At 49.7% G+C, this 57,961-nt stretch overlaps 2 protein-coding genes across 2 annotated transcripts; both read right to left on the minus strand.

The window, feature by feature from the left end:
- Positions 1 to 1,311: 1,311 nt before the first annotated feature.
- Positions 1,312 to 12,376, minus strand: RNASEL (ribonuclease L; the record flags this gene model as incomplete). The annotated part of the gene is made up of 6 exons (XM_079760675.1): positions 1,312 to 3,992; positions 5,098 to 5,234; positions 7,084 to 7,243; positions 7,754 to 7,959; positions 9,157 to 9,242; positions 10,909 to 12,376. 6 exons carry the CDS (start codon positions 12,374 to 12,376, stop codon positions 3,812 to 3,814), a joined length of 2,238 nt encoding a protein of 745 aa, XP_079616801.1. The 3' UTR covers positions 1,312 to 3,811.
- Positions 12,377 to 18,753: 6,377 nt separating this feature from the next.
- Positions 18,754 to 24,098, minus strand: RGS16 (regulator of G protein signaling 16). Its single transcript, XM_079760676.1, has 5 exons — positions 23,918 to 24,098; positions 23,032 to 23,142; positions 22,214 to 22,275; positions 21,762 to 21,928; positions 18,754 to 20,386 (listed from the first exon to the last, which is right to left on the minus strand). Exons 1-5 carry the CDS (start codon positions 23,959 to 23,961, stop codon positions 20,165 to 20,167), a joined length of 606 nt encoding a protein of 201 aa, XP_079616802.1. The 5' UTR covers positions 23,962 to 24,098; the 3' UTR covers positions 18,754 to 20,164.
- Between the last annotated feature and the right edge of the window lie 33,863 nt (positions 24,099 to 57,961).

The raw sequence follows: 57,961 nt of genomic DNA on the forward strand, positions 1-57,961 counted from the left end.
TCTCTCTCTGTTTTTCTTAATAGCTTGGCTAGAGGCTTACTGATATTATGGATCTTTTCAAAGAACCAGTTTTTTGTTTCATTGATTTTCTCTATTGACTTTCTGTTTTCAATTTCATTGATTTCAACTCTGATTCTTATTATTTATATTTTTCTGCTTACTTTGGATTTAATTTGTTATTTTTCTAATTTTCCATTTACTATCATTAGTAGCATACATATATATAACTCCCAATAATTATGTTATGAACATGCATCTTTAAAAACCAGAAGTTTAACAGCAATTATTCTAAGTGTTGAGATCACACAGTAGCATTTATTGTCTTCTCTAAAATTAATTTTCCAGCAGTGACCTAAAATTAAATATACAGACAAATGCAAATCTCACATATCTCAAGTATCAACTATAATTTTTTATTTATTAAAGGATTAAGTTATATGCTTAAAGCAGCTCCTTGGAGTGTTGTTTATATTACTAAGAGAAAGCAAACTAACAATATAAGCAAAAAAGAAATGTTTAAACAATCTTTGAAATCTTAACTTGATACAGCATTACACAATCATTTAAAAAATTACAATAAATCAATATGACATTATATTTTTAATATAATCAATAAAAAAACAGCATCAGAATGAAATAACACACTAGGGTGTCAATTATGCAAAACTCTCCTACGCATACAAACAAAACCTGAGATGAAATACGGAAATTTTAAAGTTTATTATCATAATGGGAGTATGGCTGTTTTTTTTATTTCTGGTGTTCCCATAGTATTTATCAAATAATATAAACTAGATTTTTTAACAAGACCCTACTACTAATCTTCTTATAATAAGTTTTATTACTCTTATTCAAAAATTGGCTTATGTCTTAAAGTTCAAGTTTATGTTGATTCTGGTTACTTTTGACCCACCTCATTTATTTTAAAGAAAACTCACACCCTACAAGTTCTGTTTTGCTTTTGATTTACTTCTCATCCAATAATATACAAGAATCTTAGCTAAAGTGTGGAAAGACCCTGGCTTTGTCATTGGCTGGGTAGCACTGGGCCAATCACTGAACATGTCTGAATCTGTATTGCATCTGTGAATGGGCATTACACACCTGACTAGGGGGAAGGGGCAGGATGGGTGCTATTCTTACCTGGGGGCTAGTAGAACTTTACCTTGGAGGACCACGATCTAGTTCCCCCTTTGTGTCACCAGAGTAGAGAAGCAAATTGAGGACACAGATTCAGGACAGTGGCAAATAAACTACCCTCTGGGGGCTCATATTTACCATGTGTGCCAGCATAAAAGACAGACCAATGTTTTTGTTGGTTGTTTTTTTTTGGGGGGGGGGCAGTCTTCACAAATTTCCCACTCGTCATCCATGTTGCTCCAAAGGGCATCAGGGAAATGCCAGTCAGCCAAGAAGGCCTGGACTGTAATTCCAGGGGTGGGAAGGAAGCTACTTTGGGGGTCACTGGTGCCTACCAGGGCCTCCTGAATGCAAATCAGTTACCATAGGGATGAGGGTGTGCGTGGATCAGATGACTTCCAGTCCAGAGCAGAAGTGGGCAGAAGTGCAGTACTGAGAAAAAAATATCCCATGGACAGGTGACTTCAGAACCCTGGAGTGCAGCTGTCTTCTTCAAGTGGGCAAGGTGGTGAGGCCACACACCAATGCGGAATTGCTGTCTCTTTTACATATCAGTTCAAGCCTCCTACTAAATACCTTTGTAATTCTAAATGCGAACAGTTCTTTAAAGCTAATAAAAAAGATCTAGATAAGAATTAAAAAGGAGGAAGCCAGCTTAGCATAATGATAGAAATGACTGACATATCCATACTCACTACAAATCAGAAAATCAAAGCTTAATTTTAAAACCTAACACAATCTTGCTACTCCTAAAACCTTAAACAAAAGCCCTAAGTGTATTTCTTCCAGCACATCTTAATTTCATCTGGTGACACCCATTTCAGACCGCCGCCTCCTCAGGAAGTTCCCAAGATCCTGTTTCTCCCTGCTCCTTCCATTGCAAAGCTCCATTTTTACCCCCACGAGGAGGAGAAGTAGAAAGAACGGCAGACTTATTGCCAGAAATCGGTTCAAACCAAGACTGTGGCACTTCCCAGCTGTGTATTAGACTGAGTCACCTTGTCTCTGACCTTCATTTCCTCATCTGAAAAAAGAGGATAGCACTGGCCTGCCAGGATTGTTTTGAAAACTGCGAGATAAAATAGGTTTAATTGAGAAATTATAAAGCACCATAAAAATATAAGGTAATGTTGTTACTCATATATGAATATGGTTCATTCATTTCTGAATTTTTATGGAACTGTACCTGGTGGCAGACCCTTTGCTAGGCAGTAATGATATAAATTAAAATATGTATATCTATCTATATGTATACACACACACACACACACACGCACACACACGGTGGGGCAAAAGTAGGTTTACAGTTGTTTGTATGGCAAAGAATGCAACTAATAGATAACAATACAAGAATAAACTGTTTCACAATGAATACAGTAATTAGTACACAATAATACAAGAACAAACTGCTTCACATACAGCTGTAAACCTACTTTTGCCCACCCTGTATATATCACTGGCCCTAAGGAGCGTAGATTCCTGAGCGGAAGAAGCATGCTCAGGGTGGAGAGAAGCGTGCTCCCATGTGGCTCTGGGTGCTAAGGAGCCAGAAAGAGCACTCAGACTGGGGTGTAGAGCACTTGGCGAGGGTGGTCAGAGGACTTCTGAGGAGGTGACACTGGAATTGGCTCACTACAGACCCAAAAGCAAAAAACAAATCCAAGTCACTCCTGTGTGAGACGGCCCACACACTCCATGGTCCTGGGGCCTGAGCCAGTTTGAAAGGATCCCAGCCCCTTAAGGCCGAGTTTCTCAGCCTCAGTCGCACTGATATTTTAGGCTGGATAATTCTTTGTTGGGGGGGCTCTCCTGTGCATTGTGGAATGTTTGGCAGTATCCCTGACCTCTGTCTACTAGGTGCCAGTAACACTCCCTGTTCCCCAGCTTTGACAATCAAAAACTTCCATACACTACCAAATGGCCCCAGCGAGGCAAAATTGCCCCCGGGTTAGTGCTACTGCCTCAGGGTCATAAAAACCTTCAGGTCATAGAACCAGTGCAGGTGGTTCTAGAAGGAATGAAATTTTAAAAAATATCAGTGCCTTGACTTATACTGTGCTGAGTGAGTGAATGAGTGAGTGAGTGAGTGAGTGAGTGAGTGAGTGAGTGAATGAATGAATGGGTGAGCCACCTGGAGCCCTTTGATATATTTCTTTTAGGTCTCATCAGAATGATCCCTGGGCTAGTAATTTTAAGATGTTTAAGTGAGAGGTAAAAACACCTCATCCATTTATTCAGTGCTCTGTACAAGTTGTATGATCTGGGACAAGTAGTTCAAACTCTTTGAGTCTCAAGTTCATCAGTTCTCAAATGGGGATATTAACCCATGTGCAAGATCATTGGGATAATTACATGAGGTAGTTGATGTAAAGCATACAGTATTAGAGGTCTAGGTACTCACTCCTTCAGTGCAATGGACAAGAGGAATTTCAGCAGGATGCCCTCTGGCTACTGCTTCTAATCTTTACCCAAAGAAAAGCACCAGGGTAATTTGAGCACATACTTTTGTATATATATAAACATGTAGGGACTGCCTGACACATTGCCAGGAACTGACATTATCCATCCAACTCATCCCTTACAGGCAACCAGGTTGGTTAAGAGGCCCAGAGAGCTGTGATTTGCCCGGGATCACACAGCTAATAAGGACCTCAGAAGGCTCAGTCGGCACTCAGAGCCGGCTAGCCTCCTGGCCACCATTGCCCGCATCACACTGGGGCCTGTGTTCATTGTGAATTTTGGGGAAATGCTTTGCATATTCTGTGTTCTGTAGTCTCATATAGACGTAGATGACCAGATCAGGGAATTTCTCCTGAAAATACCGGGGAGGGTCTTGAATTTTCGACTTCATCCTGAAATGAAATGTAAATATTTTGGCAGGCATGCTCCCAATTCTTCCCCCTTTATAGTACATGGCCTGGAGATCACTGTGCTCCCATGATCTATGATAATAAAAGCGTAATATGCTAATTAGACCAGACATCCTTCCGGATGACCTTCCAGACGAAGCCGGGGCTGTGAGGGCTGAGATAGCCTCTGGGGTGGGCGGGGGCCGAGGCAGAGGCAGCTGCTGTGGGGGCAGGGGCCAGAGCCTCTTGCACGAATTTCGTGCATTGGGCCTCTAGTTTCTTTAGAAGAGTAAATAAGGACTAGGGAATCTGACAGCTAGAGTTATCTCCTGACTTTTCAACTAATTGTGTGAATTTGGGCAATGTGATGTTTGTGAACCTCAGTTTTATCATCCATGAAATGGACATAATGCAATTCCACGATTCCTTATCTACATTTTCAAAATCCAAAAGCGCCCTAGAAATGGAAAGTTGTTGGTGGTTGTGTTTTTTAATGAGTTTGCAGCTAACATTTTTGGCAGCAAACGCTGATTTAACTAACATGGGGCTAGTTCCTAGATTTTTTACAGTGTTACTTTCACTTTACCCAGCTGCCCAGTCCACTGTGGTTCCACCAGGGAGTCTCTAGCCTGCTGTTCAATGGGACTCAGCAGAAGTTAAGAAGGAAGGTGAGCCCTAACCGGTTTGGCTCAGTGGATAGAGTGTTGGCCTGTGGACTGAAGGATCCATGGTTCAATACTGGTCAGGGGCACATGCCTGGGTTGTAGGCTCAATCCCCAGTAGGGGGCATGTAGGAGGCAGCCAATCAATGATTCTCTCTCATCATTGATGTTTCAATCTCTCTCTCCCTCTCCCTCTCTGAAAATCAATAAAAATATTTTTTTTACAAAAAAAAAAAAAAAAAAAGAAGGAAGATGGGAGCCTGCTGGTCTCGTTCATCATTCATTGTAAGACCCATGTAATGGCCCTTTGCCCAACACAGGGGAGGAGTTACTTTTTCATCAAAATTATTTGTGCTCTTCCCATCAAAAGCAGGTATAAATTCAGAACTAGATTTTTAGATCTTCTCATTTCAAATATGACTTACAGGAATGAAAACAATACTTACCATTTATTCTTTTCTTCATCAATGTGTTCCCCCAAATTCCGGATGAACCTTAGCAAATCACCCACAGTGTCCTGATATTTTAAATAGGGTTTGTTTTTATAAAACGAATTCATTCCTTCCAATATGTCTTCGTCAATCTAAACAAAAAAAAACATTTCACAAAAATGTGGTAGCAATGCAAAATAAATCCTGGTGACATACAAATTTGAATGTGTCAAAAATCACCACTATTAAAAAAGCAGTGGTGCCCTGACTGGTTTGGCTCAGTGGATAGAGCATCAGCCTGCGGACTGAAGGGTCCCAGGTTCGATTCCGGTCAAGGGCATTTACCTTGGTTGCGGGCACATCCCCAGTAGGAGGTGTGCAGGAGGCAACTGTTCGATGTTTCTCTCTCATCGATGTTTCTCTCTATCCCTCTCCCTTCCTCTCTGTAAAAAATCAATAATATATATTTTTTTTAAAAAAAAAAGCAGTGGTAATGATAGCTGTGTTTGGATATGGGATTCAGTAACTAAATTTGTCTGTTTCTGGGTTGTTCTCATAAGAAATTAAATATGTTAACACATGGTTTAGAAAATCTTTGGCCACTATGTTAGGAGATGTGCTCATTATACTATACCGTATTTTTATCCTTGTGGCCACCCCTCCAAAATGATCATGGTTGTTTTTGTTTGCTTTTTCTTTTGAATTATATTTCCAAAGGGGTTACATATTTCTCCTTGCCTCTAGGTGTCTCAGGGCAACTTCTGTCATAGTAATGCCTCCCTCTTTGTGCTAGCACCCTTGTAGATGGCTTCATATTTAGAAAGAGTTTGGAATAAGGGAACAAGACGCAACAACCATGAGGCCATAGGTCCCTTAGGAAGAGTGAGTGGTGCCTGAACCACAGCTAGAGAAGACCTGTTGAGACTGCCCACGTGTGCTATGTGTGGAGCACACGTGGGAAATGTTGAGCCACGTGTATGTGGCGAGGTGGGGAAGGAAGGCAGGAATATACACCGGGAAACTTGGCTCTGGACCTGACCTGCCAAAAACTGATTGTACGACCATGAAAATGAGCACAAGTGAGGGAAGGAAAGCCAAATGAGACCCAGAAACAAAGAAGTGTGGGAGAGGCAGAGTCCTAGATTGGCCTAAGATAGGGAAGCTGCTGGTCTCAGTCAAAGACCTCAGGATTATGGATTCTCCCATAGTGCTTTGTACCCATCTCTGGGCACCCAGCATGTATCATACAGCCATCGTTTCTGAGTCTCCTGGCCTTACCTGGGCCATGCCATACTCTGCTTTGTATACTCATGACCTCATATGGGCCTAGCACATACCTAGTACTTGTTGGATGTGTGGTAATTAATAATGATGAAAGTTCTGATAGTACTGACTAGATCAAGATGGTGATTTATTTTGATGTTCCACTATATTTAGTTCAAGTTAGGTGCACCTTTTCTTGAAGAGGAGGAATTTGAAAGATCATCTCCTCTGCATAGTCTGCTTTCTTGGGCAGAATGTAGGTGTGTTATGTGGATCCTCAGAGCTGGGCTGTTCACAGGCAGCAACGGCCCTGGACTGAAAGGCCTCATGGTGGAGCACTTCCAATGGATTAAGCCCTGTCTAGTCAGCTGCTCTTGTTACCATGGCAATAGGGTCATTAGCTAGGCCCTTCTCAGAAAATAAGTCTTGAGGGAAAGAGCCACAGAAAAGGCAAAGGCTCATGGCTGGGACAAGACTATCCTAAAGAGAAGCCTAGATGGGAGTCTGTTAGGAGGGCTTGGCCTCTACAAGGGGAGGGGAAGGTGGCGGGGGGTGGGGGAGGAGGGAAGAGACCCAAAAGGTAGAGGGGACTAGGACGGGGAGGAAGAAAAGGGAAATCCTTCCTTTCACTTCTTGGTTGGGCCAGGCCAACAGTATATCAAAAAGAAAAACTATGATAAAACATTACACAGCTTCTTATCCCTTAAATAACCCCCATACTGTAGGAATTGTTCATACCTCCGAGGTCCACTCATCAAAACTTCTGGAAGGTTCTAATGGTCCAGGTTGCAATAGTTGGAGGATACTGAGTTCTTGGTTCTGTTCTTTTGGCTCTTTGATTTTTTTTTTCTTTTTGATGTCGGATTCATTTCCCACATTCCTAAGGGTCCTATAGCGGCTGAGGATGACAGAATTATCATGGTCACTCCATCCTTCCCACTCTTTCCAGAAAGACAAAACTGTTAAATTTTGGTTTTTAATAGAATAAAACTATGTCTTTAAAAATTCTGCATGATGGGAGATACAGGTATCTCTCTGTTTCTCTCTCCCTATTCTTCAGAAGAGAGAAACAGAACCCAGAGAGGTTAAGTCACCACTCCAAGGACACACAGCCAGGATATGCCCAGGTGGATCTGCTGATTGTCAGCCTGACTCCCACCCACACCACCTCACTGTGATGGTTAACTTGACTAGTCACAGGGTGCCCAGACTAAACAGTATTCTGGCTGTGTTTGGGAGGGTGCTTCCAGATGAGATTGGCGTTTAAATCAGTGGGCTCAGTAAAGCAGATTGTCCTCCCCAGTGTTATATATATTTCCTATTGGTTCTGTTTCTCTAGAGAACCCTGACTAATGCACTCACTGTCTCCATGCAGGGGGCCTGTGACATACACTTAAATTTTACTTACCTCTCCCAACTCCAGAAGAAAGGATGACCCAGCAGGTCACTCAGAAGGTTCTCCACATTTTCCCCAGGATTGAACAGCTGCTGAATGAGGTTCTGAATTTCTTCATTTGGAGACAATGTAATCACTTCTTCATTGCTTTGAGTCTTCAGCGTCTCAAAAAGGATGTCTCCCTTCCTTACCACATATAGGACCAGCCGTCCAAGGGCCTGCACCAAAACCAGCAATCAAGCCAAAGTTGCTTATGCATGATCACTCTAGTTGGGTAACTTTGGAGCGTATGGTACAGGCTAGGGGCAAATGGAAAATGGGAGGAATCTCAAGGAGTCCACAGACTGGTTAGGAAGCGAAGACACAGGTTTATGCATAGAGAACTCTTCCAGGCAGTATGTAGTCCTCACAGTTCAGGTTTATAAGGAGGACAAGCTAATCCTGGGCCAGAGTTGCCAAGACAGACTACCTGGAGAAAGAGGAATTTGAGCTGGACCTCAAAGTATGGATAGAAGTTAGATAAACATGAGAAAGAGATAAGGTTTAAAACCGGGCGGGGGGGGGGGGGATGCCAGGAGCTGGGAACTGGGACTTTGGGTTGGGGCTATGTCAGGCAGCAGGTAAAGGAACCAGGCCAGGTCCAGGAGGACACAGTGATGGGCCCAGGGGTTAGGCCACGACAGGGAGGAAAGGCCAAGAAGAAGGCCAGCATCAGAATGCATGCATCAGGCAAGACACCCATCAGGGAAGGAGCTGAAATCTGGAGCCATTGAACCACCAAGGCCAGACTGAGGGATGAAGAGCCCTGGTCCATTGGGGTGAAAGTTCAACACCCTGGAGACTCTCCAGGAGAGATCTGCCCTGACCCAACTGGAATCAATGGGGAGCTTTGGTCTTCGGAGGCCAGGCTCTGTCTCTACTCAGGAGAACCAGTTATTCCAGGATCTTCACCTTTTTAGCCAAACTTAGTCTCTTTTGAGCTGGGGATCCCACCCAGGTGTTTTTGAGGGCCTTAGAATCTGGCCCTCTTTGGAGTTTGAATGGAGTGGGAAAAGACATCGTATTTACTTTGTCCTTAGGCAGAAAATACCTCCTACGGGAATTCTGGAGCTGTTTTGGAGATACCTCCTAGAAGTGATTTGAGAATGCTCAAATTTATTTACTTACGTAACTAGTGGAGAAAGAGATCTAAAAAGAAACGGAAAGAAGCTACAGCAATAGCCAATCCACACCAGCCTAGGGAAATGCCATTGTCTGCAAGGGAGTGACAGCAGTGAGCACTGGGGGAATGCCTTGAAAGTCCCTTCCTTCCTGGTTAAAATAGGGATGTCCTCTAATTGGCCATAGAATATTATAGGGTAATGAATGAATAAGGAAGCAGAGAGATGGAAAAGTTCGCCGACTACAGAAATTACCTCTAGATCGCTCATGACTTGCTCTGGCTCTTCAGCCCACTTGATGCTTTTATCAAAATCTGCCACACGAACAGCATTCTTGGAATCTAAGGAATAGTTTGTAGAGAATGGTGCATTGAAATTCCTCATTCTCCATGCTGTGAGTAATTCACTTAAATAAATATGTAACCCAGTGCGCAATCCATCTTCTCTAAAGAAGGCAATAATAAAACTTATGTCTGCATTGCTGTTTGTTCCTCAAAACACGCATGTGCCCTGTGTCATTTGACCTATGAAGCATCTGCCAGTAGCAAGTCTTCTATTTTATTTTTTCCAAGCCAGTGGGTGGGGAAGGATGAGGAGACATTTAACCAGCACCCCATTCATGCAATTCCTGGGGGTAAAGAGCAGAGATTTGTAAAGGAGCTGTTGGCAGAGTTAAGGTTACATCCTATGGCTAAAGAACAACTAGCCACAAGGCTCCAAACCCAAGGCCACCTTAGCATACTACTCCATAACCTAGCATAATAAATCTAGCCCGATAGCCACCGCCCACCATGACACTGTCATCAGTTACCATGGATCCACCCTGTGCTTATGATGAGTCACTGCCTCCTTGCCCGCTTTAGAATCTTTCTTCCTTGAAAGAAGCCACTGAGTCCTCAGAAAGAGGGATGCGGGGATGAGAATGGTCAGGAACAAGATGACAGGAGGGCAAGTCAGTGATTTGTCATCGAAGAGGTGGCTCCTGCCTTTTGCTTCCTGGAGTCTGAGAAGGAAGGCTGGGCAGCCCCATATAGATGATGGCCAGAGCAGTTGTGTGCTTCTGGAGCCCCTTTTATTGTAAACTTAGACATCCTGTGTGGAAATCCATCAAATTACTCAACAAGTGTTTAGTGAAGGGAAAGGGCCCGTGAAAAGGGGAACACAGTCTCAGCCTAGGGAGTGTAGGGTCTTGGAGTGAAGAGACAAATAATTACAGATACACGTAAAATTAATTGCCATTTGAAAATGCTAGCCAAAAGGGCAGGAAGTTCTGAAAGTATCTTCCTCGAAAAGCTACATGGCTCGGGTGGGGAGGAGTCGTCTTTATGAGTCGAGTCTGGGTAGGTGAGCAGAGTGGAGAAGAGAGGGAAGAGAGAACTCCAGATAGGAATTCCTGAGTCAGAAAGGAACCTGGAGAATTCCACCATGACCAAAGGAAGGCCCAGAGAGGAGGAATTAAGTCAGAAAGTGGCTTGTGATGAGGTTGAAGGGGTAGATGGGGGGCAGATCATAAACCTCAGATTGTTTTTCAGTTATAAGAACTGATAAATTCCCTTCATGTGTTTAAGCCACTTGAGTGCTTGCTTGGAATCTGTTTCATTGTATTGTATCTTGTCTTGGCATCCCCAATGTTGACCTGTTTTGCCATTGAGTTTCACAGTAACTGCCACCTTGTCTGAAGGAATACACCTTCAGGATTCTCTGACTTGAAGACTATTCTGGGAATCCAAATTTCTGGAGCTGGCTCCATCCAAGACATACCTTCATATTTGTATTTGCCAAAGGCAATATGAGGTTAGCTGGTATTCCATTAGCAGCCATGACCTCCATGCGGAGGAAGGGTTACAACTGGGAGCAGGAGAGACTGCACTGTAATTACGACTTCGTTGCATTCACCCTCAAACCGAATAATCCACATTTACTCCAGTCCTTTCCCATCTGCAATGAAAATGCTTTCCTTTTGTCAACAAGGACCCCACAATTTCTAAGAGACGACTGGGGACTCACCTATTAAGATGTTTTGTGGCTGTAGATCCTGGTGAGTGTATCCACATGACAGGATACACTCCACGGCCTTAAATATAGATAAGAGGATGTTTCGGCTAAACTCATCTTCCTCGTTTTCCACAGCCTCCCCTCTGCGCTCGGCCAAATGCCTCTCCAGTGTCTGCTCGCAGAGGGAGGTGCACACATACAGACAGCCCTTGTGGATCTCATGCCCGTAGAATGTCACCAAGTTGCTGTTCCCGCGGATGCTCTGCAGACAGGAGACTTCCTTTTGTCCACGACTGCTGTCTTCAGAGAATCGCTTCACAGCTACCTCTTGCTCGTCATAGAACCCCAGGTAGATGCCTCCTTCTGAACTGTCAGCGATTTTATATTCTTCATCCCTAAAGATCTTGAGTCTGCCGATCATTGGGCGGTATATCCTGTGGAGATGTTTCAGGGCCTGCCCCCAGTGTGAGCTCTGAGGCTCCCAGTCTTCAGCAGGAGGGTGATAATCTTCTCTGGCTCCATGCTGGAGAAGAAACTTTACAAGGGAACTGTTGTAATTGCGCCTCGCTAACATAACAAGGTTCCCACAATCCGTGCTGGCTCCTTTGTCACACAGCAACTTGGCAATTTCCGCCAGATTGAGTTCGACAGCCCACAGCAGTGCTGTTTTGCCCTCCTTGTCTGTGTCATCAATCTCTATATGTTTTTGTTCCAGAAACATCTGTACCAAAATCAAGTGCTTCTTTTCCACTGCCAGAATCAGGGGCGTCTTCCCTTTTTCTCCCCTCACATTGACATCGGCCCCATGGTGCAACAGAAGGCGAGTGATGGCCACCACATTACTGTCATCAGGGTTCACAAGAGCATGGATCAAAGCATTTCTGCCCATGTTGTCACGAGCTTTGACATCTGCCCCCATCTCTTCAAGAAGGATCCTCAAGACATCTACCCGTCCATTCTTAGCAGCATCCATGAGAGCTGTGGCCCCTCCTTTCTTAAGCCTCTCTTGGTCCTCCATTGTCTTTCGACCCAAATTTACTTCTGCTCCCTTCTCATACAGGAATCTTAAGGCTTCGACCTTACCATACACAGTGGCTTCCATGAAAGCTGTGAAGCCATGAAGATCCCGCTCATTGATATCTGCACCTTTTGAAAGGAAAAGTTTGAGCAGCTTCACATTTCCCACAATCCCAGCGACAATGAAGGGAGTAGTCCCATTCCTCTTCCTCAGACAAGGGTTAGCACCATAGCGAAGCAGAAGATCCACCATGTCCTCATTGTTCATTTGTACTGCATTATGCAGAGGGGACCAGCCCCATTCCTCTTCCTGGAAATTGACATCGGCCCCTCCTTCCAGCAATTGCTTGACCAGCTCCATGTCTTCTTCTTGAACGGCTTTTATCAACAAATGATTGTTGTCCCCTGAAGACCCCCCATTGCCAGAGGGTGTGGGTCTGTCCTGGGTCTCCATGGTCTCCATAATAATAAATACCACTGGTTACAACTTTTTGCCTTTGAGAAAATGAAAACCTATCTCCTTGGGACTTGATCAAAGAAACATGGAGCTCTAGAAACTCCTGTCACAACAAATAAGGATTATCTGACTACAGATCAGCAGTATGAGGAAGGACAATACCCTGGGAGTCTTCTGACATTACACCTGGAGACAAAAAGAGGTATTTTGTAATTTTATAACAGAAAACATTTGAATTAGAAAAAAATGAATTTTACTAGGAACTTTTTCAAAATACACCTACTTATTTATTATAGAATATTGTATTACATAATATCATAAATATCTATACTAATAAAAGGATAATATTCTAATGAGACCGGGAGACCTTCCAAACGTCCTTCCGGACAAAGCCATGGTGGCGGGGCTGAGGCAGAGGCAGTTAGGGGTGATCAGGCCAGGAAGGGAGGGCAGTTGGGGGTGACCAGACTGGTGGGGGGGGGGGCGCAGTTGGGGACAAGCAGGCAAGCAGGCTGGCAGGGGAGGGCACTTGGGGTGAGCAGGCCAGCAGGGGGGCAGTAGGGGTGATCAGGCCGGTGGGGGGGCAGTTGGGGGCAAGCAGGCAGGCAGGGGGGCACTTGGGGGTGATCAGGCTGGCAAGGGGGGGCAGTTGGGAGCAAGAAGGCCAGCAGGGGGGGAAGTTGGGGGTGAGCAGGCTATCAGTCAGAGTGGTTAGAGGCGATCAGGCAAGCAGGCAGGTGAGCCATTAGGAGCCACCGGTCCTGGATTGCAAGAGGGATATCCACAGGGATCGGGCCTAAACCAGCAGTCGGACATCCCCTGAGGGGTCCCAGATTGGAAAGGGTTCAGGCTGGGTTGAGGGACACCCCCTGCCCTGCCCCATTCACGAATTTTGTGCACCAGGCCACTAGTACATATATAAAGTCAAAAAATGAAAACTAATGTTCTATAATCCCATTACCCAGAAATAGACAACGGTAATATTTTAGGATATTTCTATAGATTTAAAAAATAGTTGGGATCATGCTGCGTAAAGTAACTTTGTATCCTTCCTTTCATTTAATGCACATTATAAATAATTTTCTATGTTATTACAAAGTCTTTTAAAACATTTTTAATGACTGTGTAATATACCATCACTCAGTTGTTTCATTTCCCTAGTATTAAGCAATTTTTAAAATAAGTTTTTAAACAAGATGTTTTAAATGAGAATTTTCAAACAATTCTAAATAATGTTGCAGCAAATTTATGTTACTTTAGCTTGTTTTCTTATGCTAGATCTTATAATAGAGTTCTTATGGTAGATTTCAAAGAATTGAATGACTAATCAAAGGATATGAATCTTTTTAGGATTCTCAACCTATATTAATAAATTTCTTTCAATGTCATTTAAACACACTCTGACTACAAGTAGATAGCCTCCTTAAAAAAAATTTTTTTTAAGCAGAACTCTTTTTTTTAAAATATATTTTATTGATTTTTTACAGAGAGGAAGAGAGAGGGATAGAGAGTTAGAAATATCGATGAGAGAGAAACATTGATCAGCTGCCTCCTGCACACCCCCCACTGGGGATGTGCCCGCAACCAAGGTACATGCCCTTGACCGGAATCGAACCTGGGACCCTTGAGTCCGCAGGCCGACGCTCTATCCACTGAGCCAAACCGGTTTCGGCTAAAGCAGAACTATTTAAAAACACACACACAAAAAAAAAAACAGGTAGCTTTTTGTATTTCTTATCTCACAGGAAGCTTGGTCACTCTCGGTGTGTTCCCTGGCTCCGTGCACGCCTTCTCTGTGCACCGCGTGCTCCTATTCCAAGGAGTTTAGAATAGTAAAGCGCGGAGACTCAACCTCAGCAAGATCTAAGTTTGAGCCCCTGGTTGTGTAACTTCAGACTATTTTGTCCTAATTGTGGAACCTTATCTTATTGAGTCTCAATTTAATGTTCCCTCAAAGAGGAACAACAATAAGCATGGTCAACTGTATAAAGTGTATTAACATAGGGGGTGTGGCGAATATTAGGCATTCAGTAAATGGTGGAGCTAATCATGTCTCTTTATTTTAAAAAATGTCAACGAATCCTATTCTCCCCACCCATGTGCATAAACATACTACACAAATGGGACCTGGGAGTGTCAGTTTAGTCCAACTGCCCTCAATCAGAACAGAGCAAGTTAGATCCAATTTAAGCATGAGACTGCACCATAGTGTTATCTGAATATTTACTGCACCTGCTCCCAAATTCACACAGCCACCATTTTTCAGCTATCTCACCACTGTCTCCAAGTCTCCACCCTCTCAGGTCTAAATCAATGGTGCTGCCTAAGCACAATCACCCAGCAATGAAACCATTGATCCAGATGTGTCTGTTAGAGCTGAGAGGGGCCAGTCTCAGGAAAGGAGCAGAGAAGGAAAGAAACCCTGAGTGGAATAGTCCGAGTGGAGGATAGATCATCCCAACAAAAGCAGGGTAAGGGATCGTCCTGCTTTCAGTTTCATTTTCCCCCTATGACCGGAGGTGCCTGGTAAACAGAGCCAACTTGAGTAAACAATGTGTAGATGGTGGCAGAACCTTGGCATTCTCAGGAAGGCTCAGGACTCAAGGGCCCTGGGGTGCCTCTGCCCCTCCTTTCTCTCCCAAAGTCCCACACCCCTTTCACTTCCAGTCCCCAAAGCCCAGAGAATCCTTCAAAGAAAAGAACTTCTCAGTCTTTTCCAGCTCTCCCCCTTCTGCTCATCTTACCTTCTCAACGCCCGTGGCCTCCTCTGTTACTTCCTGTCAGCACCTACTCTTCAAATACTGTTGCCAGCAGAAAAAAAAATTCCTTCTGGTCACAGTCAAGGAGCCAGGGGGGCGGGGCCAAGAAAGGGATGACCAGGGAGCTGAGGGAGGGTAAACTGGCACACACCCTCTCCCTCTGGAAGGCGGAGCCTGTGCAGCCAGGGCTTTTACACCCTCTAGAGAGGAAAGTGGTGACTCTTCTCTGACTGCTGGTGACCAATTCGATGCCCAAGGTCATGCTGCTCACTTCTCAGCCTTTCAGGTCACAGCCTCCAGCTTGATCCTTAACCATGTTATTCCAAATCCCCTATCTTCTTGAGGGAAATAAACATTTATTGAACACTGACTTGGGGCCCTGACACTCATTGCTTCACTGTCCCAGTTACTTCCCTAACAGTCCTGCTGATGATGGAACTGTGACTCAGAAAAGCTAACGTTAGCCCGAAGTCCAAGCTCCCTCACCCATCTGGGCACACTCAACTCACTGTCCTAAAAGGGCATTTTGCTGGCATTCTGGAGACCTGGTTCTATAGCCAGACCTGTGACTACTAGTATTTATAATTTATTATTTATAGAACTGTAGCTATTTAACTGAGTGACCAGGTGGGCAGTTAAACAATGTTGGGCCTCAGTTCTCGCATGTAATATGATTTTTCAGGTTCCTTTCTGCCCTAGAAGTTCTGTTTTTGGCCATTTTCCTAGCATTGAGCTGTATACTGTGTACTGAATGCTACAGTGGAAAGTGTTCCTACCCTCAAAGAATATTGCTGGGGAGACGAACTCCAGAGAGAGTCATGAATAGCTAGCGGAATGTGGTTGCATGATGTTCGCCAGTGTCATGCCATCCAGACTCTGGGTCTTTATTGCCCCTTCCACCCCAATGACACCCAAGCCTCTTTCTCTAGCCCTACCCTCTTCGTTGAGCTTCAGACTCACAAATCTTGAATATGTACCAAACAGAGACCATCACCTCTCCCTCAGTCTGCTCCTGCTCTTTCTCCATCTCCATAAATAGCAGCACCACCTGGCTGCTACTCTTCATCCTCATCCCAATACCAAGTCCCCTACTTTTATCTGCAAAGCAGTGACTAACCTCAGCCCTTGTCATCGCTTATTGCAAGAAACGGATGACTCACTTCTTAGCCTCTAATCTAGTGTCCTACCTGCTTCGTTGACTCGCCATAGTTTTCAGGACAAAGTTCAAAATACTTAACCCATCATCCACTCAATATTTATTGAGCACTGACTATGTCGCCAGTGACCATTCTCAATGCTTGGGATAGAGTGGTTTACCACACAAGTTCCTCAAGCAAGTTCTTCATGGAACTTGCATCTTAGTTGGCAGAAATAGGTCATAACCCGTTGAAAAAATGCAGCCCATGACATGATTTCAAGTTATGCTACGGTTCCTGACTGTCCTTGCTCCTCATGGGCATCAGCACTGCACCTGCCACTATCATCCAGTTCTTCATCACATAACACTTCTTCCCACCTCCCAGTCTGCTTTTGCTGCCTGAAATACTAACAATAATAGTAGCAAGAATGATGATGATGATGATGATAGCAAACATTTATGTAGTTCTTTAGTATGCTCCAGGAACTATTCTGAGCTTTTCAAATATATTAAAATAGATAGTCAAATCCTTGTGAGGTAGGTACTATTTTTGATCCCATTGTACAATGAGGACCATGAGGCACAAAGTGATTAAGTAGCTTGCCTTGTTCTAGGGATTTGGGCTATCTCACTGAACAACATAGAGAAAGATGCCTGCCCTCATTCTTGTTGGAGAAGGCAGACAATGAACAAAATAAGTAAACTATATACAATCTGCTCTATGGTGAAAATGCTACAGAGAATAGTGAAACAAAGTAAGAAGGGTTGAAATGGGAATTGGAAGTCAAGGAGACTCAAAGGCCATTATCTAGGCCTAACTGCATTCCATGCCTTACTCTTAGGGCCATTTTTAGTTATTTACATTTCAATATTTTTTCTTTATAAAGAAATTCGAATAGCTGGACCAATTTAAAAGGTTCAGAGGCAGTGAATTATGTTGAGATCAGCACTTAATATGTCCCGAACACTTTTTTCTCTTTTCCTAAGAGCTTCAATTTTTCTCATTTTTCAAATTTTATTGAGAAATAATTGAAATACATCACTGTATATGTTTAAGGTATACAGCATAATGGCTTGATTTACATATATTATGAAATGATCATCACAATAGGTTTAGCAAATAACCATCATTTCATAGAGATACATTAAAAAGAGAAGAAAAATTTTCTCCTGTGATGAGAACTCTTATGATCTATAAACTTATCAGTTTTCTTATATATCACACAGCAGTGTTAGCGCTACATCACCACGTTGTACTGTGTACTATGTACATGACATTCCTAGTAATTACCTCATAAGTAGAAGTTTGTACCTTTTGACCTTTGACCACCTTCCTCCAATTCTCTCCCCCCCCACCACCCCCCGCTTCTGGTAACCACAAATTTGACCTCTTTTTCTACGAGTTTGGTGGGCTTTTAAAATTAGATTCCACATATATGTGAGGTCATGCAGTATTTATCTTTCTCTGTCTGATTTATTTCACTTTGCACAATGCCCTCAAGGTCCACCCATATTATCGCAAATTCTACTCTCACTTAGGCCAGCTGCCCTGGGCACGTTTACTCCCTCTGGGAGATTCATTTCCTCATCTATATTATGGGTAATCCTACTTAACCTCACAGAGCTGCTGTAAGGACTAAATGAGACCAGGGCCCCCCCCCACAATGTTTGTTCCCATCTTCCTTTCCCAGGCTCTTAAACTCAGAATCCCTCAGGCGTCACCCACAGAATCAATCGCCTCTTAGATCTGGGCTTAGTGTGTGATTCCTGGGGTTTTCTACCCAATGTACCTGAAATCTGGTCACTTTATTCAGACTAATAGCAGGGGAGAAATACAAGTCAACATTAGGTCCAGATCTGTATATAATAGGGTGAGAAAGGAGAACAGATTTTGGATCCTTGCAAACCTTCCCCCAAAGTTCTCAAGCCCCACTCACCCATTATTCCCTCAGCCCACGGAGTGGAGCAGTCTCACATACACAGGGGCTTCCCCTAGCTCATCTCAGAGACTTCGATGAAATGACTCCAGAATAGGACTTGGAATGCATATGAAGTTATGAAATACTCATGCAAGCGGAAAATGGGCAAAAGTGAAAATGGCTACCACCCGATGATGTCTAGCTACTTGGCCAAGGGGAGCAGCCCCTTGTGCTGGTACAGGCAGAGCTGGTCATGGCTGTGCTGTCTCTATTCCGAGGACAAAGTTCTATGGGCTCTGAAATGACAGCAGGCTGAGCCGAGACCAACCAACATGACAGAACAGCCCGACACCAGTTGGGTCCACCATGATGGATGGGGTCCACCCTTAGTCCCTGTCGCCCTCTCTTCCATCCCACCAGTTCCCAGCCAAACGTGGGTCTTTCATCACCTGTGACAGGGAAGCTCACCCCTCTGTCCTGTGGGACCTGCGGAGGCCAGTTCCTCCACAGGACTCTCTCTCCCCACGTCCCCTGACCACACACACAGCCCATGGAGACAGGATCTCATGTGGGGGTTTTATTTTTATTTTACAAGAATATAACATGCTGTAACAGGAAACACAGGGATGGAGTACATCATCTGTATCTCGGAAACCAGCTCCAGTTGTCAACAATAAATAAATATTTCAATAATGAGGAATTCCTGACAGGCGCAGAGAGGTTCCCAGCTCGTCCCGAGGTAGAGCCTGGTGCGGGAGGGACACAGGCTGCCAGGTCCTGCTGAGATGCTCGGGGGTCGAGGCAAACTACAGTCACAATAATAAATAACAATAGCAATCACACCCATAGACAGTAACAAAAATAACATGCTCTGGCAGTCGTCACAGAACCAGCCAGACGTTATAACTTAAATAATTGTCTCCTGGAGGAGCTCACAGTGCAGCGAGAACAGGGCTGATTTCCCGGGCCCAGGGGGCCACCTGGTCCGTCACCTCCCCAGCCTGGGCTCTTGCGCAGGCCCCACCTCAGCAGGTTTGTTCAGCGATGCCCTGAGGTGACAGGCAGGTTCTGATTTTCCCAGGCCTGCCCTTCCAAGCAGCCTCTCCCTCTAACTCCACTCCCAGCTTCTGGGATCTGTCCAAGGGTCATCGTGGTCCCTCAACATTGCAAGTAAGTGCACCTCGAGGGCGTCTCCCAGCAAGAGGCCCTGCTCACGTGTGGACCCTGCTGCAAACACAAGGTCAGGGACCACCTACAAGGTCACCGAGAGCACCAAGGTTCATTTCCCATGAGCTTCTCTTCGGGGCTCTCTGCTGACGTGGAAGTGGACTCAAAGGCCAGTGTTTGAGGTATAAAAATCTCCCTTGGGGCCAGCATCACGCTGGTCCCCCGGCCTTGAAAAGACTGTGAGGCTGGACACAGGAGTGTTAAGAAGTAAAAGCTAAAGGGCCCCTGGGCGGCGAGGCAGGTGCGGCGGATGGAACGGGAAGGGTCCGCATCCAGGGCTCCCTCCTGTGCCCAGGACAGCCTGGGAATGAGGCTCACGGGCTGTGCTCGGTCAGCTGTGCGACAGGCAAAACCGCTGACCTGGCTGTCTTCCCTCCCATTTTTGAGTTGCCCTTTATTTACATTTCCCAAACCACCCTGGACTAGTTCCTGCCCCGGTGAGAATGACAAGAGCCAGTGATACCTCCTGCACCACCATTCTTTTCCCCAGAGAGCACCACACAGCCGTGACCTTCCGCCCTTATCCACAAGTCCTGGGACTGGGGACGACCCTCTCATGCATGAAGTTCGGTCCCACAGTATCTGGAGGAGAGGCTGTTGCTTCCAAAAACAAACAAAAAAAAACATTACAGCTTTTTCCTTCCCTGTCCTCTTGTTTGCTTTGCAGAACCTGCCTCCCACACAGGGGCAGCTGCCTCAAGGCTGGGTGACTCAACCTCTCTTCCCGGCTGGCTCCTCACTGCCAGGAGGCTCAGGTGTGTGAGGGCTCTGCTGAGCTGCAGCTGGACGGAGAGGCGTTGGTGGCCGAGGCTTGGGCAGCCAGGTCCTGGTAAGCGGGTGACTTCAGGAAGCGTGGGTAGGAGTCCTTCTCCATCAGGGTGCGTGTCTTCCCCTGAGCCACATCGAAGCACGCGGCCGTGGCAGCCTGCAGGTTGGTCCTGGTCAGCTCCCTGGTCTCGTGGTCTATGTTCACCTGTGGGAAGGAGGGCAAGCGCACGGGTGAGTGGGGGTTGCGGGGCACGGTGAAGGGTCCAGCAGGCAGAGGGAGGAAGGACTGGCAGCTGGGGCAGTGGAAGGAGCCCTGGATTCTGAACCAGGAACCCGGGGTCTCCAGAGTCCATTACTAAGTGGCTTTCAACTCTGGGCCTGTCCCCACCTCTGATCCAGTGTCTGCCCTCCAATCTCTCAGAATCCTCAAGCATGTGTTAAGACTGTCCACAAATGCAACCCCTTTTCACCCCTTCCTCTCTAACAACCACTCCTAGGTTAGTGCCAGAGCCTGCTAGCGGGTCATTCCCTCCTTCCTCCCTCCTCTTCCCTCTTCTCTCCTCCCGCCTCCCCCCCCCCCCCCGCTCCCCCCACCCCCGAAGATGAGAGTCTGGTGGCAACTCTCATCTTGCCATGTCACTCAGAGGAAAACCAGAGTGCATGCTGGGCCCATGCAGCTACCTGGACCCACCCCTGGCCACCTGCCACCTGTGTGACCTCATCTCCTATTCTCTCCCCCACTCTCCCCACTCCACACAGGCCAAGGTGCTGGTTTGTGATGACAACACTCTCTGGCCTTTGCCCTTTCCTTTTCCTGTTAGGGGTTCTGTCCTCCCATAACTCTCATGCCTCTGTTCATGTGTCACCTTATCTGATCCCCACCTCTCGCTTCCCTCTGTAAAACGGAAAGACCTCACTTCCGTCCCCCTGTGCTCCCTCCCCTACCTGCTTTATGTTTATCAGAGGACTAGAGCACCCCCTGGCAAATGTTTATTTGTTGGATTGGTTGCTGGCACCTTCTCCCACTAGGATAGAGGCTCTGTTTGTTCACTGCTCTCTTCCCAACGACTATAACAGGACCTGGCATGGAACTGATGCTCAATAAATCTTTACAGAATAATGTGGACTAGATAAAAGTGTTCAGAAAATAAAATAGAAAGTATGCCACTAAAAGCAAAGCATTACTCTCATCTCTCCACTAGGTGGCCCCATGTTCTTTAGCAAATGCAGGCGCGCCAGGCGGTGGAGGCCTGAGAGAAGGTTGCAAGTTCACTGACCACAGAGCTGCCCATCTGAGGCAGGCCAGCCAGGGGAGCGAGGCAGGCCAGCCAGGGGAGCGAGGCAGGTTACACAAGGTCCCTACAATGACCTGGCTCCCCAGTGGTGTGTTTTGGGCTTCTAAAAATGGCTTAGTCTGCAAGAGTGGGTGTGGACAGATGCCAAGACACCTGCCAACCCCTTCAATCCTATCAGTGAGTCTGAGGGTAATGGCACCCCAGGGTGGCACGAAGCCCCCCAATTCTCAGTGGGGAAGGAACAGGCAGGGTCTGGAGGATCTTGGGACACATCTGGGCTCTGACCTCTTTGGGGGCTTCGCTGCAGATGAACTCCTCAAAGATCCTGTGCGCCCGGGAGGCCAGCTTGGTAGCTGACCGGATCTTCTTGAACTCCTCGCAGGCCAGCCAGAACTCCAGGTTCTCCTCGCTGAACTCCGTCTTCAGGAAAGCACGGAAGGCAGCCACCCCATCTGGGTTGGAGGGAGAGAGGAAGAGACTGGTCAGACTGAGGGGACAGCAGGGAATAAAAGAAGCAAAGACAGCCATTGCCGTCAACGGCTCTATTTTTAGGATGCAATTTTCTCGAACAAGGACCTGCCTTTGTATTCTGAATAGAGGCTGGCACACTAGGGGATCATTATTATTATTACTACGGCTGTTATCTTGCCCACCCTTTCAGCATCTCTCAGGCTGGCCCCCAAGCGCAGGAGCACACACGTGCCATCCACAGACAGACACCACAGGGTCCTACTCACTTTTACTGCTCAGCAGCGAGTCAAATGACTCTCTCCATCCCAGCACATCTTCTGAGAAGTTTCTGCTCAAAAGAAAAAAAGGCCAAAATTTTAATTTAAAGGAAAAGGCCAACCAATTCATGCATAGCACAAACCCTAGCCAGTACTCTGATGGGAGTTGCCTAATTCACACGAAGACTTGCTCAGTGATTATTGGAGCTGACTCCTTCAACCCTTGGTTGCGGGGAGGGGGAACAGAAGTATTTTCTAGAAGGCAAGTCTGTAACCAGGAACCAAAGCCAGGCCCCGTTTGGTCCTCAGTAAATATCTTCTAAGACGCTCTCTTTGCTGTCCAAGATTCTTGCTTTTCCCCTGACTCTCGGGATATTGTTTTGTACCAAGGAAATAAGGGCCTCGTGAATAAAGGGTGTGTCGCCCAGAACCCCAGAGCCTGGCACAGTTGATGTTCAATACGAAAGGGCTTTTAGGTAAGGCGCATACTCGTGGAAGTAGATCCATTGATTGAAAACTTCAAGAGTCTTGGACCCTGTCCGAGCCCTGGTGGCATGTGCAGTGACATCTCCAGGTGGGAGAGTATGAGAACTGGACATTCGGGTCCTGGGTACGCTCATCTGTAGGCAGACTTAGAACCCTGGAGCCATCCTCCCAGTCACCCATGAGCCAAGCAGCCATAGCGGACCAGCAAGAAGCCCGGGGAGGGGTCACCAAGGTCCCCCCCAGCATGTCCTAGTTTCTCCTTGGGTTCTCCTTCCCATGACTCCTTTCCTCAATCTGGCTCGGTCTCCTCTAGGGGCCCTGGGCTGGTCAGCAGGACTCACCGCTCTTTGCTGTGTTTGGTGTTCCCCTCGGACTTGCCAGCATTGCCAGCATCGGAGCTGAGGTCTGATTTGTGAAGAAAGATCCCCAGCCGGGTCTTGAACTCTTTGGCCCTGGAAGACAAAGCAGGAGCATATAAGGATTCCCCGTGGGCTCAGCCAGGGCAGAGAGGTTTATGGGGGTCTCAGAAGAGCTCAGTCTGGCGCCCCCTGAATTCCAGCCTCAAGGGTTCCTGGGAACTTGGCTTCTCTCCTTAGTATCATGAACCCCCAAACCATGAAAGGAATGTTTGAGCCGGGCCTCCGTAGGTCTTAACACTGAGTTTACAGCACTTCAGACACTTAAGTCACTCTGCTCTCGACCTCCGGGCTTGTGCTGAATATTTCTGGAACTGTGTGGAAACTAATTCCTCATCTTTACCTTGTCCTTCCCCGGCCACCAGCTCCAGCAAGGATTGGGGGCAGCTGAGTAGCCGCCTGGGAAGTGGGCCCATCCCTCACCTGCGGACTCCAAAACCACCTCCCTGCCTTCCCAGGGCCCGAGGAGGCCACGCCCCTAGGTGTGGGCTAGCCAATAAGAACCAAGTGCTTAAGAAAATTTAGGGGGCCGGTTCGGCCTGGAGATGCCAGCGTGGTCTTCAGCGGGTCACCTGAGAAGGACTGCCATTTGTCAGAGGCTCGAGAATGACAGTAAGCAGCGGTCCCTGTGTCCCCGCCTCTCTTCCCTTGGCTCGGTGCTTCTCTAAGATCCTAAGGGGAGCAGCTGAGCCAGTGGCACCCAGGTGACCTCTGCCTCTCCCATCCCTCGTCAGCATCCTCTCATCCCGCCCACCCTGGTCCCCAAGCCGGCGCCCCACTTGCTCCGGGCGGCGGGACAAGCCCCTCTTACCTCTCCAGGCAGGTGGTGGGGAAGGCGGACAGGGTCCGGCACATGGCTGCGGGTGCAGGGCAGCACGTCGCGGGGAGATGGGTGGCGGGCTCCAGTGGGCACGGCAGCGCGAGAGGCAGAGGGTCCGCTGCGGCTGATAACGCGCCGGATCGGGTTGGGTTTTTCAGGCTGCACGCGCGGAGCCCGCGATCTGGCGGCTTTTATTCTCTCGGAGGGGAGGGGGCGGGGCGGACTGTTCGCCGCCGACCAATCCGAGAGCGGGACTGAGCGCTGCCCAGGCAGAGGCGGGGGCCGGGAGCCGAACCCCCTGGGCGCCGGCGCAGGACTGCACCCCGCCACCCGCGTGCAACCTTCACACGGGGGTGCGGGGGGGGGGCGGGGGGGTCACACGGGACGGCCTTCCTCCGGGCAGAGAAGTCACAGGAAGATGAGATGCGCACACCCAGTTACAGGGAAAAAACCCGCTGGTCTCTGGTAAAAGCTGGAACCAACGCAGAGGTAGAGGATTCTCGTAATGGGGTGAAGGGTCTGGGAGGCACACACGGAGTGGATCACAGCCTGAGCCTGTTGGGCCCTGAAATGCAACCCCGGGCAAGAGAGCATCGTGATTATACTGGTAACTGCCATTGACTGTGCCCCTAGCCGGATGGCCACCCGACTAAGGAAGCCCTCTATCATCTCATCATCACCTCCTTTTGATAAGCGGAGAAACTGAGTCAGAAAGTTAAAGAGACTTGCCTGAGATGCTGGAGTTGGGAATAGCGGACATAGGGAGGGAGGTGAGGACTGAGGGAGCACCTTACTAAGACAGGTTAAATAACTTGCTCCGAGTTACACAGTAATGAATTTACTGTGTTTCCCACTGCTTCCTCCTCAAAAAAAAAAGAAAGAAAGAAAGGAATCTCAGCACTTCTGTCACTGATGAGTGATCCTGGGTATAAGAGCTGCTGATTCAGTGTCCTGGTCTCTGAGATACAGGTGATAAATGCTTCCCCTGCCTCTCTCCTCACCTTCCCATCAAGGCCATACAGCCTCCCCCCTTGCCCCCAGCTCCCTCTGGGGTCGCCATGAAGAGGTTGCTTGCGGGGTTGCCAGTGTGGCGTTTAGAGCCAGATCCTGGCTGCAAATCATGGCTCCACCATTTACTGCGGGAAGACCTTCCTTGGGCAAGCCTCTTCACCTTTCCCGGCCTCGTTCTCCTCCTCTCTAAGATGAGAACATGAGATGTGTATTTCATAAGGTGGGTGTGAGGTGTAAATAAGCCAATTCTTAGTTTTCGTTTCCCAGGAAACAGGAAATTCAGTTCCTCTGAGGCAGAGACTTGCTGGGCAGAGTTCTCAGAACTCAGAGGAGTGAGGGAGGCTGGGTGGGCAGAGGGAGGAGGTGAATGCTACTGGTGGAACAGTCCCTTGAAGCTGTCCCCCACTGAAGCAAGGGTTCAGATACCCCCATCTCGGCCTTTCATTGGAAGCCGTTGCCCCAAGAGATGGCCTTATATTAAACAAGGCAACTCTCTCTCTCTGTCGAGGGGAACGCCTAAAGAGACTGCACTGGGGATGAGGGCCAAGGTCCCAAAGAGGGGATTTGGGCGGCATGCCACAGCACCTGCAATAACATGTAAGGCTCTAAGACTGAGAAGGCTAACCCCTATTTTTGTAAAACTACTGTTTGAAATTCTCTGCTATTAGATGATCCCTTATTCTGTGAGTCAACTCTTATTATTTTTAGACGGCCCCTTACTCTGTAAATTAACTTTGCTCTCTAGCTGCTTGAATAATAGGGAAGATAAACTTGGCTGTCTGACCTTGTAGGCTAGTCATCTAATGTAAGGTCCGGAAAAACCCTTATTTGGGAGACAAAGGGGGTGGAAAGATATAAATAGGGAAAGCTTCCTCCATGTTTTTGCTCATAAATTTGGGAGACATCTCTCTCTGGGCCCGCTGGCGTAATAAACAGCGTAACTCCATTTCTCTGGGCGTTGCTGGGTTTTTCTCCCGTCTTCTATAAGCATCATTTCTTCTGTAACAAGATCAGTGCTCAGCACATGGTCAGCACTCACTAAATGTTAGTGCTCGGTTTTACTTAACACAGGGCTTGCTGGACAGTAAGGAAAAATAAGTACTGAGTTTTGTGTCTTTGGGAAGTGAGGTTTTTATTTCATAAGGGGGCATCTAAGAGTTCTATTCCTCAGCAAGGCCTGGAAGTAAAGGGTCAGGAAAAAAAGAGAAACAAGAGGAGAAACGGTTCCCCACCTGAGAGAGCTCAGTGAGAAGACCCAGAAAAGCTGGTGGGGGAAGGAGAGGGGAAAAGCACTGAGGGGTGAGGAGGAGAAGGCCTGGGAGGTGTCCTGGAGGCACTGCTAGAGCAAGAGGCCCAACTCAGAACAGTGTGTGGCTTCACTTGTCCAGGCTGATCCCCTCGTTGACCAGGGCCTGCAGCACCTGACCTAGTTCGTCAAAACACAATGCCCTCTGAGGAGCCAGAGTCAGCGCTTCCCCAGCCTCCCGGTTGGTTAGCGGGTTGGTTAGTGGAGCTCAGGGGGCAGGTACAGCAGCATCTCACACGTGGGCAGCACCACCTCAGCTCCCAGCATCCACCCTGACCCCCGTCTCACCAACTTAGGCTCTTACGTAACTTTCTCACACATCCAGGGCTGGATCCGTGTGGGGCAGGAGATGGGCGAGGGTTGGGAGGGGCAGTGGTGTGCAACCAGACAATGGAAGGATGTCTTTGTGAGCATCTGTTTCTCAGCACGGCCTTCATCCACGTGGGACGCCGCCCACCCGGCCCATCTCTGGTCCCGAGAACTCTCAGCTGGGGTGAGGGTTGTTGTTTCACCTGAGGCTGCTCAAGCCCCAGGGCAGCTGCCAGGTGGGCGTGTGGGTGTGTCTGGGACAGCAGTTCTTCAAGGGACAAAAACGAGTGTACGGATGGATGAAACCCCAGTCTGGCCCTCAGCGGCACCATGTAGGAATGAGCCGGGACATGGCCACATGATAACAATCATCGGGATTATTGCAGAGGTCCTCCACAAACCTCTTCTTTTCTGCTTCCCTGCCACTGAGCCAGAGGAGCTTTCTATTTCCCATTCTGCAGACAACCCAACGGCTGTGCCCAAGCCGCCCTCAGTTAATTGTTCTGGAACTGAAAACAGCTGAACCCTGGGCCCCGTGAATCTCCAGATTCCTGAGCTAGGTCTGTCTCCCATTCGACAAAGAAAGCAAAAGAGACAAAGGGAAGGTTGCACGGGGCGCAGGCCTGCACATCCAATCGGTGAGCACGGAGCTCCCTGCTCAAGATGAAGAGCCCTCCGGTGGCCATGGTTACCTCTTCGGTTTCCTGGCAGAAACTTCTTGAAGTTCATAATTTATCCCAAATTCTCTTCCCAGCAGGTAGGTCGGTTCATAACTGCAATTTCGGTAATGACTCGACAGTTGCTGTAAATCCAGAAGGATGAGCTCACCTATGAATCGCACTGGCTGTGACGGAACCTGACCTCATTGCCCAGCACTCTCAGCGCAGCTGCGTTTTCTCCGATGGAGGGTGTGGGGACACAGCTCTGCAGCTGGGCCTTCTGGGGTCCGGATGAAACATCTCACTGCGACCCAGCCACGTTGCCTTCCATCTCCTTCAGCCCCTCGGACCCCCCTGCTCCACCCTTTCCACCAAGGCAGAGGTCTAGATGGGACCTTTGTTGAAGACAGTTGGAGGAGATGAAAATACTTCCTGGACTTCTGATTTGGCACAGACAATCTACATTGGTCTAGATCTCCTATTTTCAACCATCAACCTACCAATAAGTATTTATTACGAATTGACTATGTTCCCAAGTCGGTGGTGGGAGAAACAGCAGCCTTTAAGGCTGTTTCCTGCCTTCACTGACCTTATAACTGAGCTGAGGAAACTAACGTTGTGGGGGCGGGTAGACACTGGGGATGAAAAGAAACCCTTGCCTGGCCTTGCAACAGATGTTCAGGGAAGGGAGGGAGCAGATAGGGTTATGGTGTTAAATAAAGGGGCGGGTGGCTTGGGAAGTGAGAGGGTTTGAGAGCCATGGAACATACTGGACACACAGGAGGGAGCATGCTTCGGGAGGGAGAAGCAGCTAGGAAGAGCCGTAGTTTGGGGGTACAGGACAGGTGCAGAAAGATTTAGGAATTCCTGACACACAGGCAGAGGTGCCCAGGCTTGCGAGGTTTAGAACCATAAAAGTGGCTGGATGAGGAGGGAGAGAAATAGTCCCGGGGGCCCTTGCCCAGCTGGTTGTGACAAAACCATGGGTGCCCTCCCCTCCCGGGTGAGGGAAGTTGACGGAGTTCAGCCTGGGTGTAGGAAATGACTCTTTTCCCCTGATTCTCCTCTAGGGCACTGGGTGCAGCTCACTTGGATGATTCCTCTCTGGTTTTTCTCCTCTTTCCTCCCTCCTCCCTCCCCTCCCGGCAGAGTCCTCATGGGGTGGGAGTGTGGGAGACCTGCTTCTCTCTACTCAACCGGCCAATGGACCCCTAGCCTCCAAGGCAGGGCAGTCCCAGCCAGCGGTAGCCCCAGTCCCATGGGTGCTAGGAACATGTTAGGAAGTCTCTGTATGGCATATCAGGCTCTAACCACCTGATCTCGGGTCCTTCCCTTCATACCCTAAAACCCAGCCAAACACGGCAGTGAGCAGGTCACCACAGGTCCATGCTGCCTGGGACTACAACCCCCCCCCCCCCCGAGGCCCCTCCACTCCCTGTACAACTCATTTTAAAAGACATTTTCCAATAAACTAATTTTATTTATATACTAGAGGCCCAGTGCACAAATTCATGCACGGATGGGGTCCCTTGGCCTAGCTGGCTATCGAGGCCGATCAGGGCCATCTTGCCCAGTCCCAATTGGGGCCAATAGGGGCTGGCCAGCCAGGGGGAGGCCACGGGAGGTTGGCCAGCCATGAGAGGTTGGCTATGAGAGCACACTGACCAGGGGGCAGCTCCTCCTGCATTGAGCATCTGCCCCCTGGTGGTCAGTGCACATCATAGCGACCAGTCAACCCGTCAAGCAGTTGACTAGTCATAAAGGTCACTTAGACTTTTATATATATAGATTGACATATAACTTACATATAACAAAACATGAAGATCTCAAGCGTTCAGTTTAATCATTTTTGGCAAATGTATATGCCCATGGAACCAATCCCCGGTCATCTACATAACATGTTCATCACTCTAGAAACCTCCTTCATGATACCCCCTTTCTCAGGCAACCTCTAGTCTGATCCTAGAACCCCAAGACTGTCCTTGACTTTTCTGCTTATTTTTGAGGCCAAGCTCAAACGTGCTTTCTCATCCCCTCTTCAGCCTCTAGCACCAGGCCCAGGTCAGTGTATTTGCTGTAAATGCCGGCTGGCTGGCTGGCTTCTGTGTCAACACAAATCATATTAACTAGCCTTTGCTGAACACTTACTATGTGCCAGGCTCTGTTTTGATTTCCCTGGAATTAGCTTTCCATTCTCATGATGACCCCACAGGATGGGCCCCTTCTTGTCCTCCTTCTGCACGGGAGTAAGCTGGGGCACAGAGTGGTTAAGTAACTTGCCTGTGGTCACACAGAGAGTCGGTGGTCTAGCTGGGTTGTGAGCTCAGAAAGTTCAACCCCAGAGCTTGTGTTCCTAAGCGTACACCCTGCCAGCTCGCTGTGTGGAATCTTCTAAAACTCAGAATGTGCTGCCCAGGAGAGGAATAAAGCATAGCTTGGGGGACTATTGACAGTTCATCCGTCTGTCCTCTGAAATTCTCCTGGCTGTATTGTCTCTCTACCCTCCCCCCCTTCTCTGCTCACCCCATTCCCCGCCCGTCAGTCACCTTTTCCACATTCGGTTTGCCCTTAGCTGTGTGTCATCCCTGGCCCTGGGCTTTCCGGCCTCTGCAGTCCCTTGTGGATACAGTTCCGGAACATGGCTGCGGAGAGCCCCTTGGTCTTCAAATTCCCCCGGTTAACATCTGGGCTTTAATCTCGGTTAAAGCTGCTCAGCCTGCCACGCATTCCCAGTCTCTTCCCCATCCCTCTTCGCCCGCAGACGACCTACACCCACCTGGAAGCAGCCCAGGGAGCTGCTAAAGGAGGCCCAGCCTCAGCTCCCAGAGCCTTTGGGATGTGCGGGGCCCGGGGACCTTTCTCCTCCTCACCCTCCTGGAGCCTGCGTGCTGGCAGCCGGAGCCTCTGGTGTTTATGCTTTCTTGGTGCCCCGTGCTGGCTCTGTGCCTGGTGTTTTGTGTTCTGCCGCACCCACGTGGGCTTGTCTGCCTGAGTTCTCCCTGATGCCAGTGCCCAGGGTCCCCCCAGCGTGCCTGTCCTGGGCCTCTCCCCAGCCGGGCCCCTGCTGCCTCAGCTCTCACCTGCAAACACTCTGCTGTCATACCAACGGGTCCCCTAAAATCAGAGACGATAAATGAGCCCCTAATCCTGCCGTTCCAACATGGGAGAATTACCTGGGCATTCTTCCTCCTCCTCCTCCCCCCTTCCCTCCGCTCCCCACCCCCTTCCTCACTCGTCATGACTGTCATTTTTCTGGGAGCCTCTCTCTTCCGCTCACTAAGACTTAGAAACAAAGTGGATCAAAGTCTGAATGTTTCTCATGTAATGGGTCGAGGGAGGCCCCGGGAAGCCGCTGAGAAGGAAAGGTGAGAGGGCAACAGGCGGGGCCTGGGGTGTGCAAATGACTGAAAAGCGATGCTGACAGTTGGAGTTTTCTGTTCCTCCCAGCAGAGGAGTGAGCATTGCTTAGGCCAGAGCTAAAAAGGCGGGTGGCGCTGCCCTCGGGGTGCCTCTCCTCGCAGGAAACAAGCCTGGGGAGCCCAAGGAGGCCACCCCGAGTGTGTGTGTGTGGGGGATTCTCACCAACTCTCTCTGGCTACCACATTCTCCAACAGGGCACCCACCACCAGCGCTGATAGGCAGTGCTGCAGAGCAAGGAGAAGGCACGTTGCTCTCGGGGAGACTCTGCGAACAGCCCAGTGGGTGTGGCAAGGGGTACAGGGATCTAGAACAGGCGGAGAGGAAGCATCATTTTACTCTCAAACTGCGTGTGTGTGTGTGTGTGTGTGTGTGTGGAACTGAAAGACCCTCACAGAGGGAAACCTCAAAGCAGCAGTTTATTTTTTTTAAATATTTTTTTATTATTGATTTCAGAGAGGAAGGGAAGGGGAGAAAGATAGGAACATCAATGATGAGAGAGAATCATTGATTGGCTGCCTCCTGCAGCCCCCCGTCCCCCCCCGCCCCCTACTGGGGATCAAGTGCAACCCAGGCATGTGCCCCAACCAGGGATCCAACTGTGACCTCCTGGTTCATAGGTGGATGCCCAACCACTGAGCCACGCCATGCGAGCGCAAGCGGCAGTTTATGTCCCAGCCCACCCACCCTCATGTCTTGGGAACCCTCAGCGCGTCAGAGTGCCCTGGCTCCAGGCCCTGGAAAGCTGCCTTTGAGATGTGGGCGCTCACGCGGGCAGGTCTAAAGTGGCCTCAGGCAGGCCTGGAACCGGGACCTCGGAGCCTCGTGGCTGAGTGAGGAATGAAGGATGCATCCACTCCACAGGGTTGAGTCTTGGGAGAGTCATGGTCAACTTCGCCCTCCAGGAGCCTTGGGACTCTCCTGGCTGAACTTCAACCAGGTGACTTTCTGGAAATAGGCTGAAGACAGGCTGGATGACTCAGTGGAACTTATTATGCACCTCCTGAACACCCCCCCACCTCCCCCGACCCCGCTGCGGCTCGCAGAGTCCCCACAGCAGCAGACTGGCACAAAGTCAGGGAGGGGCCGGCAGATGTCAGTGGGTCCAGTGCCCGGCTCCAGTTGGACACAGGACACCAAACTCCCAGGGACCCTGTGCCACCCCCACCTCCCTCCCAGAAGGTCTTCAGTGAAGAGAGTCCCTGGTAGAGACATAGAAGCATGAACAGATTGTTGAACCTCAGAGGGGAGGCAGAGAAGTGTGGGTGGGAAGAGATCAAGCAATGAACTTGTATGCATAGATGCATAACCCGTGGACACAGACAATGGGGTGGTGAGAGCCTGGGGGAGGGGCAGGGATGGGAGTGGGCTGGAAGAGGTTAATTGGGGGGGGGAGGACCTATGAAATACTTTCAACAATAAAGATTTTTAAAAATCGATAAAATATAATATATATTACAAACAAGCTTTAATACTGTAATCCCAACTCTATACAAGGGTAAAATTGAAATTGAAAATTATGTGAATGTGAATACATTTAGGATAGATACAAAATGCTAAACAAAAAAAAAGAAAAGAAAAATAAAGTCCCTGGTGCCTCTCCCGCTGTCTCGGTGATTGCAGAGAGGCCTGTGCTCGGGAGAAGCTGTGGGCCAGATCCCTTTCTGTGTTTGGTGGTGGAAACAGACTTCAGCTGGCTGCAGCCGGCTCGCACGTGGCCCTGTTGTAGACCCCGCCTCGGAGGACCGGAAACTGCCTTTTGCAGGGTCCATGGTGATCCTACACCCAGCTGCCTGCAGACGCCACGTGTACAGACGGGGAGCCGGACAGCCTGGGGTAAGCAGTCCCCCACAGCGCCACTCCCAGAAACCCGAGGTGCCAGGGCTGGAACCAGGTCTGTCCAGCAGGTCCAGACCCAGGGCTGCTCAATGCCCCGTCCTCTGGCCTCTGAGTGGCTCTCACACTGGACCGAGGCTGCCTCACCAGGCCTTTCTCCACACTGCCCTCGTAGGGGTTTCTAGGTGATTCCACAGGCCAGGGGTGAGACCTGAGGGCCACAGAAGCACCAGCCCCAGCATGTGACCATCACACACACACACACACACACACACACACACACACGTGCAGAGACAGCAGGTCGGAGCTGCAGGAGGCCTTTGCAGCTCCTGGAGGTTAGGGACCTGCCCTCCATGCAGCCCTCTCCCCCTCCTTTGAGTCACCATCTGTGAGCCCCCATCAACAGGGAGAGTAGGGGGTGGGGGTGTAGGGGTGGGGAGGGCCGAGGCAGGGCTCCGAGGAAAATGGGTTCTGTGGGAAAACGGGAGGCTCGCCAGCACCGACACTAGGTGTGAGCCCCCCAGACAAGTTGTGCGGAAACGTGCCTCTCTGAGCAGAGGGAGAAACGTGGTTTGGTGTGTGAGCAGCTGGAGGCTGGGCTGGAGGGCTGGGTGGGAGGGAGGCGGCAGGGGAGCGTTGGAACAGGTGGTCCTCCCACAGGCTTCCAGACCTTCAGCCCCTGACCCAGCATCTGTCCTAGAAACAGGCCCCTGGGGACAAAGGGGAGAGCCAGCGGGGGGGTGGGGGAGGGGGGGGATGTGTTGCAGAGAAAGAAAGGAGCTCTTCCTACTGGGCCCCGCACTCTGAGAGGAGGAGACACGCGGGGAGCTGTGTGACTGGCCGGGTGAGCACCCCCTCCCAACCCGCCCGCTGGCTGCGCTGCTCCAAGTGAGATCACTGGGAACCTGCTGGTTCCCAATCCCCAGACTCCCGGTCCCTGGCTGCACTGAGAGCAGTGTTACACTGAGCGGGCGTTTTCTGTGCTGCAGGGATGGCATTACAGTCCTCATCCATGTAAACCTCTCCCTAACCTCTGGAGAAGGTACTCTTCCTATTGCTGCTTTACACATGGGGAAACTGAGGCCTGGAGAGGTCAGTGGAGGAAGGGACAGAGGTAGAGCCATGATCTGATACTGGGCATCTGACGGCAGCGTCCGTGCAGTTAGCCACTCGCTCAGAGCTGCAGAAACCTCTTTCCTGCCCTGGGTTCCACAATGCTCACATCTCCGCTCCTGGAGGACTCCAGAGATGAAGCTCTACCTCCTCTCACAGTTCCATCAGGGCTTCACTTCCTGGGAGGGGTGCAGAGAGTACAGGAAAAGGACTGCCAGCTTCCAGCGTGACCAGCCCGGCCACTCTTAGCAGCTTTTGACCTTGGGGCCCGCATTCTTCATGGAGAAATGCCCCTCCACTCTAAGAACGGTACTTTCACTTACCCAGCACCTACCAGCTTCAGCCTGTCCGTTGGAGTTTCACACACAGGAGCTCATTTAATGCTCACTCCCAACCTGCCAGGCGGGGCCACCACCCTCAGGCTCATCTCCCACCTCCGCAGCTGCTCTTAGCTTTTGTCTGTCCATTCCGTGTAGGTGCTGCCCAGGGCTGTGGCCTTGACCCGCCTGTCGCCCATCTTCTCGTCCTAGAGCCTCTACCAGAGTGAGTGCTATTGCTTCAGCTACTGTCTGTGTGGTGATGACCTCTAAACCTGTCACTCTGGCCCCTGCTAGTGTTCAAGACCCATCTTCCCACCATTAGGTGTCTTCATACTTGTCCAAAACGAATTCGGTATCTTGTACACACCACCACGCTTTACTAGATGAATGGCATTCATTAATGGCAGTCAAGCATCTATTCAGTTGCTTGTAGAAGAAATCTCGTTCACCATTCATGACCCCTCACTTCCATGCCTCCTATTTCCAGATAGCCTCCAAGTCCTCTCTACTCTAATCTGCTCTCTGGACTCTTCCCCCTCCATCCTCACAACCATGTCCTCACCCTCTTGCATCCTAGCCCATCTTCTCCATCACCTGCTTCTTTTCTATCACACTCTGGTGCCAGACCAAGATAAGCCAGACCATGGCATCACCCTCTTAAAGCCTTCAGTCTCTCCACCTCCTCCCGGGGTCACACTGACACTCCGCACCAGACATTCCATCCCCCCTCCCCCCAGCCTATTCTCACCAGTTACTCCAACCTCCTCTTCTACCGGCTCCCCGACCCCTTCAGCTCTGGTCACATGCAACAACCTTTACCCCCAATACTCTATGTTGTTCACCCATCTGCTTTTGCATGCATTGTCACTGCCATTAGAGGGAATGACATTCCTCTTTTGTCTGATGAACTCCTATTTATCTGACAAAACCCAATTCAAAATTCACCTCTTTGAATGTCTTTATTCTTTGAAGATGCATGCTGAAATGTTTAGGAGTGAATGTCATGAATCCCTCACTTACTTTCAAATGATTTAGCTATATGCCTACATCAATGTGTATATACCTATGCATCTATATCTACCTATCTGTATATTGAGAAAGAGAGAGATAACATGGTAAGTGCTGACAAATGGCTGAATCAAGGTGGTAGTTGTAGTCATCTTTTAACTCTTTTATGCTTGAAAATGTTCACAATTAAAAGTTGGGGGGAGGGAGAGGGGGAGGCGGGATCACCTCATTTGTGATAGCTTCCTCATTGCCCCTGACAAAGTGAATTACCCCTTCCCAACAACACAGCACCTTATATTGTAATTTTGTGTTTAGCAACTCTCTCTTCCATACACTGTGAACCTGCGAACGCATTGGTGGCTGCACACAGTAGGCCCTCAGTAACTGGTTATCTGCATGAATGGATGTCCTCTCCTGTGAGGCTGAACTTGATGAACAATAAGCCACAGGAACAGGAAGTCATAGGAGCCACCATACACCCACCACCATGCTTCATTCTCTGTAAGACAGATGCTCATTCCCCATAAGACAGATGCCCATGAGCACAGAAAAGCTACCGCGAAATGGGGGAGAGTCAACAAATGGCTGTTTACGGAATGGCAGAACATAATTAAATCAGGAGATCTAGCCTCTGTGGCTGGTTTATGACTAACCAGCTGTGTGACCACAGGCAATTACCAACCTCTCTGTGCCTCCATTTTCTCACTTGCAAACAAGGAGTAATAAGTCTGTCTTGCCCAACAAATGGGGGGAAAGTATGTGAGTATGCTCTGAGAAGTCTAAGACTTATACAAACAATGCAGTGCTATCCTCATTTTTGTTATGAAAATGAGCAAGATTTTGTCCTCCCCAAGACCAGTGAAGAATTCTGAGTCACTCAGTTTGAGGCTGGGGTGGGGGTAGGGGGCGGTGCTTCGCCTCCTTGAAGGGTGGGAATTTCCACCCAGCTGGGAGTGATGAGCGCCTGTGGCTTGGGCCTCATTTTCTCCCACCCCCTCTTTCCCTTTCCTCTGACCGAGTGACAACTGCTGGGAAACAGAATGGAGAACCTTAAAATAGAGCAGCCAACGTCTGGACTCGCAGCCCCGGGCTCCGTTGCACCATCATCTGCTTACGCAGCCGGCGCACAGAAACCTCGGCTCACGTGGCCCTCAGGCCTCCGCCCCAGAGGAGCCGGGGCCGTGGAAAAAGCAGCACGCAGATTCCAGAGAAAAGCAGTCATCGAGGAATGTGGAATTTTGGCTGGCCGCCCTGCCCCGCGCCGCATCCGGGTGAGATGCCAGCCCTGATGTTCCTGTAGCCTCCAGGGCCTGGAGCTCCCTGGGGCAGCAGCTCTTCCTGGAAGCGGTGACCATCCCGCTGACCCCAGGGGCTGGGGACAGACAGTGAGAGGGGAGAGGGGGGTCCATGACTCCATGGTTTCAGAGAAGCTTGCCTTCCCAGGCTCTGAGCGGCTTCCTTGGGGCTGCTTATGTAACAAAATGTGGGGTGTACAGTGCTGGGAAGTAGAGAGCCACCTGGAAGACGAGGTCCTGGGTCTGGGACCCAGGGGACCCCAAATCAAATTCCAGTCTGGTAGATGGTCAGCCTGACCCTGGAGGAAGGGTCCTCCGGGAGTGTGAAGGCCGAAGGGATAGAACAAAAATCATAAGAACCTGAAAAGCAGCTGTTACTCTCCACATTCGGGAGGCAGACAGATAATGAACAAGGATCATCGTGTAAAACAATCACCAGGAGTGAGTAACACAGTAAAGGAAGCAGGGGGTCAAAGGGCAACTACTTTGAGCAAGGTGGTTGGAAAGGTGTCCTAGTCAACTTCCTGTTGCTGAAGGCAGAAAAGGACTATTTCTGACTTACTAGTAAAGAGAAAAAAAAAAATCAGTGAAGGGAATTTTGGGTGGCCCACAACATTTTCAGGAAGTCTCAACCCAGACAAGAACAAAGGGAGACGCGGCAGCCAAAAATCCCTCCGCAAAACCACTCTGAGAAGCCAGCAGGTGCCAGGGCTGCGGCTAGCCGCCTCTGCCTACCCCGCGCCAACGCTGGAACTCCCCGGACATCCATCGCGCTGGCTCTGGTGCCCTGGAACCGGATGCTGCCACCACCACTAACCTCAAAGTGGGTTCTCCACCACCCCGTTTCTTTGCATCACCAGCCCCTGACTCCAAGTCCCAGGTGGGTGCACCCTCATGGGCGCCCCGCCGCTTCTGATGCCAAGTTCCAAGCTGTGCTGGGCAGACATGGGCAATTGCTGGCACTGGTCCCGGTGCTGATGAATATGCAGACCTGCGCTTAAGGCAGGGCAGGGAGGGGGAAGGTGGCCCTGACTCTCCATCCACTCTTTATTGAGCTGTCCCTCACCCTACCCAGTTTGGCTGGTACAGCCTTTCTCTTTCCCCTTGATGAGATTTCAGCCTCTTTTCCAATAAAAATAATAGCGACTAATTCCGAGTGCCTATTAGACACAAATCCTTCACAGACATCATCTCTAAGACTTATTGCCTCCTTCCTTGCAAGGCAGTTAATTACTCTCTCCGTTTCAATTGCTGGCTCGAAGGCTTAGAGAGATTATAGATCGTGTCCAGGCTCTCCAAAGTAGGAAATGGCTGAGCTCTAATTTGAAAGCAGGTCTGTTATGTTCTCAGGCGCACACGCTGGCTCCTAGGGGGGTTGGAATTTAGACAAATTTTCAGCATGGAAGTGGTCCCCGCTCCCACATCCTGGCCGTGATACAGAGGGAAGACAGTGAACTCCGTCTGGATTTAGGACCAGATGGCGTCCTAAATGGGCAGGACTCCACCTACAACCCTTTACCTGCCAATCACCGGTGATACCCTAGGACTGAAGTTGTCCCAGCCTCCGGGGTAGCTGAGCCCTGAGGTCGTTTGGCAGGGTTCTCTTGTTCCTTCTTGTCAAGACAGACCCCTCCATCCCCTGAGCTTAGTCCACCAGGCCTCCAGAAAGCCCCTCTGGAGTTCTATACTTCTGGGTTCACACCTCTAAAGACGGGGCTCGCTTTCATAAAATGGGTAGAGCCCCAAAGCTGCATGGGAGTTGCATTTCTATGAACCAATTCTATAAACACCATCGTTTCAGAAATCATGGTTCACTCCAACCGCGCTCAGTGCTCATGGACATCGGGGTACTTCCCCCTAGCTTAAAGTTGCATCGCCCCCTGCCTTCCCTACTTCCCTTGGCAAGCCAAGATCCCCAGGCCGATATTTAAATGTACCAGGGAAGCTCATCATTAATGGACTCCCAAGAGGAATCAAAAAGTGGGGGGGAAAATGCTGTTTGATTTGATCAGCCCCTAACACATTCATATTTTGAATTGGATTTTTTTCTTGTTTTTCATCAGAATACATGTCTCTACTTAGTGGTCTCATAATAAATCAGCACTATAAAATGGGTCATTTGGTCAAAAAGAATAGACAGACGGAGAGAGGCAGTGAGAATGAATATGGATTTCTGGGCCTTTCTGATTAATCCTGGGCCACCCAGCCAGCCATTCAGGACTCAGTTTCTCTCTTTGAAATACAGAGCATAGGCTCCTTTGCATGTTTCATGAGGGAGTCATGAGATTTTAATGAGGCTCTCCAGCATTTTAGAATGCAATCTGCATATGTCTGCCAGGAGAAAAGCACCGGACCTCTGGGTGTGATGACAAGGGGGCTGCCACTGCTTGCTGGGTGCCCTCTCCTGGGCCAGGTTTCTGTCTTCCCGGAGCGCCGGCGCCTGAGTCACCCTGCGCGAGGAGGGCGGTGTTGCATCACTCACGCTTTTCCCCGAGGCCCGGACATCAGGACAAGCAAAGCAGCTGCGAGGCTGAAGACGCCACAGCGGCGGCTGGAATATTTCCCCCGGCAGCACGACGCGGCTGTGTTAGGTGTGAATCAAACATGCAGACCTCTGGGGGTTTGTCTTTCGCTTCTCGGAGACACAAGTTAGCAGAGCGGCTGAAAACATGGTGACACACTGCCTCAGCACCCGGGCTTTGGGGCATGCAGAGGGGAGGTAGGGCTGCTTCTGGCCAGTGCCCAGGAGTCCAGCCCCTGTGGCCACCCCCCCTGGGCGCCTCCAGGCCCTGCCACCGCCTCCCTGCTCCACCCTGCCTCTCTGGAGCTGACAGACGCTAAGAAGCAGAGCTGGCCCCGGCTGCCCAGGCACTGTTTGGGGCTGCGGTTTCATGTGCAGAGGCACTGGGGCTCTGCCGGGGACCCCTGGGCAGGAATCAGACTGGAAATGAGCCTGGTTTTCCCATCTCTCTCCTGGTTACTTGCGTTAGGAAGCCAGGTCACATGTCCATGCCCGTGTACATGGGTGCACACACATGTGTGAGTCCTAAGCTAAAGGACTGAAATTCTCCCCAGAAAGGCCGGCAGTTTCAGCTGTATTTATGTGATGTCCCCACCACAGGATTGGTGATCCCTGATGGAGTACGAGTGGAGGACACAGGGGGGATCCCTCTTCAGCCTCCTCCGGTGGAGGATGCAGGCCAGACTCGCCATGGAAAGCCTGGCAGCAGCCAGGGAGCCCACAGGAGCCCACCCAGAACGCCTGCATTCGGGGCCCAGGAATTGATTTGGTGTCACCATTCGTTGGCACTTTGGGCATTAGAGCCTATATGAGAATGTACACATACCGGGTATGGATTCCAGCCCACAACCCCTGCACGTTGCTTTATTTCCTAGAGCCTCACCTAACTTCTCAATCGGAGCACCCATTCTGCAGACTGCTGCAGAGGCAAAACACAAAACAAGAAGCCAGACCTTCCCAAGGTGCCGCCCCATGAAATGGTGCCAGCGGGTGAGGCTTTATAGAAGGCCACGGCCTTGAGGGGCGGGGGAAGCGGCCCTGGTCTCTGGCCCGCCGTCCACTCAGGTTCCTGCTGGGACAGCACAGGTCCTCTCTACAAGGTCCTCGGGGCAGCAGCTCTCTGCTGCGTGGTTACTTCTCTTGCTGACCAAGAGCCTTTCGCGGGCCTGTCTGTGGCCCCCTGACGCCCACAGCCAATCCTTTGCAGGTCTTGTTGCCTCCCTGGGGACACCCCTGGGACACCCCCTCTGCTTTGATAACCCAGAAGCTCTTTATTCCTCCCTGCTCCCCGCCCCCGAGGAACCTCTTTCCAATGGAGAAGCTAAACCACTCCAGAGAGGAGACTTGCTGATGCTGACATTTGGGGGACTCCATGGAAAAATCCTGTTTCTCTAAAAGCCCTGCTCATGCCCTGGCTGGTTTGGCTCAGTGGAGAGAGCGTCGGCCTGTGGACTGAAGGGTCCCGGGTTCGATTCCGGTCGGGGGCACATACCTGGGTTGTGGGCTGGATCCCCAGCAGGGGGCGTGCAGGAGGCAGCCGATGGATGATTCTCTCTCATCATTGATGTTTCTATCTCTCTCTCCCTTTCCCTTCCTCTCTGAAATCAATAAAAATATATTTTTTAAAAATATAATAAATAATAAAAGCCCTGCTCATACATACGAAGCTTCCAGTCCTGTTTTGGGTGCTTCACTCTTAAGTATGAGTGAACAACCAAGGATCACCAGCCCTTAGAGCAAGGCCACAAAAGAAAAAGGTCAAAACAAATAATAAGAACAGAAACAATGCTGGGAACAGAGAAAAAGCAAACAACAACCCAAAACCATCATTAATATTCTCAGAGAAGTGGGAGAGAATATTGCATCCATGAAACAAAAGACAAAATTTTGTTTTCTAAAGAATAATTTTTTAAAAAAACAAGCTCTTGTAAATTAAAAATATGAGAGCCAAAACAAAAGCACCAGTAGAAGTGTTCAACGACAACGTTGAAGAACTCTCCCCAAAAGTGGGGAAAGGCAAGAAGAGAAAGGGCCCCCAAAGTGAAGCATCGCCTCATCTAATAATAAGCCCATGTCATTGCAAATGCAGAAGCTGGAATACAAAGGAGATCCTAAAGGTTTAGAGACCAGGGTGAGGGGGGAAGGGAGACAGGCCACAAACGATGAACAGGAATCAGAATGACAGCCGTCTTCTCCATGGCAACATTGAAAATGAAAGACGATAGTAACACCTCCAAGTTCTAAGTGAAAACTATTTCAGCCTGGCATTTTAAACCAACCAAATCAAGAGTGAGCGGGGTATGAGATTTTCTGATTGATCTTCCATGTGCCCTTTCATAGGAAGCTACTACTGGAGAACAGGCTCTGCTGAGATTAGAACGGAAAAGAGAATGAGGTAGGAGACAGGAATTAGGAGACAAGAAAAAGATGGAAGGAATTCTCAGGGAGGTCAGCAGAGGAAAGGGCTACAAGAGCTGGACAGCAGACTGAGAGACCAATGGATTCCTCGTCAGGGGGTCAGAGGACTCCAGGAGGGACATTTGGAGTCATGGGGCCTGGGCCTAGAGGTAAGGGGAATATCTCCCAGGCTTGCCGATGTGGAAATGTGATTGAGCAGTGCTTTACAGAGCTGTGGGAACATGTGGGAGGACTTAGGTGTTGAAAGAAAACTAAACAAGTGAAAATTAGAGGCAATTATTAACCCCAGGAAAAACAAAAATAAATTATGCAAGAATGCATATGTCATTAAAACACATTCATTGGCTTCATAATAAACAATATTTGTACAATCATGATCACAAAAGCAATTGTTACCCAAGAAACGAGGGAGGACTAGAAGAGGGGAAATTACATGATAATTTCCCCTTAGCATAATAGGGAGTCTATAACTAATGTCTAAACTGGAATCGAGAGCAAGCAGCACACGGTGAGTTAGAAATACTAGTAAAGGGCAAATACCAGGTGAATAACTTAACGTTGAGTTGCCAGTGGTTTTCTCCATGGAAAAGGAGGTGGGGTAGGGGGAGGGGATAAGAAATAGCTAATTTGCATTGTGTTTTTTTCTACATATATAACGTCAACTAATTTCCCATCGATCACTTTGTTTAAAATAAAAGCGTGTTAAGCAAATATCAAACACAAACCCCACTGGTCATGTATGTGAAACAGACACAAACAGACGGGTACAGGAAAGAGTGATGGGCGCTCCCTATGCGCAGGTGAGAGAAGCCAATGCCACCTAACAAAGGAGGGCCAAGACACTCCTGACTTCTCCACATTCAGCGCTGCCTGTGTGCAGCCTCGCGGTGGTGGCTCGCCTGAAAACCCTGAGAAGCAAGGTAGAGACTCACAAACCCTCCTGGAGAGGTGGTAGGTGTGCTGGTTAGGAACCCCAACCTGATCACCACTCCCTGGGTTTGAATCCTGGCTCTGCCACCTACTAGCTGTGTCATTTTGTACAAGTTACTTACCGTCCTCGGTTGTCTCAATTGTTCCTACCTCTTAGGGTTATTTCACGGACTCGATGAGTTGATGTGTAAAGGGGTCAGAACAATTCTTGGTACATGTATTCTATTCTTCCAGCAGAATCTGCTGCGTGCCGGCACTGGATAAGCTGTGAGGGACACAAAGAACTCAAGCCTGTCCCTGCCCTCCAAGGAGCTTAAGGAGGGGCTTGAAGCCTCGCCCATAAAACAAGCATCTTACCAACAATAATGTTCAGGTGCCAGGATGTGGAATTGGGGGACAGGTTTCCTAGAGGAAGTAGCTGTCAATATGCACTCAGTGGGAGGGTCTGGAAGGCACCTTCCAGATTGAGGCCCCAGCACCCCCTTCTCTAGGAATTTCTCTTCCCCTCCTGCCTCCACGCAGATGCAGCAGAAGTTGCTGTGCCCTGATCAAGCGACCTTGACTTCTAGGAATTCCTCTTCCCCTCCTGCCTCCACGCAGATGCAGCAGAGGTTGCTGTGCCCTGATCAAGCGACCTTGACTTCTAGGAATTCCTCTTCCCCTCCTGCCTCCACGCAGATGCAGCAGAGGTTGCTGTGCCCTGATCAAGCGACCTTGACCTGAAGAGTACCTCCAAATCAAGCTGGGACACTCAGTCTCCTACTCGGGAATCCAGGGCCCAAGACTGACAGAAGGAGAGGTCTCCTTCTCGATGTCTTTGCCTTAGGACTCACATGTAAACATGGGAGCTACTGATCATTCTTTTGCCACGGGAATTGGGAAAGAGAAAAAACGGTCTGCAGGAAGAGAAAGGGGTAGGACAGGTGCACAGAGAGAAAGGGAGAGGGGAGGAGAGACGGGGCTGCTGGGTCCCCAGGGGCTCTGCTCACTAGTTTTGTTTCCATCCATGGGATGTCCCAGTACTCTGGCCAAACCCCCCTTTTATTCTTGCTGGTTTGGGTTGAACTTAGGTTGCAAACCAAAATTTCTTTAGAAATAGAGGGGGCCTTCCCCATCCCTTGCTCCAGCACAGACAACAGAAAAAAAGGTCTGCTCATATTCCCTGGCCGGTGAGGCATTTGGTAAGCCTACAGCTGGAAAAACCCAGAGGAGTCCCCAGGGTTGCATTGAGATGTGATCTGGCTCTGGCCCAGGACAGAGCAGCCCTGGCTTCCTGGGATGGACTTGGACTTGGATGGGATGAAAGGACAGACAGAAAAGGCTGAGGTTCTGGGCTATGGGGAGGGCAGAGAGGCAGGGCATCTGTGGCTGGGGCTCATTCCAGCCTCAAGTGCAGGGACTGAGGTGGGAGGATGTGAGAGGGAAAGGTGAAGAGGATCAATAGCGTAGCAACAGGAAGATGACAAAGGAGTGGCAACAGCCACCAAAGCAAAAGTAAGCTGGAGGAAGAGATGGCCAGGCAAGATGCCAGCAGGCCAATAAGTGGTCGCCTTCACCATTCATACACTATGACCTTTCCTGCCATTGTATGCTGGGCAGCGAAATTTGGGGACGAGGGAATGAAAGATGAGCTTTCAGGGGCCCTGCTATGGAGATGAGTCAAGAAATTGTGGGGTGTTTCCATTGTGTTCCCCCAGGTAGGTTTGGCTGAGGAATCACCGATCAGAAGGCTGAAACACCATTTAAAGCCACCGTTAAAATACTCCAGAGGTAAAGATCAGAGATTCCAGCTTGATAGGAAATCTGGGAAGGCTGCATATAGGAAGTGGACCTTGTAGGATAAAGAGCATATAGATATTTAAAAGCCAAGCTTTGCAATATCAGTAACCAGATAATACTTCTCTTGGTTGCCTCCAGTGTGTCTACCACAGCAGATGCTCCAAAGGTTTTGCTTAATTGAATTGGATTCCAAGCAAAAGGAATAGCATAAATGAAGGCAAGAGATGAGACAGGGTAGGGGGTACATATATAGGGGCCACAAGTAGTGATCCTATTTATTGGTAATAGGAGGCACAAAAATGATCAGCAGAAGATATGCTAGAAAAGAAAGTTGAGGCTGGAGCTATAACTTAGGAGTGGCTGCTGAGCTCCCTGAGGTCAAGAATTGATCCTATTCTGCCTAGTCATGAGCTCAAGGCCTATGCACTGCTAGGTGTAAAGAAAGTATTTAAATGAATGAAAGAATATAGAAAGTATCCCATTAACAGAAAGTTCACCATTAAATGTCTCTTAGCCCATTTAATTTAGACTCAGGGCCCAGAAATCATTTTGCCCTCAACTTCTAGAATGAAGCCCATTGATGCAGTAAATGTGTTGGCATGTGGACCGGTGTCTGAATCCCACTTGATTGTTGGGGGAAATACGTATTTCTGATTCCTTGTGTTTTCATGTGAAGGGACGGCCTTAAAGTTATACTTGTGGCCTCTCTCCCCATAAATACTTCACAGAAATGAAATCATACAGAATGTAGTACTTTGTGTCTGGCTTCTGCAACTCAGCAGGTTTTTGAAATTCATCCACGTTGTTACGATTGTCAGGAGTGCGTTCCAGTTCATTTCTAAGTGGTATTCTCCATGGTATGAATTCACCATGATTTGTTTACCCATTGTCCTACTTACTTGGGCTTTTTAAGGTTTATGCCTATTGTGAATACAGCTGTTATGAACATCTCTGCCCATGTCCTCTTATGGACATGTTTTCAGACCCATGAGTGGAATAGCTGGACCACTGGGTGGACGTATTTTTAGCTTTATATGAAACTGTCAAAATGTCTCCCAAAGTGCTTTGTGCCATTTTGCATCCCCATCAGCATTCCCTAACCTTGCCAACCCTTGCTGGAATCAGGATCTTCATTTTACATCCTAGTGAGGACGTAGTGAACCTCGCTGTGGGTTTTGGTGTAATTTTCCCACATGTTCCCTAGTCCCTGCAAGAGCCTCTTAGACCCACAGGGGTCTCTTAGCACTCCTTTGGGTTGTCATTTGTGCCTCACAAGCGGGGCTGTTCATGGTCGGGAGAGAGTCATCCGATGCTACACTAACAGTAATGTGGGTTTGCGTGTGTACAGAGGGTGGTAACTGCAGCCCACAGAGAGCTCCCTCCCTGGCAGAGAAATATTAAGATGTCCCTTGTGAGAGAAAAGAGGCCTCGGAGGCAGCAGGCGAAGGATTACATAACCATTGACAGCTATGGGTAATCTAGTAGCTGTACCGTCATGGCTTCAGTGCTGGGGGTGAAAATAATTTGGAGTCAGAGAAGGGATATAAGAAAAAGTTTTATACCTAAAATAAGAAAAAGCACTTGGTGGAAGTATTGAGGACACAACACTGTTTCCAGTGCTGGCACCATTATGTACAAAGCAAGCTGCTGGCAAACGATTTGATTTGTATTTCCCTAATGATGGATGGGGTTGACCAGTGTTTTTATTTGATTCATTGACCATTCATGTACATTCTTTTGTGAAGTGTCTGTGTCTTTTGACCAGATTTTAAAATTGTTTTGTTGTTTGTTTGTGTGTGTTTTTAAAATATTTTTTATTGACTTCAGAGAGGAAGGAAAAGGAAGAAGAGATAGAAACATCAATGATAAGAGAGGATCATTGATTGGCTGTCTCCTGCACGCCCCCCACTGGGACCGAGCCTGCAACCCAGGCATGTGCCCTGGCCGGCAATTGAACCATGTCCTCCTGGTTCATAGGTCAACGCTCAACCACTGAGCCACATCTGCCAGGCTAAATTGTTGTGTGTGTGTTTTTTTAATTGAGTTGTAGGAGTTCCTTACATATTCTGGATACATGTTTATTGTCAGATATGTGTACTGCACATGTCTTCCCCCAGCCTGGCTTTCCTATTTATTTCAACAATGTCATTTTGATGAGCAGAAGTTTTAAATTTTGACATCTAATTTTTAGTCTAATTTATTTTTTTCCTTAGATGCTTAGTGCTTTTTTGTGTCCTAAGAAATCCTTGCCTATCTCCAAGCCATGAAAGTATTCTCTTGTTTTCTTCTAGAAGCCTTATGGGAATTAACTGCTTTTGGAACTGGCCTCTGAGAACCCTCGAAGGGCCTCGAGGAGAAATGGTGAGGCCTAGCCAACATGACCTCTGACCTTCCACCTCCTTTACCTCCTTCCTCTATCTCTACCGCAATCAAAGCAGCCTCCTCTTCGTTTTGTGTATTGGGGTTTCAACTACAATTTCTTTGAACAAAAAAAAAAAATGTCCACATTTTTTTTTTTAGCCACTCCACTGAACTCTAAATGTCTCACATACAGGAACTACACATGGATTCTCCTTTGTATCCAGCTATACACAGTGTCTGAACACTTAATGAAAATTTTTAATTGAAACCAATCTAAACAAATTTGGACAGGGAAGAGGGGCTCTGTCCAACTTAGCCGAACGTTACGTAAGATGTATTCCTGGCCTTCGAATCTGGGCCAGGCTCTGCGGAAGGGAGAAGGGCTCCCAGTGGCGAGATCAGAGGCCTCTGCCTGCAGCAGGCACCATAGGAAGCAGCAAGAAAAGCACCGCCTTACACTTACGTAACCCTCTGCTATTTATAAAACACTTTCATATACCTTATCTCCCTCCCAAAAAGTGCCCCGAAATGTAAAAAGGCCTTTCGCTACTCACAAAGACCAGCAAATAGCCCGGAGTTTCAAAGACGTGGGAGGGTGGGAAGTTGGGAGGTGACCACATTTCCAAACAGGACTGAATTCTGCCCCTGTGGAGTGAGGAGAAGGCAACCCAAAGCGTCCTTTGAAGCCCTTCCTCCCCCCAGATTCCAACAGACATTCAAAATCTCACCAAGCTTTATCCCTTTCGGACTTTATCCCAGCTGAATGCCAATGACGCTGGGATGACAGGCCCCCCTTAGGCACCCTCCGGTTCCCACATGAGGTCAGTCATGACAGGAGGTATTTCCAACTGGGAAGCTCCAACTTAGGCACCCTCCCATCTCATAACGGGGCCCCAGTCATGATCTGCAGACACCACCCCCGCCTCTGAGTTAGACAGGCAAGTGTGACCTCAGACACAGGATGCCCGCACTTCCTGTCTGTGGCAGCCACCCCCACCCCGACGCCCAGTGTCTGCCCTGACATTTTCTCTATTTATCTCAGGGTAACCCCCAGCTGATCTAAGAAACTGTCTCGGGCCAACTGCACACGTAGAAAACGCACATTTGGAGACTGGTCATGGTGAGACACCATGAAGAGAGACTTTTTTTAAGTATACAAAAAACGCTTAGCACCATGCCAGCACCTGTGAGGGCTCAGTATATCCCTGTTTTGAAAATAAGTAACAAGAGTTTACCCTTGGCTTCTAGTCTGTCCCACGGATCTAGACCTAATTATGTGCTGAGCTGGGGTAAGTCCCTGTTTTTGAGGGTAAAAGAAGGTAACTTTCTCAGGCCAAGCCTAACAATTTTTTAAAAGGCCCATGGGTTATGCAACCACCAGCATCCCCAAATCTTCCAACTTCCATCACCACTAAGCAGGGCTCTCCCGAATTACTTTCCAGAGCTTTCTTCTTCCTCCCAGGGCTGCTCTGGTGGCCTTCCTCTCTGGGTTCTATCTGGCACAAAGGTTACCTGGGACGTTTCACATCTTTCCCAGGCATCCTGCTCCCGGGGACATGAGGCTCAGGAAGCAAGGATGGGAAGCAGGGAACTGCTTCCGACCGTGTGACAAACGCCACCCATCTAGCCCACCAATCATTCAGTGTTGAATCTCAAAAGGACACTTTCTAGTCAAATCTGGATAAAGCCATTGTCAATCTAGCTAGAGTGAGTGTATCCACCCCAGCGGGAAATCAAAGTCTGGAGAAGATATGGGGTTCAGATTCAGCAGTGTTTGAATGTCCACTTTGTGTCAGGCAGGCATTGTATTGTGTGGGTGTGGGTGCCCGTGTGTGTGTGTGTGTGTGTGTGTGTGTGTGTCTAATTTACATTCCAAGATGTATCCTACTAGTGAGGAAAGCAGGACTCAGTAAGGCTGAGTAACTTGCCCACCTACAGCCCAGGAATGGGTAGGTCAGGATCATCCTACCTTGGGTTTCACAGTTTTAAATCCAAGCCCAGGGTACTTGCATATATATATATATATATATATATATATATATATATATATAATTTTTTTTATTTTTATTTTTTACTGATTTCAGAGAGGAAGGGAGAGGGAGAGAGAGACAGAAACATCAATGATGAGAGAATCATTGATTGGCTGCCTCCTGCATTTCCCCCTCCTGGGGATCGAGCCTGCAACCCAGGCACGTGTCCTTGACCGTAATTGAACCCAGAACCCTTCAGTCCGCAGGCCGACGCTCCATCCACTGAGCCATACTGGCTAGGGCCCAGGGTACTTTCTATTAGACCACAGATGCCATTCCAGGTGCAACCCCAGGCCACGTCCTCCAGCATCCTCCTAGAATATTCCGGGTCCCAGCAGTCTCTCTCCACTCTGAATAGGACAGTGGGGCCAGGTGTCCATTTCAGCTGGAAGCTGCCCAGGCTCGGAGTCCTGTCTTATCCTTTCCATCTACAGATAGAACGCAGGGGAGAAAGGAAAGCAACCGCTTACCAGGGGCACTTCATAGTCTCAGAGCCTTCTCATATTTACTGTCCCCGTCGCTCTGTGACACAGGAGAGATAAGCTTTATTTGCTCTAGGGAGGGAGAGGACAGTGGAGGGAGAGAGAGAGGAAGTGAAAGGAAATCAGTGAAGGATTTAGAATTCAGCCCTAAAGAATCAAAGCGCTAAGAACCCTGATTTATGGGAAGCAAGATAAGGTCCGTGGCTGGCTGGGAGAGCAGAGACATTAACCTTATTTCTTGAATACGTGCTGGAAGCCAGATTGTGCATTAGGAGGCTGTGACGAACATTATCTCATTTAATGCAATCTTGCCATCTCTGTGCTCATATTTTTTAATGGATCTCAGTGCACAAAATTGAATTAATCTTTATAATCCTTGCTTCCATCTACTCATATGCTCCTCCCTACCTCCCCTTACCCAGGGCAACCTCATCCCCTATCATTTCTTTGCTCTTTTTTAGTTTTATACATAGAAATCTCACAATATATTGTTTATTTTGGCTATACTTAAAATTTTAAAAAAGGACTTGGCTTTTTTTTTTTTTTTTTAGCTCAGCATTATTTTAAGATTCACCCATATGAAGAGGGGGAAAAAAGATTCACCCATATGGTTACTATAATGTCGCTATAGCCCACTCATTTTCACAGCTGCTTTCTATTCCATTGTGTGACCATGCCACAATTTATCCATTCTGCTTCTGAGGGCTTCTGAGGGCCTTTTGTCTGGTGTTCGGTCTACCAGTTCTACTAAGAACACTCTTGCATGTGAGTGCAAATGCTGGGCCCATTTTACAGATGAGAAAACTGAGGCTCAGAGCAGTTAAGGAAACTATTCGAGATCACACAGCTAGTAAAATAACCAGATCCATGATTTCAACCCAGACTGCCACGAAGAACAGAAGGTGAGGGGAAAGTGGGGGTTAGGGGGGTAGTGAGGAGTCCTCAGAGTAATGAGGAAATGATATTTTAACATTTTATCTCAAGACAAGAACTTCCATCTGCTGAATGTGCTGAGCAGCTTCTATATCTGTTCTCCTGCCCTTTGGCCTATGCTGGGAGGCTCCAGAGGTTGGGGGGAAACGCAGGCCCTGGTTCTCTGCAGCCACTTGGCCCTGTCATTCCCAGAACTGACTTCTTTGTTACAGAAGTGGCAAACCTTTCTCGGCTTCAGGAGCAGCCTGTTCCAAGGGGCACCCCTTCCCCCCACCAGCCGAGATGCTCCCAGACTCTACCCCTGCTGGGCCCCACCATCCCCCCCCACACCCTGCCAGAGCCTCCCCTTTTGTTCCTGGGCCCACCTGCCCCACTCCACCCCCACCCCAGGCGCACACACACACTCCTGGGTGAGGCCACCCACAGAGCCATTTAATCATCCTGAGTGCAAGGCCAGCCACAGGAAGGGAAAACAAGACGTGCAGCTGCGCTGTGATGTCAGGGACGGGCAGATGGGCATTCAAATAAAAATTAGAATTACCAGGCAAACATGCCCTTGGCAGACCAGCTGTTCACTGGCCTCGGGCTTGCAGGATTCACAGATCTGTGTGTATTTAAAGAATGGCAGGGCCTACAAAGCCCCGGGGGGGAGGGGAGGGGGGGTGCAGATTTTGTTCCTCTGGACAGAGGCCTCACGCTTTCGCCTTCCCCAGGCCTTCTCCTTCTAATGGCATTGCTGACGGTTTTAAGGGTCATTCGGGGAAAGAGAGTGGGTCCCAACTGGCAAAAGTAATATTGTAGCCCTGCGGCGAGCGGGTCAGGGATGCCATCTCCCACAGAAAGGACAGCCCAGGGTTACCTGGGAGCGTCAGAAAGCACTCAGGTGTTCCTTGTGTATCGAGGGCCCGGGCGGCCGCAGCTGCCTGCCAAGAAGTATCAGGCTTAGTTGCTTGCCTTTGAGAGCTTATATTCTGGTTAAAAAGAGAGAAGATGAACAACTGGTGAAAAGTTAAGTACATAGAGTCGAGCTCTCATAAAAGAGGTAGAGGTTCCTTTCTTCAGGAAGGAAGGCAAAGGGCAGGCCCAGGAGGGGGAAGGCCAGGGTCAAGGACACACGTGCTAGAGGCTGTAGCCCCATCCTGCCGTTCACCTGGGGAGACGCACGTGGCCCTTGAGAGCGTCTATAAAAATGGGATGATGAGGCCGGCTCTCGAGGGCTGGGTGAGGCTGAATCGAGCATGTGCTGGTAAAGCGCAGGCGTGCAGTGCGTGCTTTGTGGGTGCAGCGGTCTCTGCATGAAGAACTGAGTGGCCCCAAGTTCTCTGCTCCCACTCAGCGATTATGGGATGTGTTCCTCCCTCACCTCTCGTCTATGTTTCTTTCCTCTCTTTCCTGGGTGGTGTGGCTGAGTACACAGGGCATTTCTCCTCCAGCTTTAGAGAGCGTTTCTCCCCGCTCCTCTCCTCCCACCAGCAGGGACACCCCAAAGGCCGCTGGTTCTGCTCTGGGAGGGGCCTGCGGGGTAGGCTGCTCGGGTCCTAGTGGAAGGGCAAGGGCAATAGGCGGAAGCCCCCATCCCCGCAGGGGCCTGGCACGGCCCTCCTCTGCCCAGCCTGCTGCTAGTCTGTCTGGCTCCGAAACAGATGCTGGCTCTGGGACCGGCACCTCCTTTGGGACAGGGAAGTGGGAGCAGGGGCAGGTGCTCCCGAGACAAAAAGACGGGACAGCTGCCAGCTGCCGAGGGGGCCCTGGGTATGGGACGTTAGATGGGGTGGGATGGGAACGTGATAGGCGTCTAGGCCACCCTAGCCCGCTCACGGCTCACCTCCAGAAGTTAATGGCTTGGGCAGGAGGCACTGAGGGCCTTTATTCTCAGAGGCCAGGCTCCCCCTGCTTCTGCTCAAAAGAAGGCTTAACCCAGGCTGGTGAGCAGGTGGCCGACAGCTGCTCCCTCCGCGGGCAAGACTGTCTCCGTGGCTGCAGAGCAGGCCAGATGCCGCCCTCCTGCGTGAGAATGTTTCCTCCTGGCTGAGACAAGTCCCTCCGCAGCGCTGCCAGGAAAGGGCCATTTGCCAGTGGGAGGGGCGAGGGTCCCACAGAGCCCCTCTCTTCTCCTGCAAGTCCCTTTCTCTTAGCAAACCGCCTGACCCTGAGTCGGGAAGGGAAACCGATTTGCCCTCCAGCCCTAATTGCCCCATACTCTTCCCCCCAGGAGCCAACCCCCCTTATCCCTGTGATGCAGGGAAGTCTGTCTCCAGGGATAATGATTCATAAGGCCCTAGAAGCCCCCTTCCCAGCTCCCAGCTCCTCCCTTCCTTGCCATGGCCTGGGACAGGCCGCCATTCTAGACCCTTGTGGAGTTGCTGATTGAAAACATATTTGCCTTATTGGTTGCAACTGATCTGACAAAGCATGACTGGAAAACCCTGATTTCTTTTTTAAAATATAATTAAAATAATTTTCTTGAATATCCCGGGAAGTCTACACACAGCTATTCTGCAGCAAGGAGGTGGGGGTCGGGGGAAGGGGGAGAGCTCTACTTTAATTTAATCCAGAGCTACTCACATACCGTGTACCTTGAATGACTACGTCCACATCAGTTCTGTTTCCCCGTGTTTCTCCAAAGGCTACAAAAGTATAATTCGGATCCTGGGATCCATTACAAAAGGGCATGCTGAAGGCAGCTGATGAGTTGATTTGTTTTGGAAAGACTCTGAGCTATATTTTTTTTAATTGCCAATTTAAAATCCAGCTAATTTGCCTTTGAATGCCTCATGGAAAAGCCTGTGTGACGAGTGAGTGATCCCTGTTACACTGAGCTCACAGGGCACCGTGGAGTGGTCCTACCACCCTGGCCGGGGCAGGGCTCCCTCCGGAATGAAAGGCATCTTGTTTTGTTTCTAGCGGACAGAGGTCCTGGTTTCTGGCAAGCACAGCCTGCGTTCACCTGCCCTGTAGACTCTACTGCCAACAGCTCTGTGATTGGTTCTGGCCCCCATGACCCCCAGGAAAGGTTAGAGACAGCCCAGGTCTGCAAACCAGGGCCTGCGTCTCTCATACTTACTACACTCTCTTTTGAGCACCTACACAGACTAGTTCCTACCCCGAGTGATTTGCGCAGGCCATCTCTAATCCTGGCAGCCACACTGCCTGCAGATGTAGGTTTAATTATCCCCCCTTCTGCTAAGAAGAAAACAGAGGCTAGGAGAGGCTCAGTTCCTCCCCAGGGCCACACCCAGAGTAAGCAACAGTGTCAGGACTCAGTCTCAGGCTGGTGCGTCCAAATTCCTTGTTCTTGACCCCCATGTGGCTGGGAGGAGAGCCCCCTGCCCCTGTGGGTGCCTGCAAGGCTGGTCTTAGTGCCTGGGGAGATGGGCTATTTCTCTGGGGAGATGGGCTATTTCTCCCGCCTTGGGAAGGGCTGCTTGGAGCCTGCACTGAATGGATGCACGTGCCTGTCCAGAGGCAGGTGTAGGCAATAGAGGCAAACTTGTCCCTGGGTTGAGGGAGAGGGGCGTGACTCGGCCTCCCTGGAAAAACTGATGGGCTGGGAGGAGGATGGCAGAGCTGTGCTGAGAGAAGGCAGAGGACTGACCGCACTGAAACAAAACAAACCCGAATAACTGTGCCTGAACTCGGCCAGGGAAGAGCTCAGGCAGATAATTGGCTAATCCAATTTCCAGTGGCTTCAGCCATGGTCATTTTTCACCAGGCCTGCAGGAGCCCAGATTTCTGAGCCAGCAAAGGCAGGGAATTGACTCCTATTTCCACCCCTACCCTCACCTCTACCTCCCCCACATTGGTGTATATACACAAGCTGGAACCTTCCCATCCATGAGCACTTTAGCTCCAGCACCCCTCTCTCTGGCCCCCCACCCAGGCGCTTCCCCACCCCACCCCGCATTGTGCCTGGGGTTAAGAGCACCAGTCTGGGTGTATGATTCTGCCATCTGCAGGTTGTGTGACCTCGGGTGTGTTACTTAAGTTCTGTGCGCTTCAGTTTCCTCGTGTGTCAATGGGGGTAATAACAATATCTGCCCGCTGAAATGGGTTGAATTGCGCCCCCAACACCACCCCTGAAATTCATATGTGGAAGCCCTAACTCCTAGTACCTCCGAATATGACTGTATTTGGAGATTGGCCTTCAGAGAGGTGATGAAGTTAAAGTAAGGTGGTCAGGGTGGGCCCAGATCCAACCTGACTGGCGTCCTCAGAGGAAGAGAAGACGGGACGGGGGTGGTCACAGGGGAAAGACCATGTGAGGACCAGGTGGAGGTGGCCATTGACCAGCCAAGGAGAGAGGCCTCAGAAGAAACTCACCCTGACTCTATCTTAAACTTCCAGCCCCCAGGACTGTGGGAAAGTAAATTTCGGTTGTGTGAGGCACTCAGCCTGTGGCATCTTGTTATGGGAGCCCTAGCAAAGCAATACCCTTCCTCACAGCATTGTTGAGGAATTCAACTAGATGAAGCATGGAAACCGCCCTGCAAAGTCCCCGGCTCCTAAGAGTTCTCTGTTAGTGTTCCCACTTCGGAATACGCAGCCACTTACTCTCCTCACCTCTCATTTGGTGAGTCCTTTGGGAGCTGAGATCTACCTGTAGCTCCTAGGCCAGTGGTCGGCAAACTGCGGCTCTGTTGACTAATGAGCTTGCCGACCACTGGGATAGGGGCTTAATCACAAGGAACAACAACAGCCTGTAATTAATGGAATCGGGAGTCTAGGTCAGTGGTCGGCAAACTCATTAGTCAACAGAGCAGCAAACCGCGGCTCGCGAGCCGCAGTTTGCCGACCACTGTCCTAGGCCGTGTGCAGGGTTGTGAAGGGTTAGTTAAGCTCCTGTAAGAGGTAAAGGCGGGCCCATGTTGTCGCGTTCTTGCCTCTGCCTCCATTCAACCCAAGTGCCTCATCTATAAGGGGTGCTCAAACACCTCTGTAGACACAGTATTCTTACTATAAACATTTAGGGAGCAGAGCCGGGCACTAGGCAGGCACAGTCTCTGCACGCAGGGAGTTTATGGTTTGGAAGGGAAGGAGGAGTCGGGGAGCCCGTCACATCATTTGTTTTCGGCTCTGCACAGAGGTGCTGGCTTGAGTCCTGGGGACCCCAGTGGGAAAGAAGATACCAGTTAGCTCACGCTGTTGCCTAACTGTGTCCCGGGCATCGTGCTAAGCGTCTTCCATGTTAACTTAATGTTCACAACAGCCCCAAGCAGTTAGTTCTGTTATTATCTTCGTTTTACAGACGAGAAACCTGAGGCACAGAGAGATAACTTTCCTAGGATCGCACAATTTGAAAGCTGGGATTCAGACTCGGAGAGTCTAGCGTCAGAGCCCAAATAATGAAGAAGAGTGCTGATGAGACCCTGGCAAGGACACTTCCCTCAGGCTGGGGGCTTGCCCCCTCCCTGGCGGCACATGCAGCCACGGTGGCATGGGTGCTGGGCTCAAACTCCCGTCCTGCTGTGAATGAGGCATGGATGGGGAGGCAGCACCCGCGATGAAGGCCCACTCTCTCTCCAGCCTTCACGAGGGCTTTGTGCCATACCCACTGGACAGGGAACCAGGACCAGCCCCAAGAAAGATGTGTACCCCCAGGAGGGCATTATCTCAATGACCTCTCTTTTGCCTCCCTCTGGCCATGGCTTCCACTTTGTTGGTGTAGATAATAGGACCAGAAAGGACTTTGTTTTTTTTGTCCACGTTTACTATGTTAATGAGATGCCCTCCCTCCCCAAGAGGTTTCTCCACCAATGCCTAAGAGAGAGATCTCAGATACCAAAGGGGTTCCAGACCAAGCAGACACTGCAGGGAGGGCATGGAGGACCAGGGAGAGGGCACTCAAAACCAGCCCACAGAGAAGGCCAGGGGCTGGGAAGAATGCGTGAAGGTGTGTTAGTGAGCTGTCAGTGCCCACCCCCTCAAAAGGGAAGGGGTGGGGTGCCTGGCTTTCCCCTCACTCCCAGGGAGAGTGGCGGGGGGGGAGGGTCCCTTGGAGAGCCTGACATGGGCCTGAAAAATCCAAAACGTCAGCAGTGGGCCGGCGTGGGGCTCTGGCTGCAAAGTGAGGGCAGAGCAGCTGCTGCCTTGACCTTTAGGGGCAAGTAAGGCCCAAATGCTTCTAACGGGCCAATGATGGTCTCTTGAGACAAAGAGACTGGCATGGGGTCACCCAAGGAGCTGTCCAAGAGGGTGCCCTAAAGGGGCAAACAGACAGAAGCTGGGGCACCGCCCAGGAAGGAGCAAGCCACCAGCCAGAATAGGGGAGCTCTCATCCTTGCTGGGCGAGCTGGAGGGTGGAAGGAATCCCCTAGCCCAGTGGTCGGCAAACTCATTAGTCAACAGAGCCGAATATCAACAGTACGACGATTGAAATTTCTTTTGAGAGCCAAATTTTTTAAACTTAAACTTCTTCTAACGCCACTTCTTCAAAATAGACTCGCCCAGGCCGTGGTATTTTGTGGAAGAGCCACACTCAAGGGGCCAAAGAGCCGCATGTGGCTCGCGAGCCGCAGTTTGCCGACCACGGCCCTAGAGAAAGGGTCTTCCATGAGACAGGGGCTCCTCCCAGGCCCAGAGAGCCCGAGGCCTGTCCCAGACGCATGTGCGTTAGGTGTGTCCCCCTTGCTCCCTATCCTCTCCTCCTTCCCTGCTCTTAGTGGTCCCAGAGGGGTCAGAAACCCCGGGGAGCGATGGGGTCAGAGGGAGTAGAAAAGCTAAGCTGGAGAGGATCCAATCACAGCCCCTCCCCAGGGGGCGGGCCTCAGGTCCACAGTAGCCCAGGCTACCACGGGGGTCTTGCCCAGGCCACAAAATTAGAATTTAGGAGTGATCATCTGCATTACGAAAGGCTTTTTCATGTACCACAAAGCATTCACCTAAGAAGAAACATCAGCTTTCCTTTCTCTGGTGCATTTGAATTATTTGGATTGTTAAGGTTTTGTCTATCTCGATCATCACTACACCTAAAAATGAGCTTTTGCAAGCAGATACTACCCTTCATTCTCCTTCGGTCCCCTCCGGGGAACCTGATCACCAGAGACATTCAAAGAGTTGGTGACGAATGCACACTTTTCAGGGACACACCGATTGTATAAAGTGAGTACAGTCATCAACAGGACCAACCACTCTGTCTCAGATTGCCCAGCTGAACAAACACACAAGCCACCCCTCGGCCTTTCTCTCCCTGCATTATCCCGCAGCAGGTGGTGCTAATACAAACACCACCTCCTGTGTGGATGGCCTTTTACAGTTTCAAAGCCACTCCCGCAACCCAAAGTCACTTTCCACCCCCACATTCATCCCAAGCCATCCCCATCCCGTTTCCACCCACGCCACCGCCACGTTCCTGGCGGCTGGCCCCCTGCCAGCCTGGGCTGGGTGAGGTCCGGCGAATGTTCCCCCCCAGGGTGTCCACGTGTTATGCGAAGCGGTGCCTCAGAAAGAGCCGGCCGGCCAGAAACGTGGGCGGACAGCAAAGGGCAGCGGGTTCAGGTTCTGTTTATTATGTCTCAAAGGCTTGTTTATAGTCCAGGTGAATGACATGATTCGACTTTGCACGGTAATGAAACCACTCAATGAGGACTCCATCAGCCAAGCGCTCTATGTGGCAGATGAGCTGCTACGAATGTCGTGCACGCCGTGGGACTCAGCTAATGCTACCGCGGTTGGGGAACACACCCAGGCCAGCCACCTTCTCTGCACCTGGCCGAGGGGAGGGAGCAGGAAGGGAATCGGAATAAAAAAGGGGGCAGTTTATTGAGAGGTCCCGGGCCCCGGGCGGGAAGGCCAGTGTCCCCATCCTGCAGTCTCCCACTTGGTCCACAGCATCGAGCTGGAGTCCAGAGAGGCCCCGGGGACAGGAAGACATGTCTGCTCCTGCGTTCTTCCTCCAAGTCTCCTGCCTCGTGGCACAGGATCTTGATGCCAGGGTGACTCTGCCACCTCTCTTGCTTCCAACCCGGAGGGACAGATTTTCGGAGGATTGACACGGGCCGATTCAAGGATAGCCGCGAGTGGAAAAGCGTAATGCCTCGGCCTTGCTTGGACGTGGGCACAGACAGGGTCGGGAGGGTGCTGGGCACCCTTGTGCTTGTGGGTGGGAGCCTATCCTGCCTTTGAGAATGTGCCTCTCACCCCCTCTCCCTTCTGGTTCATGAAAAAGCAGACCCCACTTTCCCTGTTCGTCTTCCCCTCCCCCTTCCCCTTGTCTTCCCAGTTCCTCCCTCCCCCAGCTCTCAACACAAAGGGTTCATGCGTGCCCCTCACAGCCCAGGGCCTGCAGAGCCCAGACACTGGCCCTGCCTG

This window comes from Cnephaeus nilssonii (assembly GCF_951640355.1).
Source record: "Cnephaeus nilssonii genome assembly, chromosome: 21".
Lineage (NCBI taxonomy): Eukaryota > Metazoa > Chordata > Mammalia > Chiroptera > Vespertilionidae > Cnephaeus > Cnephaeus nilssonii.

Excerpts from the sequence above, each read along its gene's own strand:
- RGS16 (XM_079760676.1), bottom strand. The coding sequence starts at position 23,961 with ATGTGCCGGACCCTGTCCGCCTTCCCCACCACCTGCCTGGAGAG. Across the intron at positions 21,929-22,213 it reads CTCGCTGCTGAGCAGTAAAA|ATGGGGTGGCTGCCTTCCGT; the intron begins GTGAGTAGGACC and ends CCTCCAACCCAG. Across the intron at positions 20,387-21,761 it reads GCAGCGAAGCCCCCAAAGAG|GTGAACATAGACCACGAGAC; the intron begins GTCAGAGCCCAG and ends TCCTTCCCACAG.